Source organism: Myxine glutinosa, chromosome 4 (assembly GCF_964187855.1).
Source record: "Myxine glutinosa chromosome 4, kmMyxGlut1.1, whole genome shotgun sequence".
Lineage (NCBI taxonomy): Eukaryota > Metazoa > Chordata > Myxini > Myxiniformes > Myxinidae > Myxine > Myxine glutinosa.
In genome coordinates this window covers 25,397,114-25,469,202 of record NC_136264.1, presented here as the reverse complement: position 1 = coordinate 25,469,202, position 72,089 = coordinate 25,397,114, and the positions used below count along the sequence as shown (strand labels likewise).

At 44.7% G+C, this 72,089-nt stretch overlaps 1 protein-coding gene across 1 annotated transcript; it reads left to right on the top strand.

The window, feature by feature from the left end:
* Window positions 1-14,048: 14,048 nt before the first annotated feature.
* RIGI (RNA sensor RIG-I) lies at window positions 14,049-63,290 on the top strand. Its single transcript, XM_078775525.1, has 18 exons — window positions 14,049-14,592; window positions 21,414-21,548; window positions 22,828-22,913; window positions 27,176-27,268; window positions 38,049-38,220; window positions 38,520-38,660; window positions 38,762-38,918; window positions 44,487-44,745; window positions 46,762-46,915; window positions 47,059-47,178; window positions 50,318-50,475; window positions 51,152-51,323; window positions 51,538-51,686; window positions 53,930-54,020; window positions 56,337-56,543; window positions 56,891-57,045; window positions 59,989-60,132; window positions 62,114-63,290. The coding sequence occupies exons 1-18, from the start codon at window positions 14,454-14,456 to the stop codon at window positions 62,444-62,446; spliced, it is 2,865 nt and encodes a 954-aa protein (XP_078631651.1). The 5' UTR covers window positions 14,049-14,453; the 3' UTR covers window positions 62,447-63,290.
* Window positions 63,291-72,089: the final 8,799 nt, after the last annotated feature.

Genomic DNA, 72,089 nt, shown 5'->3' with positions numbered 1-72,089 from the left:
GGTCCTCCCGAGGTTGCAGAGTAGGAGTAGTAGTTGCGCGAGTTGCAGCTTTCTACACGCAAGCTGTAGCTGTAGTTGTAGAGATTTTGCAAGTTGTAGTTTTAGTATGTAGTTGCGCAAAGGTGACGATCTGTGCTCGTTGGAGAAAGCTCACCGCTCTGGTCGCAGAGGAGGTGCTTGGCCGTAGTGCGCGCGAAAGCTACGAGCAGCAATGCACGTTGGAGAAGGCTCACCACTCTGGTCGCAGAGGAGGTGCTTGGCCGTAGCGCGCGCGAAGGCTACGGGCAGCAGTACTCGGCCTGTGTGCGCGAAGTTACGAGCAGCAGTACCATTGTGTCCCTTCGGAGGATCCCGGAGAAAGCGCACCCCTCTGGTCGCAGAGGAGGTGCCGCACGCAGTGCGCATGAAGTTACAAGCAGCAGTGCCACCCGCGTCCCTTCGGAAGATCCTGGAGCAGGCTCACCACTCTGGTCGCAGAGTAGGAGCCGAGCGCAGTGCGTGACCCAAACAGCCGCCTGTCGTTCCCAAAACTCCGGCAGGTCGATCGAAACTGCATTTGCCGTGTTCGTTTGAAGCCCCCGAATCCGTTCGGGAGCAGCCGGGGTCACCAGTGTAGGTGTCACCATGCTCGTTGGAAGCCCCCGAAAACGTTCGCAAAACTCCGGCAGTTCGATCGAAACTGCGCTTGCCATGTTCGTTTGCAGCCCCCGAATCCGATCGGGAGCAGCCCGGGGTCACCCGTTTAGGTGGCTTCCCTGGCCAGGGCGCGCTTGCCGTGTTCGTTTGCGGCCCCCGAAAACGTTCGGGAGCAGCCGGGGTCACCAGTTTAGGAGTTGCGGATGACGAGAAGACGAGGCCATTTCTTAGGTGTTCAAAGCTCCTTTATTTGAACAGAAATCCTCAGCACTGTAATCGTGAACGGAACTCGTACAGCTTTTATAAAGCCAAAACCCACTTCGGGGGGCCTGGCTTCAACAACCGCGTGCACGTCACGCCCACACAATCAGAAGCCCGTGGCCCATGGATTATGTCCCAATAAGGTAACGGGTGGCTTCAACAACCGCGTGCACGTCACGCCCACACAATCAAAAGCCCATGCCCGTGGATTATGTCCCAATAAGGTAACCGCCACAAAAAGGTAGTAATAATTAAACCAAATGAAAGAAAATAAATATGATTTAAAGTGGAACGTCTATGCCGGATTAACGAAAACTCCGGCAAGATGCCGGATTAACGACGAAGAGAAAAAAAAACGAAACCAAAATTTTATCGCGATAACTAACGCCCAAAACGGGGAAAGGCCTACCGCCAGTGCCTCAAAATAGCTGCGCTCTCCCTCTCTCTCTCTCTTTTCTAGACAAAGAGAGGAAAACACGGGGAAAACTCCACAAACACGTACAAGACACAAATGGAGTGAAATGGGGATAAGAAAGACAACAACACAACACAGTACTCACAGCTCCTCACACACAGCCGCCATGATGCCACACCCAAATCGCAACAGCCGGCAGGGGGCGCGAAAGAGAAGGAGAAAGAGAAAGAGAAAGAGAGAGAAAGAAAGATAAGTATAAGAGAGACAACATCAGATGCTTTTTACTCAACTTATGATCTGAAAAATGATTTTCAAAGGGAACATGACCTTTGACCTGTTCAATCTAAAATTGAATCAGTTCCTCTTTGTATTACAGTCCATAGTTATGCCAAGGTTGGACAAAACCTCTTCAGCAGTTCACAAGTTATCACGGTAACAAACATAGGCGCAATACCCCTGGCGCTCACCTGGTGAAATAAACAGTGTTTCACCTACACTGACTAAAGGTATTTTAAACCAATTTTAATGATTACTAGAAGACATGGCAGCATGTAGAATCATACTAACGTAATCATAAGACTTTAAGCAAACAAACAAACAAGAAGACGTCATGCGGAGCACGATACTTGCAAAATCCGCCACCCCCGCCCCCCCAAAGTTTTCCATTGATACAGCAAATTGTCCATTTCATGAAGATTAAAATTTACGATCTTGATCAAAGCTCAGGTCAACAGGATGAAAAGTGGCGATTTTTCAGATGAAAAATGATGACTTTAGAAGTTTGACCTTGAGTTGACCTTTGACATTTTGACATAAAAAATAGTTGGTTTCCCAATTCAGTGAGGCAATACACAAATGCTGTTCTATTTTCAAGTCAATCGGATGAAAATTGATGGGTTTTCAGATGAAAATTGATGATTTTGGAAGTTTGACCTCGAGTTGACCTTTGACCTTTTGACCTCAAAAATAGTTGGTTTTCCTATTTATTTATTTTTTTATTTTTTTTCTATACTGAATCGAGGCTCGTGAAAGAGCTGACAACCGCGAGGGAAAGACAAAGACAGTACATGGGGACCGCGAGGGAAAGACAGTACATGGGGACCGCGAGGGAAAGACAAAAACAGCACATGGGGACCGCGAGGGAAAGACAAAGACAGCACAAAGGGACCGCGAGGGAAAGACAAAGACAGTACATGGGGACCGCGAGGGAAAGACAAAAACAGCACATGGGGACCGCGAGGGAAAGACAAAAACAGCACATGGGGACCGCGAGGGAAAGACAAAGACAGTACATGGGGACCGCGAGGGAAAGACAGTACATGGGGACCGCGAGGGAAAGACAGTACATGGGGACCGTGAGGGAAAGACAAAAACAGCACATGGGGACCGCGAGGGAAAGACAAAGACAGTACATGGGGACCACGAGGGAAAGACAAAGACAGCACATGGGGACCGCGAGGGAAAGACAAAGACAGTTCATGGGGACCGCGAGGGAAAGACAGTACATGGGGACCGCGAGGGAAAGACAAAAACAGCACATGGGGACCGCGAGGGAAAGACAAAGACAGCACATAGGGACCGCGAGGGAAAGACAAAGACAGCACATGGGGACCGCGAGGGAAAGACAAAAACAGCACATGGGGACCGCGAGGGAAAGACAAAAACAGCACATGGGGACCGCGAGGGAAAGACAAAGACAGTACATGGGGACCGCGAGGGAAAGACAGTACATGGGGACCGCGAGGGAAAGACAAAAACAGCACATGGGGACCGCGAGGGAAAGACAAAGACAGTACATGGGGACCACGAGGGAAAGACAAAGACAGCACATGGGGACCGCGAGGGAAAGACAAAGACAGCACATAGGGACCGCGAGGGAAAGACAAAGACAGTACATGGGGACCGCGAGGGAAAGACAAAAACAGCACATGGGGACCGCGAGGGAAAGACAAAGACAGTACATGGGGACCGCGAGGGAAAGACAGTACATGGGGACCGCGAGGGAAAGACAGTACATGGGGACCGCGAGGGAAAGACAGTACATGGGGACCGCGAGGGAAAGACAAAGACAGTACATGGGGACCGCGAGGGAAAGACAGTACATGGGGACCGCGAGGGAAAGACAAAAACAGCACATGGGGACCGCGAGGGAAAGACAAAGACAGTACATGGGGACCGCGAGGGAAAGACAAAGACAGTACATGGGGACCGCGAGGGAAAGACAAAGACAGCACATAGGGACCGCGAGGGAAAGACAAAGACAGCACATGGGGACCGTGAGGGAAAGACAAAGACAGCACATGGGGACCGTGAGGGAAAGACAAAAACAGCACATGGGGACCGCGAGGGAAAGACAAAAACAGCACATGGGGACCGCGAGGGAAAGACAAAGACAGTACATGGGGACCGCGAGGGAAAGACAGTACATGGGGTGACACAATTTAGTGACAATTTAGTGACACAATGTGCAAATGCTGTTCAATTTCAAAGTCAATCGGATGAAAATTGATGGTTTTTCAGATGAAAATTGATGATTTTGGAAGTTTGATCTTCAATTGACCTTTTGACCTCAAAAATAGTTGGTTTCCCAATTCAGTGAGGCAATATGCAAATGCTGTTCAATTTTCAAGTCAATCGGTTGAGAATTGATGGCTTTTTAGATGAAAATTGATTTTTTAAAATTTGACCTTGAGTGGACCTTTGACCTTTTGACCTCAAAAATAGTTCATTTCCCAATTTAGTGACTCAATATACAAATTATATTCAATTTTCAAGTCAATCGGATTTAAAATGGCGATTTTATAAATTTGACCTCCAGTACCTTTGACCTCAAAATCAATAGGCTTCTCAATTGGGATGACCTATACAACTTGGTAACGCTTCGTGACGATCGGTTTAGAATTGTGACCTGTAGGCCGGTGAAAAACAGACAAACAAACAAGAAGACGTCATGCGGAGCATGATAGTTGCAAAATACGCCCCCCCCCCCCCCCCCAAGAAAAAAAAAATCCATTGATACAGCAAATTGTCCATTTCATCAAGATTAAAATTGACAATCTTGATCAAAGTTCGGGTCAATAGAAAGAAAAGTGACGATTTTTCAGATGAAAAATGATGATTTTGGAAGGTTGACCATGAGTTGACCTTTGACCTTTTGACCTCAAAAATAGTTAGTCTCCCTATTTAGGGACTCAATGTGCAAATGCTGTTAAATTTTCAAGTCAATCGGATGAAAATTAAGGATTTTTGAAACTTGGCTTATGTTGACCTTTTGGCCTATGTTGACCTCAAAATTACTTGGTGGTTGAATTCAGTGACCAGATATGCAAGTCCTCTTCAAATTTCAAGTCAATTGGATGAAAATTGAGGATTTTAGAAATTCGGCCTAGGTTGACCTTTTGGCCTATGTTGACCTCAAATATACTTGGTGGTTGAATTCAGTGACCAGATATGCAAGTCCTCTTCAAATTTCAAGTCAATCGGATGAAAATTGAGGATTTTAGAAATTTAGCCAAGTTGGTGACCTTTGTCCTATGTTGACCTTTTGACCGCAGAAACAATAGGCGTCTTGCTTTTGACCAACTCTACCATTTGGTGAAGTTTCGTGAAGATCGGTTGAAAATTGTGACCTGAAGGCCGGTGACAAACAAACAAACAAGAAAACGTCATGTGGAGCACGATACTTGCAAAATACGCCCCCCCCGCCCTCCCCAAGAAAAAAAATTCCATTGATACAGCAAATTGTCCATTTCATCAAGATTAAAATTGACAATCTTGATCAAAGCTTGGGTCAATAGGAAGAAAAGTGACGATTTTTCAGATGAAAAATGATGATTTTGGAAGGTTAACCTTGAGTTGACCTTTGACCTTTTGACCTCAAAAATAGTTGGTTTCCCTATTTAGTGACTCAATGTGCAAATGCTGTTCAATTTTCAAGTCAATCGGATGAAAATTGACAGTTTTTCAGATAAAAAGTGATGATTTTGGAGGTTTGACCTTGAGTTGACCTTTGACCTAAAAATAATATATTTCCCAATTTAGTGACTCGATATGCAAATGCTGTTCAATTTTCAAGTCAATCGGTTGAGAATTGACGGTTTAGATGAAAATTGATGATTTGTAAAATTTGACCTTGAGTTGACCTTTGACCTTTTGACCTCAAAAATAGTATGTTTCCCAATTTAGTGACTCGATATGGAAATGCTGTTCAATTTTCAAGTCAATCGGTTGAGAATTGATGGCTTTTTAGATGAAAATGGATGATTTTTAAAATTTGACCTTGAGTTGACCTTTGACCTCAAAAATAGTATGTTTCCCAATTTAGTGACTTGATATACAAATGCTGTTCAATTTTCAAGTCAATCTGATTTAAAATGGCGATTTTAGAAATTTGACCTCCAGATGACCTTTGACCTTTGACCTCAAAATCAATAGGCTTCTCAATTGGGACGACCTATACAACTTGGTGAAGTTTCGTGACGATCGGTTGGTTTAGAATTGTGACCTGTAGGCCGGTGACAAACAGACAGTCAAACAGACAGAACCACAAACGGAACTGACCAATATACTTGAAAAATCTTCGATTTTGCAAGTAAAAAATACCTATTTTGGGGGGGAAACCACCCCTCCCCCAACCCCATATACCTCCTAAGACCCCAATTTTTTTAATGCCTTGAACAAGCATTGGTACATCATGGGTGATTAAGGTTGTGGTGAAGTTTCATCGAAATTGCGTGTGTAGGTTCTGAGAAAAAGGCAAATACCTATTTGGGGGGGGTCAAACCTGGATCCACTTTGATCCCCGGTAAACCCCCTTATACCCCAATATTTTTAATGCCGTGAACAAACTCTAGTCACAACACAAAAAATATAATTTGTACCAAATTTGGCCACAATCCCATCAGCGGTTTCGGAGAAGTTTCAAGTGTTTACGGACGGACGGACGGACAATGCGCCATCGCATAACCTCCCTGAACTGTGTTCCAGGTGAGCTAACAATCTGCTACTCTCAGCTAAAGGTCACATGGCCTTTGACCCTTTGAACCCAACATCGAATCCGTTCATCTTTAATACACCTTTGTAAAAAGTTTGTTAAAAAAGATCTTTTCAGTGATCCAAAAAGTTATCGCGGTAACAAAAATTGATCACAGGCGCACGGCGGATGGACAGACAGACGGACAACCCGAAGACATCATGCCATAGGGGTCTCTAGCTGGTGGAAGTTCCCAAAATGTAATTGTCATTCAAGTCCCTAAAATTGTGCTAAATACCCAGCATCTTAGTCATCTTCTTGACGGGTAAGCTTATGTACCAATTAAACCGAAGGTTCGATGAAAATAAATTACTTGAAGATCCTATTCGTGCTCCACTGATCGAAGGGGTCTTCTTGGCATCGGGGTCCATTTTGTCCATCGATAGCACTCACTGACTCTTAAAACTGTAAAGTTTATTTCTGGCAAGAAAAATACAAGGAACTCAGACACAGGAAACCACTTGATCCATCTCGTGGTGGATGGTGGATGTCTGCGTTCCGTCAACACCACATCTTATTATAATAGAGCAAACGTATATGGATATACATGTACGTATGTATGTATGTATGTATGTATGTATGTATGTATCTATGTATGTATGTATGTATGTATGTATGTATGTATGTATGTATCTATGTATGTATTTATGTATCTATGTATGTATGTATGTATGTATGTATGTATGTATGTATGTATGTACATTTGTGACTAAATCTCTTCTTCAAAAATACATCAAACCGAAAAACACGGTCTGTGGAGCCATGCAACTATATATCTACTAGTACCCGACTGCAAAGCCGCAATGAGCCGGCGAAGCCAATGCCTCTTGCCACTATTTTACCCATCACTATGGCATCAGTAGGTTAGGTAGTTGGTAGTAGTTAGGTGTAGTAGGTACCGTACCTAGTTCAAAATGACACCATTTGCATTCTGGATGAGATTCAAATTTATAAAATTTACTTCTTCATTAATTCAGTGAATTCCGTCTCAACTTCGGATATTTCAGGCCGTGAAAAACTATCCCCTCTGGCCGCGAGATTTCTAAAAAATAATTCTTCGTCAATTTTAGAATATTTGACGCCGTTTTCAGCCTCCGAAACGTGGTACCGGTAATAAGCTTTTTTGAAATATTTTTTCAAATGCTCGAATCTCATTGGTTCCGGTGTTTGGTGACGATTTTCGTTGAAGATAACCAGCGCCCATGCGGGCCCGGGGAACGAGGTTGGTCTTAAAGTATTTTAATTACAAATTAGAGGTGCATAGGATTGTGAATCAAAAAAAACGTGTGAAAAAAACTCCGATTGAACTTTTTAGCAATTGTTTATGCATACTTCCGCATCCGCAAGATGGCGGCCTCCATGGAGCGATTTGGTGCGTCAAAGCCAAAGGATCCAGCAAAATCTGGCTTTTCAACATAATACGTACGCGTTCATTCACAACACCGGCTTCGCCGGCTACTAGTACCGACTGCAAAGCCGCAATGAGCCGGCGAAGCCAAAACCTCTTGCCACTATTTTGCCCATCACCATGGCATCAGTAGGTTAGGTAGCGGGTAGTAGGTAGGTAGGTAGTTGGTAGTAGGTAGGTAGGTAGTTGGTAGTAGGTAGGTGTAGTAGGTACCGTACCTGGTAAGACTTGGTAAAAGAGAAGAGCAGACAGTCCTCCCCAATGGCAATACCTGCATACAATAAATGTCACAAGAAGCTTAAGGAAGTAACTATACGATGTGCTAGCTTAAGGCCTATTTTTAACTGGGCTTAACATACGTTTTCACAGTAAGTGTGTAGTCTTCTAACTTCAGTCGCTGTCAGGCGCCAGGGCTGGTTATCTGACTCTCCGGGCACGGCGGCTTCGTCCACCAGAAGAAGTTAGCTTGCAGTGATTAATTCGGTGAATTCCGTCTCAACTTCGGATATTTCCGGCCGTGAAAAACTATCCGTATTTCTAAACTAAATATGTAAACCGCTTATACCGTATTTCTGGCCGTGAAAAACTATCCCATACGGCCACGAGATTTCTAAAAAATAATTCTTCATCAATGTTAGAATATTTGACGCCGTTTTCACCATCCGAAACGCGTAATAAGCTTTTAAAAATTTTTTTTCCAAATGCTCGAATCTCATTGGTTCTGGTGTTTGATGACGATTTTCGTTGAAGATAACGAGGTTGGTCTTAACGTATTTTAATTACTAATGAGAGGTTTCATTAGATTGTGAATCAAAGAACGACGGGTGAAACAAACTCCTATTGAACTTTTTCGCAATTGTTTTATGCAAACTTCCGCATCCGGTCGATGGCGCCCACCATTGAGCGCTTTCATTTTAGAAATATTTTTGCAAATGTTCGACTCTCATTGGGTCCGGTGTTTGGTGACGCGTTTTGTTGAAGACAACCAGGCCCGTGCGGGCCGATGTTGGTCTTCAATTATTTTATTAATACATCGGAGGTGCATAAGATTGTGAGTCAAACGACGACGGGTGAAAGAAACTCCTAATGAACGTTTAAAATTTGTTATGCATACTTCCGCCTCCGCAAGATGGCTGCGCCCACTGCGCTTCGGATTCTCGAGCCAAGGCATAATCAGGTTTTCAACATAATACGTACTCGTTTATTGACAACACCGGCTTCACCGGCTACTAGTACCCGACTGCAAAGCCGCAATGAGCCGGCGAAGCCAAAGCCTCTTGCCACTATTTTACCTATCACTATGGCATCAGTAGGTTTAGTAGTTGGTAGTAGGTAGGTGTAAGTAGGTACCGTACCGAGTTCAAAATGACACCATTTGCATTCTGGATGAGATTAAAATTTATAAAATTTCATTCTTGATTAATTCGGTGAATTCCGTCTCAACTTCGGATATTTCTGGCCGTGAAAAACTATCCCCTACGGCCACGAGATTTCTAAAAAATAATTATTCGTCAATTTTAGAATATTTGACACCGTTTTCAACGTCCGAAATGTGGTAAAAAGCTTTTTTGAAATATTTTTTCAAATGCTCGAATCTCATTGGTTCCGGTAATTGGTGACGATTTTCGTTGAAGATAACCAGGCCCGTGCGGGCCGAGGTTGGTCTTAAAGTATTTTAATTACAAATTAGAGGTGCATAGGATTGTGAATCGAACAAAGACGGGTGAAACAAACTCCTATTGAACTTTTTTCAATTTGTTATGCATACTTCCGCAACCGCAAGATGGCGGCCTCCATTGAGCGATTTGGTGCGTCAAAGCTTCGAAATTCTCAAGGGATCCAGCAAAATCTCGCTTTGAACATAATACGTACGCGTTCATTCACAACACCGGCTTCGCCGGCTACTAGTACCGACTGCAAAGCCGCAATGAGCCGGCGAAGCCAAAACCTCTTGCCACTATTTTACCCATCACCATGGCATCAGTAGGTTAGGTAGTTGGTAGTAGGTAGGTGTAGTAGGTACCGTACCTGGTAAGATTTGGTAAAAGAGAAGAGCAGACAGTCCTCCCCGATGGCAATACCTGCATAAAATACAATAAATGTCACAAGAAGCTTAAGGAAGTAACTATACGATGTGCTAGCTTAAGGCCTATTTTTAACTGGGCTTAACATACGTTTTCACAGTAAGTGTGTAGTCTTCTAACTTCAGTCGCTGTCAGGCGCCAGGGCTGGTTCTCTGACTCTCCGGGCACGGCAGCTTCGTCCACCAGAAGACGTTAGCTTGCAGTGATGAATTCGGTGAATTCCATCTCAACTTCGGATATTTCCGGCCGTGAAAAACTATCCGTATTTCTAAACTAAATATGTAAACCGCTTATACCATATTTCTGGCGGTGAAAAACTATCCCGTACGGCCGCGAGATTTCTAAAAAATAATTCTTCGTCAATTTTAGAATATTTGACGCCGTTTTCACCGTCGGAAACGCGTAATAATATTTTTTCAAATGCTCGAATCTCATTGGTTCTGGTGCTTGATGACGATTTTCGTTGAAGATAACGAGGTTGGTCTTAACTTATTTTAATTACTAATGACAGGTTTCATTAGATTATGAATCAAAGAACGACGGGTGAAACAAGCTCCGATTGAACTTTTTCGCAATTGTTTTATGCAAACTTCCGCATCCGGTCGATGGCGCCCATCATTGAGCGCTTTCATTTTAGAAATATTTTTGCAAATGCTCGACTCTCATTGGGTCCGGTGTTTGGTGACGCGTTTTGTTGAAGATAACCAGGCCCGTGCGGGCCGATGTTGGTCTTAAATTATTTTATTAATACATTGGAGGTGCATAAGATTGTGAATCAAACGACGACGGGTGAAAGAAACTCCTAATGAACGTTTTAAATTTGTTATGCATACTTCCGCCTCCGCAAGATGGCTGCGCCCACGGCGCTTCGGATTCTCGAGCCAAGGCATAATCAGGTTTTCAACATAATACGTACTCGTTTATTGACAACACCGGCTTCGCCGGCTACAAGTACCGACTGCAAAGCCGCAATGAGCCGGCGAAGCCAAAACCTCTTGCCACTATTTTACCCATCACCATGGCATCAGTAGGTTAGGTAGTTGGTAGTGGGTAGGTAGGTAGTTGGTAGTAGGTAGGTAGGTAGTTGGTAGTAGGTAGGTGTAGTAGGTACCGTACCTGGTAAGACTTGGTAAAAGAGAAGAGCAGACAGTCCTCAAAAAAACATGACCCATCACCAGGGTCATCTACTGCAGCATATTCCCAAAAAGAAGACAATGGTGTCACATCCGATGGCTTTACTTGGTGCAACGTAAAAACCTCTCTCAAGTTACCACGGACTGTTGTCGAATCATGTTTATGTCGTGGTTAAGCATAAACGTCGCCCTTCATGCCACATCTGATAGGTCGGTGTGGCGATGAAGAATGGAGGCGAAACATTGTTCCTCGTTTTGGCTTTGACCGAGTGACATGGCGTTTTGCAGAATCGAGTCGAAAAACACGTTGTTCAAGTGCTCGTACTTTTTCGCTGTGCAGTAAGCGAGTGACTTGATACGTTTCACAGTGCCCAAAGCAATGACGATTTAGCTTAGGAAATTTGAGCAGATGATGAGAACTAATTCGAGCAGCATATGCTTCCGCGTGATTCGGTTGTTTTGCACCAACCTCGTTCACGGCGTCGCAGACGTCGCAGTGATTCCCGTCGCAGTTCCCGGCGTCGCAGTGATTAATTCGGTGAAGAATTCCGTCTCAACTTCGGATATTTTCGGCCGTGAAAAACTATCCGTATTTCTAAACTAAATATGTAAACCGCTTATACCGTATTTCTGGCCGTGAAAAACTATCCCATACGGCCGCGAGATTTCTAAAAAATAATTCTACTTTTAGAATATTTGACGCCGTTTTCACCGTCCGAAACGCGTAATAATATTTTTTCAAATGCTCGAATCTCATTGGTTCTGGTGTTTGATGACGATTTTCGTTGAAGATAAGGAGGTTGGTCTTAACGTATTTTAATTACCAATGAGAGGTTTCATTCGATTATTATGAATCAAAGAACGACGGGTGAAACAAGCTCCGATTGAACTTTTTCGCAATTGTTTTATGCAAACTTCCGCATCCGGTCGATGGCTGTCTCCAGCACTCCATCCAGTGAGCGCTTTCATTTTAGAAATATTTTTTCAAATGCTCGACTCTCATTGGGTCCGGTGTTTGGTGACGCGTTTCGTTGAAGATAACCAGGCTCGTGCGGGCCGATGTTGGTCTTATATTATTTTATTAATACATCGGAGGTGCATAAGATTGTGAATCAAACGACGACGGGTGAAAGAAACTCCTAATGAACGTTTTAAATTTGTTATGCATACTTCCGCCTCCGCAAGATGGCTGCGTCCACTGCGCTTCGGATTCTCGAGCCAAGGCATAATCAGGTTTTCAACATAATACGTACTCGTTTATTGACAACACCGGCTTCGCCGGCTATTAATTACGCACTGTTTGAACCTCGGTTGCATCCTGTCTATTAATTACGTACGTCTATTAATTACGTACTGTTGGGATACACCTTTCGACCTTTAGACTGCTGAGGCCCCTTAGACATTTGAAGACCGTTAAAGTCACCCAAATAACCTTAACACCACCAAGACCCCCAAAGACCCAAAGACACTTATAGACCCCGAAAACTCTTAAAGACCCCCAACCTGACTAAGATCCAAAAGACCCTGAAAGCCCCAAAGACCCAAAAAGACCCTTAAAGACCAAGATGATCCAAAATACCCAAAAGGCCACAAAGATCCTTAAAACCCCAGATGACCCAAAAAGACTTCGAAGACCCAAAAAGACTTCAAAGACCCAAAAAGACCAGAGGACCCAAAAGACCCTAAAACCTCAAAGACTCAGATGATCCAAAAGACCCAGAAGACCAAAAATACCCATAAGACCACAAAAAACCCAAAATATCCTGATGACCCAAAATACCCCCAAAGACCCAGAGGACCCAAAAGACCCTGAAAGCCCCAAAGACCCAAAAAGACATGTAGAGACCCAGATGATCCAAAAGGCCCCAAAGACCCTTAAAAATCCAGATGACCCCAAAAGACTTGGAGGACCCAAAAATATCCAGAGGACCCAAAATACCCTAAAATCTTAATGACTCAGACACCTGGTCAATCCAATATATCGGTTTATTGAATTATTTTCACTGTTTGCCAGAAAGATACAGCATGGTGTTTCTTTTTTTTACTTATATGGGGTGGGGGAGGGTGGGCGTGGCCGCCCCTTCGGTAAGGTGATAAGTTAACAAACATAGAGAGAATATTTATCGTTTGAGGAGACCATCCCACAAACATCGTAATTAATAGTACTAGGGCGTGCCCGCACGTACGTGCTTGCCCGTACGTGCGTGCAAAAAAACATGCGTGCAAACAACAACAACAAAAAAAAACTTTGAAACCACGTGGCAGTAACGACCACAGAACCCCCCCTCTATTTACATGAAATGGTTTGGTCCATTCGCAAAGCCAAAGCGAACGGCTACTTTGAAACCACGTGGCAGTAACGACCACAGAACCCCCCCCCCCCCCCTCTATTTACATGAAATGGTTTGGTCCATTCGCAAAGCCAAAGCGAACGGCTTGCGAGTACGGTGACCATACCTTGAGAACCACTTGTCCGATTAATTTCAAACCTTGAAAAGGCACATCCTCGGGTCCCCAGCAATATACCTGGCAAGTTTCAAGTATATCGGACCGGTAGTTGTCGAGAAACAGCGGTCGCATACAGACACACAGAGATTACTGGAATTATAGAGAGATTAGCACCTTCAGTCTCCTCTTCTTTATTCTCAAACTAAGGCTTTAACGGTTAAGGTGGCTGGCTTCGGATCTTGAGGTCTTGGCCTCGAGCCCCCTGTCGTGCCGTTGAATTAACACCAGGTGGGTTGACCCAGCCTGTCATCCTTCCAAGGTTAGCAGAATGATTGATTAGCAGCTTAGTTACTGGAAACAAGGGGGGTTACTACATCAGCAGCACAGACACACCTCTAGAAAATGATGCAACCAGCATCCACAGGCTGCACACGAAGCACATACTGTTTTGCACTTATTTTGTCGATACCCTTCATTATCTGTCTGCACACGTCCCCAGTGGCGGGAAAAGCTAGCCATTGTGGTGGCGGGAATAACCATGCAAGATGCCAGTCAAGGCGGTTGGTCCAGGGAAATAATTTAATCAATCCTGTAGTACTCAACTTCACCAAAGATGGCGCTGTTCAAAACCACGTGAACGAGGAAGTACAGTAAATCACGTCATTTTCCTGGGAGTTTCAGGGGGCTTCCCGGCAGCCGAAAAGGCGGGAAAAGTCGTGATTGTTTGTGCGTGCTCTGTCCTCTTATTGGCTGAACGTTAATCAATCAAGGAAGCAGCACGGAAGTTTTCAAATCTCTGGCACGACTCGGTCGGGATTCGAACCACAGTCCTTCCAGAGTCAAGGCGGATACTCTCGTCTAACCATTACGTCACGCGTATGTGATGAGATCGATACGGTGGGGGTCACAAACGGCATGACGTCATCCTACGCGGCTTTACTTTCAGCGCATGGACGATCGATTCCGATTGAGTTGAGGTTTTGTCCTGTTTGAATCCGACGCTCATTGACTCGGAAGAACTGATCGATATATCGTCATGGCCGAGGAGTTTGGGCAATTGCTGAGGAATTCCGAAGTGAGACTCGAGGAGTTCCGGGAACTGCTGAAGTTACATCACAATGTCGTTTGCCGCATCGTTTCGGCGCCCGACATTTGCCTGCCCTTCATGCCCATGGGTTCGTGTGTTTATCCTTATTTCAAACATGTCTTTGTCGCTAAACGTTACTTTATGGGACTTTTGGGATCAACACCTGCGAATTATTAAATGGAGCAGCCACCGTGCAGATTTGGGGCGATCTATTACGTATGCACAAATGTCGTTTCCTCCTCCCCCCCCCCCCCCACCACCACCACCACCACCACCCCCACCTCCACCACCCCCACCTCCACCACCCCCACCCCCACCTCCACCACCCCCACCTCCACCACCACCACCACCACCACCACCACCCCCACCATCCCGGAGTGCTTTTTGTATACAAAGTCGAGGCTCGTGGAGGAGATAGAACGAATCGGGACGGAACGGAAGAGGAAGAGTAGAATGAGTGATGGAAACGCACTAACAGTTTGTGCTCTGATTAGAGTGAACAACTTTGCTGTATGATCACATGTACATTAACATATTAGTTGCCATGTACACACCTGGTGTAATGTATACTGTATTGACCACTTCGATCCATCAATGGATGGAATCAACAGAACGGTGATCGAGGTGTGTTTGTGTGTGCTAGCCGCCGTGGGAAGCAGTAAGGAGCTCATGTTTCGGGCGTTGAGGCTTCCTCTTTTGCTCCGGTGTGTGTGTGTGTGTGTGTGTGTGTGTGTGTGTGTGTGTGTGTGTGTGTGTGTGTGTGTGTGTGTGTGCGCGCTGGTTTGTGTGTATGTGTCTGTGTGTGTGTCTGTGAATGGGTGTGTGTGTGTGTGTGTGTGTGTGTGTGTGTGTGTGTGTGTGTGTGTGTGTGTGTGTGTGTGTGTGTGTGTGTGTGTGTGTGTGTGTGTGTGTGTGTGTGTCTGTCCGATAACGTTCCTACCATTTGAGCTTTTGTCATCAAATTTTCAATAAAGCTTTACAATGACAACATCAAGAAGACAATTTAACAATTTGGTCAAAGATCAACGTCACATAGAATCGTCAATTTTAATTCGATTGATTTGAAATTTTAAGGATTTGCATTTTGGGTACCGAATTGGTTCAACAATCAAAAGCTAGACGCCAATTGATTTTTTTTTAAGTCAAAAGGTCAAGGTCGCATAAAATTGTCAATTTTCATCCGATTGACTTAAATTTGAACAGGGTTTGCATATTAGGTCACTGAAGCTTATTGCTTTTGAGGTCACAAGGTCGAGATCACCTAAAATTGTCAATTTTTTTTGGGGGGGATATTTGGTCATGTTTAGCATAGGGAAGAAGAAGTCCGAATACAAACGGACATAGGTGGGTTTTGCATTTTCAGATGCTTTCTAGTTATAAGTGCAATGCACATGAGCTGCTCCAAGACAAGCCACCAAAAATTATCTCCATATATATATTTTTTTCTTTTGACTTGTATGTAGTTGTACATCAAAAAAGAAAATGTTGACATTTCTTGTACTATTGTATCTTGTTCAAATAAGCCTGGTTTTGGCTTAATGGTCAAGTTGGTTGGCTCAAGATCCTAGGGCCTTGAGTTTGAGCCCCTGTCGTGCCCTTGCACTGTGCCACTGAACAGGGGCGCTGCATCAGTGGCACAGCCGTGCTCCCAGGAATGATGCAACCAGCAGCCACAGGTTGCCTATGAAAGCGACATCTTGTTCAAATATTTTTTGAACTCCCTGAATGACAAACAGAATGATCCCATGGAGGAGATTGACTTATTTTTGTGGTGGAATGAAACGAAAAAGAAGCACAAAAATAACCGGTTTTACAAAAGATACATTTGAAACTTGTGATGCACTACAATTGAAAATCACTCGACAGTACAGTAACCTGGGAAGGAGATGGCAAACCACGCTGTGTAACCCCTTGTCAAGAAACTGCTTCAGCAGCTCCGACGCTCTGTAAAGAGTACGGTACATCAAAATCAGAATGTGCAGTAACTGCTCCAGACAATATACAGAACAATTCACGTAATTTTTTTTTCTTTTTTTTTACAGGATCTAAGGCTCTTTGTGGATTTGCCACATATACATAGACATACAGATGAAGATACGAGAGACAACACAGGGCTGTTAGACAAGGCAAACAGCCACTGAGCTTGGGGGGGGAGAGGGGGAGTGCCGTCACTTCCCGGGACACTCTGGGTAACAGTGACGCCTTAACAATGGCACCGGCTTTCTCAGTGGGGCATTTCCTCCTCCGAATTTATACCAACCAATGGGGATTGTCCAGGCTCTTGACTTTTTAAAATGCTGATCGTCAAGCAAGCAAGGACACAGCACATGTACCATTTTTAGTATTTGGTATTGTTACACTTGTGGGGGGTAGGCAATGAAATACCTTAGGCCAAGTAGGATTGTATAGGTAGTGTGCGCCGACTGTCGTGAAGAAGAAGAAAACTAACTTAAGTCAGCTCAGTGTGTTCGGATTAAGTGTGATGTGTGGCCATACGGAGACATCATCAGATGCCGTTCGAGACAGGGAAACAAAAAGGCTGAGGACTGCCATTTTCTCTCTCTTGCAATGGGTCCTCGTTGGATGCGGTAGCAGTTTGTGCTCGCTTTTGGTGGTGGCATTCGCGCGCCTGCTCTGTTCCTGGCTGTGTGGAGGAGCGGACGCATTCTTTCACTGATTCGTTGGTGCTGGCTTCGTGACGGCTGTGTGTGCCTGAGAGACCTCGGTGCATTGTGGAGTGTGGGACGAAGACAGAACGAGAGCCTGCTCGCTTCATGTTCGGCGGTGAATAAACTTCGCGCCGAGGGCGTGTTTTCCCATGTGGGGACTTGGGGACCCGTTTGAGGACCGACGGGGTTCAAAGGCCGCTCAAAGCTGAGTACAAAGCAGACAAACCACAAACATTTAATTAATTTCATTTATTTCTCCCCATACGAGTCCATGTGGGGGCGCCCTGATTAATAATTAACTTTTACCGTGCATTTCTTGTTCCCTGGCATTATTTTTATTAAATCCCTTATTTGTTGAACTTTCATTCCTTGTCCTGTCCCGTTTATTTGTGAGTGGTTCGGTAACCCCGTGCCGTGTCCGGCCGTCCAGGTAAGTTCGTCACTCTCCGTTCCCTCGCGTGTAAAGAAGAACCGCCATAGGTTGACTGAACGCCTTGGAGGTAAGCTCGATCGGTCATTCGTCCGAGGCCGGTTATTATCGGCACGGACACGACAGTATGATTCGGCTGGGATTTGAACCTCAGACAGAGTGGTCTTAAATGTCACATGTGATATATATATACTGTATATATATATATATATATATATATATATATATATATATATATATATATATATATATATATATACAGACTTGGCATTTAAAATGGAATTTTTTTTTGTGGGGGTGAACTTACTTTTCAAGATGTCTTAGAACCAAAAGTTCATTGGAATTATGTTGAAATTATTCTAGATTTTGTTAATGTGACCTTTAAAAGAAACAAAAACCACATTTGACATTTCGAAACAAATAAATTGATCCTTGAAAGTGATGGAAACTGATATCGAACTCAAATCACGGACAGTACTGTGTTAAACTTCTGTACGTTTTCCAGAAGTATCTCTTTATTTTGCACATTAGCCAAAAAATTTTTTAACAAAAACAAAAGTTAAATTATGACTGGGATTACGGACAGTAAAATTACAGTTCAGTACTTCGTGTAATCCCCACGAGCATTCAGGAGAGCACGTACACGTTGAGGCAAGCTGTTCACGAGATTTGCCAATGTTTGGACAGGAATCGCTTGCCATGCAGTGACAATATCCTGCTGCAATTCACGCACAGAGGTCGGCTGCTGGTCCAAGTGGTCGATTTGATGCGTTAATTCTGCCCACAAGTTCTCCATCGGATTCATATCCGGGGACCTGGCAGGCCACTCCAAATTCTCTACACCACGGTCAGCAAGAAAGTGTTGGATCATGCGAGCACGATGAGGCCGTGCATTGTCATCTTGGAAGACAATGTTTCCTCGAAAGGCTGCACGAGCAAATGGAAGCAATGTTTCTTCCAGAATGGCCCTGTAATTGAACTGGTTCAGGTTTCCATTCAGAACAACCAGGTCAGTTTTGCCCCCTGCATGAAAAGCAGCCCAAACGGTCACCCCACCACCTCCAGCTTGGACTCTTGGCACTATACAATCTTTGTTGTAGGCTCAATGCACTTGTCTGCGCACTCGGACACGGCCATCTTGATGATAGACCAGAAATCTAGACTCGTCACTGAAGATCACGTGATTCCAGTATCCTGGCTGCCAGTGACGGTGCTCTCTGGCCCACTGCAATCGGCGCTGGCGGTGTTGCCTGGTCAGGCGTGGCTTTCTCAGGGGACGCCTGGCACGATAGCCTGCTTGAATCAGTCTTTGGTTGACTAGCCTTCTGGATACAGGCACATTTGTCAGTTGCTGCCACTCAGCCCTAAGCCGATTAGCTGACTTGGTACGGCCATTGCGGACTAACCGGTGCAGCTGGCGATCATCCCCCCTTGTGGTTCTGCGGGGACGTCCTGGCCTCGGTATTGGAGTAGGGACACCCCTCTGAGCATTTCGTTTCAGGATCTTTGGCACCTGACCTTGAGTGATGCCATACTCCCAAGCAATAGCACGCTGTTTCATGCCGTAATTTCGTAAAGCCACCACTCCTTGACAAACAGCATTGTCGAGTTGACGGACCATCTCCAGATGAAGCGGCAATAACTTTTGGAGACGTGCAGCAGTTGTTTTCCACTAATACAGAACGCAACAACCCTTGTATAGCCAACTGTGAAGCCAATCGTCAAATGCACCTGTCCGTACATTTTGCCACGCCACCTGTGATATAATCCTGTTGTGGACTTCTTGCTGCGACAGACAATCAGTGACATGGTTCTTTTAACAAATAAATCACCAAAGTGTAAAAGAAACTCACCTGATTGATATACTGAGTTAAGAAAGTAAACCCAAGTCAAGAAAAAAAAAATTCCATATTAAATGCCAAGTCTGTATATATATATATATATATATATATATATATATATATATATATATATATATACACACACACACTACTGGTCAAAAGTTTTAGAACACCTCAATTTTTCCAGTTTTTATTGAAATTTACGCAGTTTAATGTCTCAATGTACTCTGAAATTAAGCATAGAACAAAAAAACAATTGGAGATAAAAAGAAATCATAGAATCATTTTGTTTAACAAAATTCAATTTAAATTTTTGACTCAGCAAAGTAGCCACCTTTTGCAGACTTATCCGCTGAACACACTCGTGGCATTCTTTCCACAATGGAAATTAAATATTGTTCGGGAAGTTCTTCCCAACACTGTTGCAGAAGTTCCCACAAATTTGTTGCGCTTGTAGGTTGCTTTGCTTTCACCCTTCTGTCCAGTTAATCCCAAACCAGCTCGATGGGGTTTAAGTCTGGAGACTGTGCTGGCCATTCCATGAGTTGAAGCCTACCGTCTTGTTCTTTTCCTCGAAGGTAGTTTTGACATAGCCTGGAGGTGTGTTTAGGGTCATTATGTTGCTGGAGGATGAACCCCTGACCAACTAGGCGCATACCAGAGGGTATTTCATGGCGCTGTAAAATGCTGTGGTAGCCCTTTTGGTTCAGGGTACCAGTCACTCTGTGCAAGTCGCCGACTCTGGATCCAGCAAAAGAGCCCCAGACCATCACGCTTCCTCCTCCATGTTTGACAGTTGGTGTCACACACTGAGGAACCATCCTTTCGCCTACTCGATGGCGTTCAAAAACCCTGCGTGATGAACCAGAGATTTCAAATTTTGATTCATCGGTCCATAAGACCTTCTTCCAGTCTTCAGTTGTCCACTGGTGGTGCTTCATGGCCCAGGCAAGCCTATTTTTTTTATTTTGCCATCTTAGTAATGGCTTTCTTTCTGCCACTCGACCTGTCAAACCTGCAGCTCAATGTCTTCTCTTCACAGTTGAAACTGAGACTTGCTTACTTCAACCAGTGTTAAGCTGTGCTTGAAGCTGTTGTCCTGTGAGCTGTCTATCACGCAAGCTGTAGACTCCCAGAAACTTGTCTTCTGATTCTGTTGTGGCTTTGGGTCTGCCAGACCTCTTCCTGTCAGAGTTTCCTCCAGTTTCCAATATACTACTTCCTGCAGTGCAATATTGTCCAAATAATGCTTCAGAGGGTGTAATAACAGTCTGTTCCAATACTGCTCTTATACAGACAGGGGGTTTGTAATCAAGTAATCAGCAGAGGTTGGGACACCTGTAAGAATTGTTTGCATCAACTTTCAAGGCTTAATTTACTTTCATTGCTGCAGAACAGCTGTAAGTTGTTAACCCATTACTTGTTCCCTGAAGAAGGCCTTTTTTTTTTTTTACAATATAACTGTGCAATTTACATTATTTTCCCGTTTTTGCTAACCTAAACTTCTTTTTTTTTTAACCTAGAGCGGTTTACTGCTTACCTTTGTACCATTTCAGGTTATTCACTGGACTTGAATTGCTTAAATTTCAATAAAAACTGGAAAAATTGAGGTGTTCTAAAACTTTTGACCGGTAGTGTATATATATAATATATATCCTGTATGTATACAAATCAAACCCATTGTCTCTGCCCTGCTGATCAGCAGTTAGGAGCAGGGCAGAGACGTGTTTGTGAGGCAGACGACACTTGTTACTAACAGGTCATGCAGCAATTGCTGTGATGGGACTCGATCTGTGGTCTGGGCCCTGCTGCCTCGTTTGGGCATTATTGGCAAAATCCTTCTTGATGCATTCTTGATGATTATAATTGTTAATTGCAAATTCTTGCTGAAGTTGAACATTTTGTCTCCCATTGTATCGGTCGAGTGACCCACAGCTTTTGGCTTTCTGTTGTATGTTTGCCTACACAGAGGAAAAGGAGTCTGTAAAAGCGAAGACGAAGATCGATGGAGAAACCGCGGGTGCACGACAACTCATCGATTATCTTCTGTCATGCCAACAGCCAAATTGGCCAATAATCTTCCTGGAAGCTCTGCATAAAGCTGGTACAGGTGGCATAGCGATGCTTCTGCTAGAATGGTTAGGCCTTTGCATATCTACGACCCCTCACACAAATCTACAAGTGATCCTAGACGGAAACTACACATGCCAGGAATTAACATCTTGCACATAGCTCGCTTGTGGCTGAATGTGGACGGCATGTCACCAGAGTGGTAGTTGTGACGCAGCTCTCCTTTCACATATGTTAAGACACAGGATTGCCCTGGTTATAAAGGGAATTTGCCAATTAGTTTACCTCTCCGAGGATCTCCAATTAACCGAATCATCAGCACGGGAAAGATGGCAGAAACAGACACGTACGTGTGGCTTAATGATTATAAATTGGCTTAATACGTGTGGCTTAATGAATAAACATGGTACCCATTAAATAAATAATTTAATGGGTACCAGGTGCAAGATATTGACACCTTGAGGGAGAGCGGGCTGGATTGCCACCTTTATTGGCTGGCTTCCTCCTTTTCCCTCAAGGTGTCAATGTCAGCACCTGCAGGATGCTGGTCAATGGAGTGATGCCGTCACACATGGCAACAGCATTAGCCAATGGATGGTGATGATGCCACCAAGCATTGGGGCTAATCACAAGCCACCTTGCTCGCTGCCAATCAATCAAAGCGAGGCTTGATTGGCAGTGAATAAGGCTGCTTAATCCTCTTGCATTCCCACCCCATTCCCATCATCGGAGGTGGGCATAATGGAGGATACACCACCGCCTAAGATACCTCAGAGGGATGAGTTTTCTTCCTCCTACACCAAGATACGCGAGGGGGGTAGACGTGCCACCGCACACATGCCGTGAGCTGCAGGGTGGTGGTGTGAATGTGGGGATGCCCGGATAGCCTCCCTCTCACACGGTTCAACACGAGACACGTGACCGCATGCCCTTAACCTTTCTAGTCTAAAATGGACAAGGCCCATCTCTCGCAGAGCCTTACACCAGACAATTATCCCTAACACGTGTCTCTAATACACGTTCAAAACAGTGCTCAGGCCTTTAACTCTAACTAACAAATGCCCCTTACCCCATGAACGTAACAATATAAATATTTGTATTACCCCAATACATAGCCAAGGCAGCACCATTATCAACCTGTGTCTAATCTATTAAAATGTATGTTGAACATGTAGTGGTCAAAGCTTGCTTATTGCCGAGGACAAGAGTAGTTGCGTAGCTCTAGCAGAATGTGTGTGATGAGTGCATGAGTTGTTCTGGAATGTGTATTTCATTGCTCTCTGTTTTACTGTTGTGGATGCTGTCTGACACAGAATACAAAACATTAGCTTACGCTCTGCTGGAAAGTGATCTGAAAAGGATTAACGACATGGAAAAAAAGAAAGAGATCATAAACAAGGTAAATCTCCCACCCAACTTCATTGTTGTTCAGTGTGAAAGATGGCGCAGAAATGATGGAGTGCCGCGGAGCACTTTGGCAATGAATGGGTAGAATCTTGTTGGGTGAAAATAAGGTACAAGGTCATGCCTAGTTTATGCTGCTTGAACTTTGTATTGCAAACTGAGAGTGGTTCGAGGATATATACAAATTAAATAAAGAAAACGGTCAAATTTTCAATATGGTCCCTTCCTCCCTATCCCAGGGAGTCTCGGATATTGTTTCCCTGTCCTCCCAACTCTCTCATCTTCCACTGTTCTCCATCTTTCTTTTTAATCATGTAAAAGTTCATATAAAGGGGCGCCCTACATATATCCGTTAAAACCCGTCGGTACGTAAAGGTTTTTTGTGTCCCTTGAAAACGAAAACATTTGTGATTAATTTGTTTTAAAAGATTAATAAAGCTAGTATAATATGTACCAAGCAATTGCAGACATGTTAGGTGTGATGTATTCTTTAGGACAAGCGATATGTGTGTACACATTATATGCAACCATTGGGTTAGATGAAATAATTGTACACATGTGCAGTGCAGCCTATTTTACCAGTCCCTTTTGGATCATAATTGCACATTAAATAATACTAGCAACGGTACCCGCCCTACGTGGGGAGCTTCAATTGGGAGGCCTAAATGAAAAGGCAAAATATCCGAAATTGAAGGGTTTTTTGATTTTAAACGATTTATACAAACATCCATTAAATCATATCACACACAAATCATCAAAATCTTAACAGTATTTGTAGAATTTCAATAAAAGCAACATCACTGTTCATATCGGTAAATATTATTCCATCGTGTTTGGAAAAACTGGAATATTGGAAACTTGGAAAAATTGGAAAAACAATATAGCCTATTTTACTCCTGGGGATCCCAGCATTACCCACCCAAAATTTTGGTGCGATCGGTTGAGCCGTTTTTTCGGTACCTGGGAACGGACAGACAGACAGACGGACATTTGGTGAATTATATTAAGACTCGCAACGATACTTGCCCTATGGGCGGGGCTTCAATTGGGAGGCCCAAATGAAAAGGCAAAATATCAGAAATGGAAGGCTTTTTTTTATTTTAAACGATGCATATAAACATCCGTTGAATCATATCACACACAAATCATCAAAATCTAAAAAGTACATGGCGCCCATTTTGAAAAAAGATTGAATTCTGCAAAACGGAAGCAGCCGCTACACGTCTTTCTCAGTCGCACGTTTATGTGTGAAGAGTGCACGCCGAATCTAACACGGAAGTGGCCGCGACACCTGTTTCTCAGTCACTTTGCACACGCTGCCATGTTACTTCGGAGCCGCACGTTTATATAGGAAGAGTTCGTCAGGAGTCGATCTACTCTCTCCTGGTACGTAGAATAAACAGTATTTGTAGAATTTCAACAAAAGCCACATCACTGTTCATATCGGTAAATATTATTCCATCGTGTTTGGGAAAATTGGAAAACTTGGAAAAACAATATAGCTTATTTTACTCCCAGCGGTCCCAGGAATACCCACCCAAAATATCGTTGCGATCGGTTGAGCCGTTTTTGCGGTACCTTTGAACGGACAGACAGACATTTGGTGAATTATAGTAAGATGTAGTAGGGTGCCCCTTTATATGAACTTTTATAGAGCATTACTTGGTTCCTCTTAAGAACACAAGGGTAGCACAGCATGCACACGAGATTTTTAGAATGTCCCTTATTTTATATCGTCTGGCATTTTCCACAAGCTATGGAAAGTCACTTATTTTCGATTGTTCGACATTTTCCACAAGCTATGTAATGTCCCTTATTTTTGATTGTTCGACATTATCCACAAGCTATATAATGTCCCTTATTTTCGATTGTTTGATATTTTCCACAAGCTATATAATGTCCCATATTTTTCTATACTTTGCCAAATGGCACATCCCATATAAATGGGCTTTTAAAATTTTTTTATGTATACAACATCGAGGCTCGTGTAAGAGCCAACATTAATGACAAAAAAAAACGGACACAGAAAACATACAATAAAGGGAGCGGGAGGCAAGATGGGGAGATAGAGGGAAGCACACAAGGACAACAGTAGAGAACAGGGACATCGGGAGATCTGTAGGAGGGAGAGGGCTTGGGGGGAGGAGACATGGGAATGGGGGGTGGCGGGGGGGGGTGAATGCCCCTGGCATTTTTTCTGTGCCCCTGGCATTTTTTCCAAGAACTGAATGCTATCTACCGAGTGCCGTTCCAGTTATATTTTGCTTTTCACAATTCCTCTCATCACGAACAAAATGTACATGGCCTCCTAATAATTTGATGATAGTTTTATACACAGTATCAGGAAGCTATTTTGTGATTGAGTGATCAATTTACAAATGAGTGTTTGCAAATGATTTATAAATGATTTACAAATGATATGTTGAATTTTAAAAGCAAATAAACCTCTAGAATTTAATGTTTAGATTTTGCACACACGGCCTCCCGGGTAAGTCACTTACGAGGGTTTGTATGCACTTTAAGCCCCCGTGAGTAGGCAACCCAGCAGGAACATTCACATGGCTGAGGCTAAGGAACTGCTGAGCATGACTTAGGGGGTTGCCATCGCATGCATTCTGCGAGCTTCAATTTTAGACTTGTCATGATTTTTGTATACTTGGTCTAGGCTCGTATAAGAGCTAACGCATAGAACATATAATAAAGGGAGCAGGAGACAAGATGGAGAGAAAGAGGGAAGCACAACAACAGTAGGTAACAGGAACATCAGGAGATCTGTGGAAGAGAGAGGGCTGGGGCGGGGTACACAGGATAAACAAGATGGACACTACAAGGTATTTCAGGAAAGAAAACAGGGAATTTGAAGAAGGTGGATTTGGGGTGTATTAACAGGGGTAGAAAAGATCAAGGTTTTGGATAGAGGAAGATAAGAGATGGTGGTGAACAGCTGTTTTAAAGACCTGGAGGGAAGAGTGGGATTGAAGAGAGTGAGGGAGTTTGTTCCAGAGGTGGGAGAAAAGAGGAATGAAAGAGTGAAGGTGAGCAGAGAGTCTTGATTTTGGGAGTTTCACCAGAGGGTTGCTGGCAGATCTTGTGCGTCCTAAAGGAATATTTGGGGGACAGAGCACAGACAGAGCAGGGGGAGCAAGGCCAGAGAGGAGATGGTGGAAGACAGTAAGACCACCAACCTGGCTGCGGTGAGTAAGTGAAAGGCCCTCGGAGATAGCGTCATCGTGGGAGATACCAATGATTTTGAAAGCCTTGGTTTCTACAGCGTGAAGCCGAGCTAGGTGTGAGGCAGGAGCACCAGCCCAGAGGGGAGAGCAGTATTCCATTGAGCTGCAGATGAAAGCCTTGTATGTGGTGAGGAGCTCAGTTGTGCTAAGGAAGGACTTCACACGACGGAGGATGCCCAGTCGGCGACTGGCTTTGGAGGCCAGATTGGAAATGTGGTTTTCTCAGGAAAGATCATGGCAGATTGTGAGACCCAAAAGCTTGTGACAGAACTTCTTCAATAGGATTTTCAGAAAGTAGATGGGGGGGGGGGGGGGGGGTGTCCAGATGGTCTCTTCAGAGAGAAAGTGAGAGTATGAGATTTGTCAGGATTGAAAGACATGTTCCACTTGTTTGACCAGTTTGTGATTTTGTCCAGGTCTGCAGAGAGTGAATAGGCTGCTGTCAGCCGATCTGAGGGTTGAGTTATGGAGCAGCAGAGAGTGGAGTCATCAGCAAAGAGATAGAGAGGATTTTCCAGAGAGTCGGAGAGATCATTGATGAAGACCAGAAAAAGCACAGGGTCCAGAACACTACCTTGGGGAACTCCAGCCTGGACAGGAAGGGGAGATGAGAGAAATCCATTTAGAGCCACACGTTGACTACGACCAGAGAGGAAGTCGGCAAGCCATGCGTGGAGATTTCCATGGATACTATAAATGATGATGCCTATCTTTTTACAAAAAACACAAGATGGCGAGTGCTTGTGAGGGTAGCCGCTCACTTTACAAGCACTAATCAAGCTGGCCTAGCAGACCTCATCATCTACCATGGCCTGGTTCTGCTCAGCTGGTCGGAGCATTATAAACATGTCTTATGTGACTTAGCTGGGTTGACAGATTACTGCAAGTGTAAGCAAGAAAGTGAGAAAATGAATGAATCAGTGAAGCTTTGAGATGTGATTGCTGTTGGGTTGATGATGATTTTAAGTGAGAAGCTGATAAAATGAATGGATTAATGATGGATTGAAATGCGTGGTTGCTGCAGACCGAGGTGATCCTCCTGGATGTGCATGCTTCGGCGTTGCTCCCTTCCCTCTCCAAATCACTGCGTCTGAGCGACAGCGAGCATATATTGAGGGTGGGTGTCACTTATAATTCCCAGAATTCTTACCAAACTACAATCTGCAAATACTTTTTGGATGTAGAGGATATTATTTGTTTATTTATTTATTTAACACGAACCAGGATGTAAGATTTTGAGGGGGTGGGGCAAGGTACATATTGCTATGCTTGTGGGGAAGGGGGCGAGATTTGGGATCTGTAGTTAGTTATAAAGCCTTATATATATAAAGTTATATAAAGCCTTAGGCTAACCCCCGCTCTAGCGGGGAAAATGGCCTTAAAACGATCATTCATTCATTCATTCATTCAGTTAGTTATAAAGCCTTAGGCACCATTTGTGTTCAGTTAGTGTTTTAACCTTTTGAACTATATGTTATGGACATGTGATGGGTAGAGAAACTGGCCTGAACTTTATAAATGTAGAGAATTAAGAATGTCTAGTGCACATGTACTCTCTGTGTGTGGAAATGGCTGAAACCTGGGTCAGGGGTCAAGGCCTGCTCAAGGTGTCTCTTCCGGCCTTGGACTCGGCTCAGGTCGGCAAAGAGCATGATCTCCGGCCGTTGGTGTGAAGAGATGACTCTGTCGCTACGACTATCAATCCGGGCTATTTGCCAATGCAGGTACCGGAACAGCCCTCGTGATTTTTGGGAACGGCCCTAGGTTCTTTAGGCCTGGCTCAGTGCGAATGGGTGACTGTGTGCTTGGTACGAAGTGGCATTCAGTTTCCATCTTTTCACGTTTTACTGTGCTTTCTATTCGTTGTCTTGTATTTTCATTTCTGGGATATTGTGCCATCTGTCTTTGCGTGTCACAATATTAATTATGCAGCCATTTCTTAATGGCTGGGTATGCGTTTGAGTCACCACCATTTTTGTGTGCCGGCAATTGGGATGATTGATTAATGATAACCCTTGGAGGGGCTAAATTGTTAGTCACTTTATTTAATTAACCACATTGCTCGTGATGCTGGAATCCTGGGGTTAAAATCTAAACATGCACGGGATGAACAACGCGCCAAGCAATCGCTCAGGTGTCTCTTCGGATAAATTAGCCGAGCGCAGCTCATCCGTTACGCAACCCGAGGATGTCTTATTTACCTAAATAGTGATTAAGCAGGTTTGGGTGAGGGCCATCAACACGACAATATTTTCATTACCTTTGATTAATGTGGCCTCGTTTGAAACGCTTGATTTAACTTGGCCCACTGTTGAAAACATTCATTGCAGAAGGAAGGAAAGATATGAAATTTGCACAAAAAGGATGTGCCATGTTGATCAAAATTAGAAGTTATGGAATATGAATATGTAATAGGACGTGACACACGTACGAAGGGCTGATTGGCCTCAACTTTTGTCCAGGTACGACGGGGGGTCATCAATAGCACTCTAGAGTCATGCTAAGAAGGTAAAGGCCCACCTGTATTTGCGCTTGCTCACTAGGGTTCGCTTGCGGTGAACGTGCTCAGATCAAAACCCTCTCTACATTACTTTCTTTATCTTTATGGGATATAAACTTTGTTGACACCTCTTCATGAGGACAATCACAATCCATAAACTTTTGTTGACGATGCACACCTTTACGTGAAATGCGATTCCAAATAATATTGTCAAACAACAGAAAAACAAGCAAGACGATTTTTTTAACACCTCCATTATCATAATAACATATATCCCACAATTCTTAAATCTTACCAAAACCCATTTCGGGAATTTGAGCAGAATCCACTTTAACATGCACAAGCCGATGCCCCCTGAAGAACGGCATACTCCGAAATGCTGCATCACTGCATACTCATTGTAGCTCTCTACCTGAGCAGCACTAAGATCAATGCAGAGCTGCATTTAAACTGCTAACAAATTATAGTGGTGGTATGCGATGATAATTATTAATCGTCATTTTTCCGAATGGCCTGGTCAAAGGCCAGATCTTTCCCCACTCACAAATCATAAATACATACCCTAGCAAAGCAAATGCAATTGGCAGGGCTTCAAAGTGCAGTATTATGAAGTAAACATCCAAAAATAAAAATAAAAATAAAAAAATTCAAGTGTTGATACAATCAAATAAAAGACCAAATAAAGCATTGGAGTCATCAGGAGAAATCCTATCTTACTATAATTCACCAAATGTCCGTCCATCCGTCTGTCTGTCCGTCTGTTTGAAGGTACCGCAAAAACGGCTGAACCGATCGCAACAATATTTTGGGTGGGTAATCCTGGGACCCCCTGGAGTAAAATAGGCTATATTGTTTTTCCAATTTCAGCTTTGGCCTCCAGCATTTTCAGGTTTGGACTCCCGCATAACGTTATTGTCCCGGGTACCGCACAAACGGCTGCACTGATCGCTGCATCGATCGGCTGCACCGATCGGACTCATTGACCTCGGACAAAGACCTTTTATAAGGACATGGGTTGAATCCCTGCTTGAGAGAATGCCAACCTCCTCCCCGCCATCACGGTCGTCTCTCCAACTCACAATCCCACGACATATGTGGAAAGGACGACCAAAAACCAATTATCTTCTTTTTGATTCGTATATAAACATCATTAAAAGTAAATAATGACCTCAGCCAAAGTTCAAATGACGTGGGTTTAATCTCTACATGAGAGAATTCCACATAGCTATTTGGGCGGTGTATAAACTAACAGATCGCTGTCTCCATCGATCTTGCCATGGCCGTAACACCTATCGGCTCAAAATCCTTTTAACTGTTGACTTGGTAGTTTTTACAATGAAGGAAACATTAACAATGTTGTTAAAAGTTTATTTTGTGATTAATTTGTGATTGGAGTTATGTTCTTTGGAATGAAAAAAGAGATATCGAGTTCAAGTAAATGACGACATGCCGTGATGGTTTCTACTTTCTAAACGTGAACTTTGCGGATCGCCATATGCAGATTCGCCACGGTCCCACGATCGATGTTTCTATACGTGAACGTACCCGTTTGTTTGCGTACGGGTATGTTTTTCATAGAAGTCCTTCACGAACTTGCTGTCCATGTCTGATGTGCGACTGAGGGTGCTACAGGAATGTGGAATTTAGCATTCGCCGTATCTGCATTGCCTATTTGCTTCTGGCCTCATCCATGCGTAGCATGGGTATCTCACTCGTTATTAAAAAAACAAAAACAAAGATGGCGTCATGAGGAAGAACCTGGATAGGATGCGGGTTTCGGCTGATATTCCTCTGCCATAAAACCCATCCAAGAGCAGCCAGAATCGATTTCTTGATGAGCCTTTGCTTCATAAATGTAATCTCAACGGCTATCGCATTGGAGAGTGTTACGGATTAGTCACTTCCGTTGTAGTGGTTTTCATCCACTGAAAACATTTCTGATTCCATGTATTATTATTGTTGTCATTTAAAGGAAATAGATATTTCTGTTTTCAAAAGGTGAAAAAGTTAGTGTTAAAAAGAAACAGGAAACCGGATCGGGAACCGGACGATGAAGAAGAAGAAGATGAAAAGAAGGTGGAGCAAGTGGAGTCGGACAAGAAGGATAGCTTCTGCTTGGTCTGGAGCGAACGTTGGCGAGCAAGAGTCACGAGTGAACTTTGGGTTTCCCACGAAATGGATTCCTGCGACAGAGTGGTTATCGCTGTGACAGACTAACCTGCGTGTCAGGTTTTGCGATCGATTCCGAAAGAGAATCGTTGGACTGCCGTTACGTCTCGAGTACGGCCGTCGGCCATTTTGGCTCGCGCGCTTCGCGCATCGAGCAAGATTTATTTGCTTCGTCAGCCGTTTTCACCGCCTTCAGACGTATCTGGTGTGTGTGTGCACCGTGGCTTTTGAAGATTAATTTGCGGTTCGCCGACTGTGAGCTGTGAAAGTCCATACCCGAGGGTGTGATTTCCCAGTCGCCTTGAAGGCGCCTTTGTGCAGCTTTTGGGCTGTGTGACTGTACTTGCCATCCGCACGGCATTCTGGTCTCGATTGAACATCGTTCTGGCGATCACTGGAGTGAAGCAACTTTGGGCTTGAAGCCGGGAATAAGAGACATTGGGGATGTTCTTGTTTCACTAACTTGGAGCACAGTGAGTTCTATATTACAAAACTGATGGTACCATCATAGGACATATTGATTGTACTCTTGAATACTATTATTGTTGTGCTGTTATTCTTGTGTGATCTTAATACAATATTTGTTTGTGAGTAACAATTGGGGTGGCTTCTCCATTGATCTTTGACATACAGAATAACACATTTTTCTGCCGTGACTCCTCTCGGGGCTCGGAGGTACACCGTGACCAGGGGGTCGGGGAGGAGCACGTAACAGAAATTGGGGGCTCGTCCAATTGGCTCGGGGGCTCGAAATTGGGATCCTCATCCGGGATTAAATTCCCTGAAAACACTCGTCTGGGATAGAATTCCCTAACATTCCCAAAATTCCTAAATTTTGAATTTTTCTAACATTCCCAACTTTTTCAGAAAATTTGAAAATTTTTGTGTGAAGGTTAACAGGTGTTAACTGATAGTCACCATGGTGTTTGACGCAGAAAAGTTTGCGGCGTCCCCTAATGAGGCACAGTTCCTAGCATTAAAAAGATCGGAACTCTTGATATTGGCCAAACATTGTAACTTGGAGGTCCGAGCTCATATGAAGAAAGCAGAGATGCGGACATTGGTGGTAGAATCTCTGGTGGGACAGGGAACATGGACAGAGGTAGCCTTGGATTGGTTACCCGAGGAAAAAGAAAATGTGGAGCTCCGGAAAATTGAGAGGCAACTCGAGAGCCAGGAAAGGTTAAAAGAGTTGGAATGGAAAACCGAGGAGAGAAAAGCAGAGGAAAGGAGAGCTGAAAGAGAACTCGAGGAAAGAAGAGTAGAACAGGAACGAGAACTCGAGGAAAAAAGAGTAGGACAGGAACGAGAACTCGAGGAGAGAAGAACAGAGGAAAGGAGAACTTAAAGGGAACTCGAAGAAAGAAGAGCAAAGGAAAGAGCAGAGGAAAGGAGAGCCGAAAGGGAGTTAAAGGAACGTGACATGGAGTATCAGAAGGAAGTTAAACTCAAGGAGCTGGAATTAATGGGAGAACGGAGAGAAGTCGTATCCATGCCGGCTAGTTCGACAACTAGTCAGAACACCTGGGATGTTGGTAGGCATGTGAGGCTGGTTCCACCCTTCAATGAAAAGGAGGTAGCCAAGTTTTTTTTACACTTTGAGAAAGTGTCTCAAATGCTAAAATGGCCCGTGGGGTCCTGGACTATGTTAGTGCAAAGTGTTCTGGTGGGTAAAGCTCAAGATATCTACTCGGCTTTACCGATTGACCAATGTGCAGATTATGAGATAGTGAAGAAAACCATTCTCAAAGCCTATGAATTGGTCCCTGAAGCTTACCGGCAAAAATCCAGGAATGCCAGGAAGAGGGAGAGTGAGACCCATGTGGAGTTTGCCAGAATGAAGGAAACCATGTTTGATAGGTGGTGTGATTCGAAGGGGATTGGGAAAGACTTCAAACTGTTGTGACAATTGATCTTGGTGGAGGAATTCAAACAGTATGTCCACTCGGACATGAAAGTACATCTGGAGGAAAAGAAGGTACCAGAGTTGTATGAGGCAGCAACCGTGGCAGATGACTATGCCTTGACACATAGGATGGGGTTCCACAAACCTAACCTCCCACCTAGAGTTAGCCAGGGGAGTTATGGTAAATCAGGGGCGGAGAACAAATATTCGTGGAGGCGGTCTGGAGATGACTATGAGGACAAATCTGATACCGCGACTTTTAGGGATCAGAAGACTACAGTTCCAAGACAGACTTATCTTCCGGGGGGCTCGAGGCAGAACACGAGTTTTTCCTCCGGGCCTACTTGCACTTTTTGCAAGAAACCTGGACATTTGATGTCCCAATGTTACGCCCTGAAAAGGAAAAATCAGGAGCGGAGTCAGACGAGTACAACTCCGAATGCATTGGCAAATGCGAGAAATCGTCCTTGGAGGACAGTGCCTTGTGAAGGTTCCCATGCCAAAGTTACGGCAGAACGACCTTGTTCAAGAGGGTTACAAACCATTTATTTCAGAGGGGTTTGTGTCACTGGATGGAGACTTAATGAACCAGAGGCCTGTTAGGGTATTGAGGGACACAGGAGCACATCAATCTTTGATGCATGAAGGCATTTTGCCATTGTCAGAGAAGACGGAAACTGGTGTTAGTGTTCTTTTACAGGGGGTTGGTGGTTATGTTAAAGCTCCACTTCATGTCATCCATTTAAAGTCTGATTTGGTGTCAGGACCGGTCACCTTAGGTTTACAAGCCACTCTACCTGTAGAGGGAATATCTTTTGTTATCGGGAATGATTTGGCCGGTGGTCAAGTTTCTGGTAACCCGATGTTTGTTGAAAAGCCTAGTATGGAAAATAACACTGCACAGTTAGAGCAGGAGATTCTGGGTATCTTTCCATCCTGTACCGCGACTCGTGCTATGGGTAGGAAGCGCTCTGAAGGGAAGAGGAAGGTAATGACATCACGCTTTGCACAGACACGTCTTGTCAAGTATCCTGAAACAAGGTGTCAACACACACAAGTCATGGATGGAGGCAATATTGGCATCTCTTTGTAGGTGGACTGAACTTCAACACAAGGGAAGATGTTCTGGACTCTGTCTTCGGCAAAAATGGACCACTCTTGGAAGTGTTGCTGATAAAAGACAGGGAGACGCAAAAGTCGAGAGGGTTTGGCTTTGTCATGTTTGAAAACACAAAGGACGCCAAAAATGCAGAAAAGGATTTGAATGGCAAGAATTTGGATGGTCGGACCATAACAGTAGAGAAGGCAGGCCATGGGCGTCGAGGGGGCTACAGAGGAGGAAAACGTGGAGGTAGTTTCAGGGGTAGCTATGGCTCCCGGGTGGGAGTAGTAGTTGTGGTGGTGGCCGCAGTCGAGATTACTATGGAGGCTCCCAGAGTTGCGGCAGCTCCCGAAGGGATGATTATCAGGGTAGTGGCCGAGAAGGAGACCGCTATTCACGTGACTAAAGCGACAAGCGCTCCAACCGTGATTATTATGAAAGTTAGGAAGAGTTTGAAGCACTGAATGCTGCGGAGCAGCTGAGCCAAGATTCCTACACGGATTAACCGTGAACTCCACGTTCCTAAAAGCGTCCATGTAGTGAATACTTCCAGGCCTCACCACCCAACCACCATGAAACCTGGCTCTCAGCTCGGCCTCCTTCAAAAAGTGCTATAGATTTGCTTTGTTTTGGATTTTTGATCACAACCCCTTAACCTTCATTTAAAAAATAAAAAATAAAAATCAGAGGTTGATGAGATGGAGTTTGGCCTTGCAGGAGTTCAACTTGGAAATTGAGCATGTAAAGGGCAGGGACAATATCGTTGCTGATGCTTTGTCCAGAGTTTGTTTGTTAAAAGAGTTTTTGCCTGCAAAGAAAGTTTTCACTATGTTCAAACTTTCTTTCTTGAGGGGGGGAAGTGTTACGGATTCGTCACTTCCGTTGTTGTGGTTTTCCTCCACTGTAAACATTTTTGATTCCATGTATTATTACAGACTTGGCATTTAATATGGAATTTTTGTTTTTTGTGGGGGTGAACTTACTTTTCAAGATGACAGAACCAAAAGTTCATTGGAATTATGTTGAAATTATTCTAGATTTTGTTAATGTGACCTTTAAAAGAAACAAAAACCACATTTGACATTTCAAAGGAAATAAATTGATCCTTGAAAGTGATGTAAACTGATATCGAACTCAATTCACGGACAGTACTGTGTTAAACTTCTGTACATTTTCCAGAAGTATCTCTTTATTTTGCATATTAGCCAAAAAAAAATTCAACAAAAACAAAAGCTAAATTATGACTGGGCTTACAGGCAGTAAAATTACAGTTCAGTACTTCGTGTAACCCCCAAGAGCATTCAGGGGAGCACGTTCACGTCGAGGCATGCTGTTCACGAGATTTGCCAAGGTTTGGACAGGAATCGCTTGCCATGCAGTGACAATAGTCTGCTGCAATTCACGCACAGAGGCAGGCTGCTGGTCCAAGTTGTCGATTTGATGCGTTAATTCTGCCCACAAGTTCTCTATCGGATTCATATCCGGGGACATCGCAGACCACTCCATATGCTCTACACCACGGTCAGCAAGAAAGTGTTGGATCATGCGAGCACGATGAGGCCGTGCATTGTCATCTTGGAAGACAACGTTTCCTCGAAAGGCTGCACGAGCAAATGGAAGCAATGTTTCTTCCAGAATGACCCTGTACTTGAACTGGTTCAGGTTTCCATTCAGAACAACCAGGTCAGTTTTGCCCTCTGCATGAAAAGCAGCCCAAACGGTCACCCCACCACCGCCAGCTTGGACTCTTGGCACGATACAATCTTCGTTGTGGGCTTCATGCACTTGTCTGCGCACTCGGATGCGGCCATCTTGACGATAGACCAGAAATCTAGACTCGTCACTGAAGGTCACGTGATTCCAGTGTCCTGGCTGCCATTGACGGTGCAATCGGCGCTGGCTGTGTTGTCTGGTCAGGCGTGGCTTTCTCAGGGGACGCCTGGCACGATAGCCTGCTTGAACCAGTCGTTGGTTGACTCGCCTTCTGGATACAGGCACATTTGTCAGTTGCTGCCACTCAGCCCTAAGCCGATTAGCTGACTTGGTACGGCCATTGCAGATTAACCGGTGCAGCTGGCGATCATCCCTCCTTGTGGTTCTGCGTGGACGTCCTGGCCTCGGTATTGGAGTAGGGACACCCCTCTGAGCATTTAGTTTCAGGATATTTGACACCTGACCTTGAGTGATGCCATACTGCCGAGCAATAGCACGGTTTCATGCCGGAATTTCGTAAAGCCACCACTCCATGACAAACAGCATTGTCGAGTTGACGGACCATCTCCAGAGGAAGCGGCAATAACTTTTGTGGACGTGCAGCAGTTGTTTTCCACTAATACAGAACGCAACAACCCTTATATACCCGATTGTGAAGCCAATCGTCAAATGTACCTGTCCTTACATTTTGTCACGCCACCTGTGATATAATCCTGTTATTGACTTCTTGCTGCGAAAGACAATCAGTGACATGGTTCTTTCAACAAAGACATCACCGAAGGGTAAAAGAAACTAACCAGATTGATATACCGAGTTCAGAAAGTAAACCCAAGTCAAGAAAATTAAAATATTCCATATTAAATGCCAAGTCTGTATTATGGTTGTTTGAGGGCAATAGCAATTATTATTGTCAAAAGGTAAAAAGGTTAATGTTTTAAATAAAACAGGAACCGGACGGCGACGAAGAGGAAGAGGAGAAAAAATGCGGGGCGAGTGAGTTTGACAAGAAAGCCGAGCTGCTCCGAGTTCTGAAGCGAACGTTGTCGAATGGGAGTCACTAGCGAACTTTCGGGTTTCCCGGGAAAGGGATTCCTGCGACAGAGTTGTCATCGCTGTGACCGATCAACCTGCGTGTCAGGTTTTTGGCGGTGGATTCCGAAGAGAATCATCGAAGGGCAGTTGTGTCTCGAGAAGGGGCCGTCGGCCATTTTGACTCGCGCGCTTTGCGCGTCGAGCAAGGTTCTTTGCTTCGTCAGCCATTTTCACCACTTTCAGACGTATCTGGTGTGGGTGTGTGTGACGTGGCTTTTGATTGGAAAATCTGCGTGTCGCCGACTGTGAGCTGGGAAACGTCCATACCGGAGGGTGTGATTTCCCCGTCGCCTGGAGGGCGCCTTTGGATTTCCCAGTCACCTTGAGGGCGCCTTTGTGCAGCTTTGGCTGTGTGACTGTTCTTGCCATCCGAACAGGATTCTTGTCTCGATTGGACATCGTTATGGCGATCGCTGGAGCGAAGCAACTTTGGCTTGAAGCCGCTGAATAAGAGACATTGGGGATGTTCTTGTTTCACTCACTTGGAGCACAGTGAGTTATATATTACAAAACTGATGGTACCATCATAGGATATATATTGATTGCACTTGTGATTACTATTATTGGTGTGCTGTTATTCTTGTGTGATCTTAATACAATATTTGTTTGTGAGTAACAATTGGGGTGGCTTCTCCATTGATCTTTGACATACAGAATTATTTTTCTGCCATTTTTCTGCCGTGTCTCCTCTCGGGGCTCGGAGGTACACCGTGCCCAGGGGGTCGGGGAGGAGCACGTAACAATATTTTAAGTGATTCTTCACCATTGAGGGATCGGGCCAAAAACGATATGTAACATGATATTTCAAAACGTTGAGGAGTTATAACAAAATTTGGTAGATGAGTTGTTTAGGTGACATCAACAAGTGATTAGATTTTAGTTCAGGTCCAGATCCAGATCCGACCTATCGGTGGGACACAAAACGAAAACGATTCAGCCTGACGGCGGTATGTGCTCTACCGAGTGCCGTTCTAGTTTATGTCATTTTATCACAACAAAGGATAATGAGGAGCATGCCTCCACCCTGCTCCCCTTTACACTCCCCTTTCCATCCACTTTGGTTTTCAAAGTTAACAATTTGCAATTTGTGCACTCATGATATGAGAGTTTGATATTCTGTGAGATCATTCAAATGGAATGAGATTGGGCCCATGTCAAAAGCCCTGGTAGAACCACATTTTTTGCCTTTTGGGCAATTCCCCTATGATAGTCACAGTCTTTAAACCTTCTTCTTCTTCATTATTTTTATTTAATGTGTGCATTGTACTTTCAGAATAACTTGGGTCTAGTCACAACTACAGCACGGCTCTCGATGCAAGCGCATGTAAATGTTACTCCCTGAGCCTTTGATCACTGTAATAAAAAAAGTACAATAAAAGTAACGTTGCAAATTTTTTTTTTTTTTTACTCCCCAGGAGGAAAAGAACAACGGTCCCATGGCGGCAATAAAAGTCTTGCTGCATGCTTTGCGTCGCTCCGACAACCTCTACTGGTTTGAACACCTCATCAAGGCACTCAAACATAACCAACACGACCACATCATCGAGGTGTTATTACCTTCGCCAGAGGAGAGGGTATTGTATTTGGGTCAGTTTGTTTGTATGTCTGTTTGTCCGCACATATTGTCCCAAGTAGCCCACAATTTTTACACGTAATCTTTTTTTCAACTGAGTACCTCCACAAAGTATGTACAATTAGAATGCGGGTACCTCTATAAAGCATATCCGGTACAACTGGAGTGTGAGTACGTCCATAAAATACGTACTATAAAACCACACAAAAGAACAGAGACAAAGGTGATCCGGTAATTGAAAATGTCTCAAACATTTACTGTTTCAGCCAAAAACATCTTCTCTTTCTCTTTCTCTCTGCATATTTGAATGAAGGAGATCAAAGTGAGAATTCTGAAGATGACTACAGAAGAGGAATGAAACAAACCGATAACCGATTTATTCTGCGGAGTTATCAGTTGGAGCTGGCTGGGCCCGCTCTCTCTGGTTTGAACTGCATCATCGTAGCACCAACAGGTGCGTCAATCCCACGCACCTTCTGGAGATGAGAGCTGGTGCGTTTTGGTTTAGTTTGACGCCAGTCACCGTTGTGCGGTTGTCTGCCCCCGGGATGCCAGGTAGTGGGAAGACCTTGGTGGCAGTCACGATTTGCCGACAGCACCTGGATTCTGCCTGTACGGGTGAGAAACCCCGTCGAGTTGCCTTCCTTGTGAGGACCAATCCGATGTTACAGCAGCAGTTTGACGTGTTCACCAACGCCATGAAAGGAACCGAGTTCGTAATCCTTTTCATCTTTCTCCAATTTTTTTTTTTTCCCTTTACTAGTTTGTATCTCTGAATTTGCCTTTATTCGATACCGAATTTTTGTCCCCCGTCGCACCGCGGAGCGAAAGGGGGACTATGGTTTTCCCCTCCGTCCGTGTGTGCGTCCGTCCGTCTGTCCGTGTGTGCGTGCGTGCGTAAGCGAAGGACCGAATTCTAATTTGGTGTGTGGGTGCAACCCACGTCAAAATCCAACATGGCTACCGCCATGTGTGTCTGACGCCATGTATGTCGGAACCTTGTGAGCGGAATATCTTGAAAAATAAGCGAAGTACCAACTTCTAATCTGGTGTGTGGGTGTATCTACGCATAAGGAAGAATGCTATTGAAAATTGGGTCAACAACACAACAACATGCATTTTAAGGCCATTTTCCCTGCTAGAGTGGGGGTTAGCCTTGCAGTCCCCATGACAATCTTCTCCATTTTGCCCTATTTTCTGCATCTCCCCTTGTTAACCCCCTTCCCCGCATTTCTTCTTCCACCATCTTTAGCCAAGTCTTTCTCGGTCTTCCCCCGTCCTCTACTTCCTTCTACATTCATTTCCGTCACTCTTTTCAACCAGTCACTTTCATCCTTCCTCAACACATGACGAAACCATCTCAACCTGTTCCTCTTCACAGCATCCATCACAGGCTCTATTCCCATCTTTCGCAATTCATCATTTGTCTTCCTCTCTCTCAACGATACTCCACACATCCACCGAACCATTCGCATTTCTGAAAATTGGGTCGCCACGTCAAAATCCAAGATGGCCACCGCCATGTATGTCTGAACCTTGTGAGTGGAATATCTTGAAAAAAAAGCGAAGTACCAACTTCTAATCTGGTGTGTGGGTGTATCTAGGCATAAGGAAGAACGCTATTGAAAATTGGGTCGCCACATCAAAATCCAAGATGGCCGCCACCATATATATGTCTGAATCTTGTGAGCGAAATATCTTGAAAACAAGCGTTACGCCTAGGTCTCCCGTCGGTGAAGTGATGTGAGTTGACAATGTGGAAGACGCAAGGCGGCCATCTTGGATTTTGACGTGGCGACCCAATTTTCATTAGCGTTCTTCCTTATGCCTAGATACACCCACACACCAGATTAGAAGTTGGTACTTCGCTTATTTTTCAAGATATTCCGCTCACAACGTTCAGACATACATGGCGTCAGACATACATGGTGGCGGCCATCTTGGATTTTTGACGTGGGTTGCACCCACACACCAAATTAGAATTCGGTCCTTCGCTTATGCACGCAGGCACGCACAGACGAACGGACGCACGCACGGACGGACACACGGACGGAGGGGAAAACCATAGTCCACCTTTCGCTCCGCGGTGCGACGGGGGACAAATAAACGAACTACTAACTTCTAATCTGGTGTGTGGGTGTATCTACGCATAAGGGAGAACGCTATTGCAAATTGGGTCGCCACGTCAAAATCCAAGATGGCCGCCTTGCGTCTTCCACATTGTCAACTCACATCACTTCACCGACGGGAGACCTAGGCGTAACGCTTGTTTTCAAGATATTTCGCTCACAAGATTCAGACATATATATGGTGGCGGCCATCTTGGATTTTGATGTGGCGACCCAATTTTCAATAGCGTTCTTCCTTATGCCTAGATACACCCACACACCAGATTAGAAGTTGGTACTTCGCTTTTTTTTCAAGATATTCCACTCACAAGGTTCAGACATACATGGCGGTGGCCATCTTGGATTTTGACGTGGCGACCCAATTTTCAGAAATGCGAATGGTTCGGTGGATGTGCAGAGTATCGTTGAGAGAGAGGAAGACAAATGATGAATTGCGAAAGATGGGAATAGAGCCTGTGATGGATGCTGTGAAGAGGAACAGGTTGAGATGGTTTGGTCATGTGTTGAGGAAGGATGAAAGTGACTGGTTGAAAAGAGTGACGGAAATGAATGTAGAAGGAAGTAGAGGACGGGGGAAGACCGAGAAAGACTTGGCTAAAGATGGTGGAAGAAGAAATGCGGGGAAGGGGGTTAACAAGGGGAGATGCAGAAAATAGGGCAAAATGGAGAAGATTGTCATGGGGACTGCAAGGCTAACCCCCACTCTAGCAGGGAAAATGGCCTTAAAATGCATGTTGTTGTGTTGTTGACCCAATTTTCAATAGCGTTCTTCCTTATGCGTAGATACACCCACACACCAGATTAGAAGTTGGTACTTCGCTTATTTTTCAAGATATTCCGCTCACAAGGTTCCGACATACATGGCGTCAGACACACATGGCGGTAGCCATGTTGGATTTTGACGTGGGTTGCACCCACACACCAAATTAGAATTCGGTCCTTCGCTTACGCACGCACGCACACACGGACAGACGGACGGACGCACACACGGACGGAGGGGAAAACCATAGTCCCCCTTTCGCTCCGCGGTGCGACGGGGGACAAATAAACGAACTACTAACTTCTAATCTGGTGTGTGGGTGTATCTACGCATAAGGGAGAACGCTATTGCAAATTGGGTCGCCACGTCAAAATCCAAGATGGCCGCCTTGCGTCTTCCACTTTGTCAACTCACATCACTTCACCGACGGGGGACCGAGGCGTAATTTTATGTTATTTCTTTTGTAAATTATTCAACTTTCAGTTGGGAATTTAACTGCGAAACTTGTCGTATCATCCGAGAAAATGTTATGCAGTATTTATTACCTTTACATGGCTGTGGGTAGCATAATTTGTGATGGGGTCATGATGGCTGATGGTATTTACATGGCTGATGCAGTGCCCCATGTAGAGTAGAGCAGGAATTTGTAATTTGTTCATGGTGCCAGCGATAGCTCATGTATTCTTCACAAACGACACCGTGGGATCTTTAACGTCCACCAAACGGGAAGTCCAGTTTAACGTCCATCTCAGGGACGGCACACACGTTGATGAATTGCCCTGCCTGGAAAACATGAGGATGACAATTTTCCATTGTCTTGATAACAATTGAGATGACACCGAGATTCCAAACCCAGGCTAGAGCACTCAGAAGTGAGTGCACATACCTCTGGGCCAACGCATTCTGAAAATTAAAGTACTGTACTGTATAATTAGACTGGCATTCGGTAGAGAGCAACCTCCGCCAGGCTGAAAATGTTTTGTATCCACTACGTTTTGTATCCACTGGTATGCCGGATCTGGATTCGGACCTGAACCAAAATCTAATCGGCTTGTTCTTGTCACCTACCCAACTCATCTGCTTCGATTAATCATAAATCGGTCCACAACCTTTTTAAATATCGTGGAATATATCGTTTTTGGCCCCATCTCTCTACGGTAAAGAATAAATTTAAAATTTCTCGTATCCGGATCCGGATTTGGATCTTCACCGATAGGTCAGATCTCGATCTGACATGAACCAAAATGTTGTTCTTGTCACTTACCCAACTCATCCACCAAGTCTTGTTTATTTAATCTTCAGTCACCACTGTCAGGTCCAAATCACACAAAACTGATAAAGTTTTGTTCACTGTTGACTTTCACAAAGACTCCTCAAACAGGAAAAATGCAATTTGATCGGAAGAGTTGAAGAGCTGTAGGCTTTCAACCACCTCGTCCTGGAGGTGGGGTTGCTATCTTTATCAAAAACTCTCTTCCTCACTCTCCCTGCACTGCCCTCTCTCCACCTCACCAGCACCTCTGGCTACGGCTTCCCCTTTGCTCCCACCTTTAGTTAATATGTGTGTTGTACCGTCCACCAAACAGTGATGACTCCATCTACATCTCGCTTTCTGATAACATGGACCAACTTCTATCTACCCATCCCAACTCTCTCTTCCTCATATGTGTTGATTTCAATTGTCACCATGCCAGTTGGCTGGGTGTGGGTACCTCTCTCACCAGCCATGGCTCCTCAGCAAAGGACTTCTGCGACTCACTGGGACTGACACAATCTGTCAATTTCCCGACCCGGATCTCAGTCAACGGAGCATCTTCTCTTCTAGACTTGGTTATGACCAACTTCCCTGCAAATGTCTGCTGCTCTTCTTCTGCTCCAATCGGCTCATCTGATCATGTGCTTGTTAAAGTGGACATCTCTCTGACCATTCTGAGAGAGCCACCTCAGCGTCGACGAGTCTGGCATTTCACTCGGGCCAAATGGCAAGGTCTTCAAGCAGCCATCAATCATCTGGACTGGTCTCCCATCTCTACCGCCTCTGACATCAACTCATCCTGGGAATTCTTCCAAAGTAAATTGCTATCTCTCATGCACAGATTTATCCCTTCTCATCTTCAGTTGTCATACCCTTCCTCCCGTCCATGGTTCATGGAATCTTGTGGTGAGGCAGTTGCCCTAAAACAACTTGCCTTCGCCTCCTGGAAAGCAAATCCAACGGAAGGAAATCTCATTTCCTTTCACAAAGGTCGAAACAAGTGTGTGTCCACCCTCAGGAGAGCCAGGAAACAATATCTCTCTACTCTCAAGACTGAACTCTGAAACCTGTCTCCCTCTTCCAAATCCTGGTGGCGTCTGGTCAAATCTGTTTCTGTTGTTTGTTCCCCCTCCATCCCCTCCCTTACCTCAAACGGCTACACAGCTGACTCCGCTCGTGAAAAAGCTGAATGCCTAAACTCTGTGTTTGCCTCTAAATCTTGTGTCCCAAACCCATCCCTCTCTGTACCCACCGTACCCAGTCGTACCCAGCTGCTCCTGGACTGTGTCCTTTTCTCCTGACAAGGTGGAGAAGTTTCTGTCATCCCTCAACTCTGATTCTGCAACTGGACCAGACGGCATCAGCCCACAGGTCCTAAAATCCTGCTCTGCCGCTCTTTCACTCCCTCTCTCTGTTCTCTTCACCCTCTCTTTTGCTCAAGGTCATCTGCCATCAGCTTGGAAATCAGCCAACATCACCGCTTTGCACAAAAAAGGTGCAAAAACAGATCCTTACAACTACAGACCAATCAGCCTTCTCCAAATTATCAGCAAAGTCCTGGAATCCATCATTGCTTCGGATATCAAATCTTTCCTCTTCTCCAATGGCTTTATCTCTGACCATCCATTTGGTTTCAGACTTTATCTTCCCCCATCCAAAACCTTGATCTTTTCTACCCCTGCTAATTTCACCCCAGATCCACTTTTTTGAAATACCAACTTCTTTCTTGGAAGTCCTTGCGGTGTCCTTGTGTTTTATACTTCTCCCACCCCTTCCCCTTCCCACGCCTCCTCCCCCCAAGCCCTCTCCCTCCCACAGATCTCCCGATGTCCCTGCTCTCAAATGTTGTGTTTGTGCTTCCCCTTCTCTCCCCGTCTTGTCTACCGCTACCCTTATTATATATTTTGTGTGGCTGTTTGATTTTTTTTGTGTGATAAATGTTAGCTCTTTCACGAGCCTCGATCCTGTATACAAAAAAAATCATAATAATAAAAAAAAGTAACTTATGGACACTTTTCCTTGCGCTCTTCTGTGAAAGACATTGTTCGAATGCACAATGAAGCCTCGTTTCTTCATTCCATCTCTCATGCCACTCTCTGACCTCCTTTATTCTTCCAATCCAAACCCCATGTCTAGGTACACGGTGTCCAAGCTAGGCGGCAATAATGAAGATGCGGAAACTTTTTCCGTCGCCTCATCTGCCTCAATCATGGTGATCTCAGCACAGATTCTTGTGGATGCCCTATACTTAGGTAGTCTGTCCTCGCTGTCCCATTTTTCTCTACTTGTGCTGGATGAGTGTCACCACACCATGAAACGGCACATGTACAACAGAGTCTTGCTTTTCTACCTCAGGGAGAAACTGTACAGATCACCACCTACCTCACTTCCACAGGTCTGTGCTTCCATTTGTTAGGAGAGACACTCACCATGCATTAAACAAAGACGACAATGCCTAAGGGGAATTGTGCAAGCTCAGTATTTTAAGCACAAGTCTTGGACATTTGTTTGTTAGAAATTTTAAAGCCAATAATCTATGCATCAGTCTTGGACAGTTTAATATGCGGTACAATATTGTTGGGACTTTGATCAATCAACAACAACACAACATGCATTTTAAGGCCATTTTCCCTGCTAGAGCGGGGGTTAGCCTTTGATCAATTGATTGATCAATCAATCAGAAGAAATAGTATCTCAACAAGTTTGGTTTCCCTATTTAATGACTAACTTTTGGTATGCTCACTGGAAGTGGTGGGTGTACAATGTACATTCTTACTATAATTCATGGATCGGTGTTTGTTGGTGCGTGTGTTTGTCGTGCTACTCCTCCTACAGTTCTGGCCCAATTCCATCCAGACTTGCTACATAGGATCATCATGACTCCAATTAGTGTAAATGAGTGTTTTTTAATCTTTGCTGGTGGTCTTGGAAGGGTGGCGGGGGGTAGGCGGGGACACAAATTCACACTGTAAATGTGTATTGTGTAGCGCCGCCTCCAAGTGGGAGAGGGCATTACAAATTTTTTTCCGGATGGCCTGGTCAAAGGCCAGATCTTTCCCCACTCACAAATCACAAATGCATACCCTAGCAAAGTAAATGCAATTGGTAGGGCTTCAAAGTGCAGTATTATGAAGTAAACATCCAAAAAGTAAAAAAAAAAAAAATCAATTCAAGTGTTGATACAATCAAATAAAAGACCAAATAATTTCATACGAATGATTTTATACAAATGGTATCTGGATACAAATGGGGGTGAAAACATAAGGTGGACGGAGGTAATAAATTCCCCCTTCCTCCTGCCCCCACCCCCCTTCCTCCCCCAAGTATAAATATAGATAATGCAGCAACTAAAAAACAATTAACGTTAAAATGCTTTTCTATGATTAAACACCAACTGCCAGAATATTTGCTTTACGATTGGAGAAGAAAACAAGACCAAACCATAGCCCGACATAACATTGAGCTGGAACGGCAACGTAGCACTGGAGATAAGCAAGCATAACCCGAACAATGTTCCAAAGTGTGAAAGCGATATTTTCATGAATACAATGGACACCAACTGATGTTTAATGTGTACGCGGTAATGAATGTGGACAGCTTGATGATCCGGTCCAGACAATTCCAATGCAGGGCATTGTTTACCTAACTGCAGGGGATTCTCTTGCGCACAAACTAGATAATCCCTGTACGGTCTTCTTCGGCTCCGCAGACCACTTTGTCTGCTTCATAATGGGTTTGTCATCCACTGCCTTCAGCAAAATATCCATTTTCCTGCATGGAACATTCCCACCACCATGCTTTCCATATTCTGCACCGACAACTGGTAGGATCAAAATGGCAGCATAGTCTTCTACTTTCCTCACATCTTCTCCCATTCCGTTTCCCTTCACCTTTTCTTCAGCACCTCCTCCTCCTGCTGCTCTTGTTGTTACTTCACCCCTCCAGTCTGCTACCCCATCCTGACTTACTCCACCGTGAGCAGCTTCTTCTTCTTCTCCCATGACGTCTCCCTCTCTCACCTTTTCTTTCTTGCCATCTTCTCTGGGATTCCCTTCTTTATTACCGACATTATCGACATTTCCTTTCCACTTGGACACTCCTAACAATTGTTTTCTCCAACACAAAATCGAATTCCACATTAGGAGTGGCCTCTTTTGCAATAGTGCACTTTATGGCCCCCAAAAGACTAGTTATCTTGCTAGCAAAGACCGCTGCAGCAAAGTACTTCCTGTATGTAGACAATAATGCACAACAACAACTAATTCCAGGCCTGGTACAGGCAAAGCTGTCGATGCAGGACACGGATATGATTGCCAGACGTTCTGTTCCTACATTTCATACCTTTGCAAATCTTCCGGAGCTACGGCCGGCGTTACATGAAGTGGTTGTGTCCTCTCCTGTTTTGTCGCAGATCGTTGGACTGACGGCATCCGTGGGTACTGGAGACAAACAGAATGTGGTGAATCACGTTTTGCAGTTGTGTGCAAATCTGGATTGCCCAAATATAATAACCGTGCGCAAAAATTGTGAAGAACTTGCCGAGTACGTCACGCAGATAGAGCCAGGTAAGGATTTTGTCCATCTTTGAACAAGCTCGGAGGTTGTTTGGCTCATTGGACAAACTTCACATAATATTGATCACTGGGATAATGATTGTGTTACGAATTTATTACATCAGCCACATTTTGCCATCATGTGCTGCCCGCAGAAATAATTGAGGTCGGTCAACGAGTTGTCGATCCGTTTCTGCACCTGATGTCTGGAGTTATGGATGACGTGGAGAACTTACTTATGGAGGTGTGCCGCACTTCAGGTGTCCACAAAGAAGGTGGGTTTGATGGAAGAAGTGGAACTACAATGGATTTTGCTTGCATCATTGTGAGGTCCATTCATCGTGCGGAGTAACCTGTTCGCCATCAAACTGTCGGGCACAGGATGGGGGAATCTTGCCTTTCCTTCAAGGAATTTTAGTGACTTTCTTGCTTCCGTGCATCTACTTGCGATTGATAGTATCCAATGAAAAGGCAAGGCATTGTTGGCTTTCATCAAATCCAAATTTGGACCTATCTTACTATAATTCACCAAATGTCTGTCTGTCTGTCTGTCCGTCCGTTCCCAGGTAGCAAAAACGGCTGAACCAATCGCAACGATATTTTGGGTGGGTATTCCTGGGACCCCTTGGAGTAAAATAGGCTATATTGTTTTTCCAATTTTCCAATTTTTCCAAACATGATGGAATAATATTTACCGATATGAACAGTGATGTGGCTTTTATTGAAATTCTACAAATACTGTTTTAATTTTGATGAGAATTATGAACCTGCCCCGAATGCAGAAGTGGACAGATGACGGCAATGCGCCGGTTTGATAATATCCCAATACAACCGTTATTCAATCGTAATGTTTAATCGTTAAACATTAATCGTGTTAATCATTTTGATAAGGTATCAATGGATGATTGGAATTGAGTGAATACAATTACGATTTTGAATTCGTAATTGTGTTCACCCAACCGTACGGAACTTCACATCAGGATTTAAATAATTGTTTATGTCACGAATGTTGTTAAAAGTTTATTTTTTATTTGAATGTTATTTAATTTGTGATTGGAGTTATGCTGTTTGGAATGAAAAAAGTATCGATATCGAGTTCAAGTGAATGACGAAATGCCGTGACGGTTTCTACTTTCTAAACGTGAATTCGCGGATCGCCATATGCAGATTCGCCATTGACTGGGTATGGAACACACGTACCTGTTTGTTTGCGAATGGGTACGTTTTTCATGGAAGTCCTTCACGAACTTGCTGTCCATGTCTGACGTGCGTCTGAGGGTGCTACAGGAATGTGAAATGTATTGGTTTCATGCTTTAGCATTCGCCGTTTCTGCATTGCCTGTTTGCTTCTGGCCTCCCACCCGTGCATAGCACGGGTATCTCACTAGTTTGTACAATGAGGGAACTTTGCCATCTTCAGCACGCTTGATCTTAGCAGGAACCATTATTATCCCGCCGCTTAAAAAAGAAAAACGGGATGATATTGTAATCGGCACCGTCCGTCCGCCAGTTACGCTACCTTGGGCAGAAAACGGTTGGGTAGAAATTCACCAAGCCTGGTAGTTATGATCACCACATGACAAGAAGGTGCGAGAGCAGCATCATTTTTGGCCCCAGCACCTGAGGTAGGGTCGAAAGGTCAAATACCAAAAAATGCAATTATGGGCACATTTTAAAACATTTTAAAATAAAACTTTGTATATAAGCAATCAACATTGGGGGACGCATTAATTATGTAATGATTTTTTGGGATTCTGACCCCCTGTTAAGGGGCTGGGCCATCTTCATCCATCTTGAGCTTAACGCAAAGATTTGTTATCCTCACGCTTAGAGTCGCAGGGGTCAAAATGGAAAAGAAAAACTTTAAACTTGATGTTGGGTCATTCGTTGTGGAACCTTTCGCCATCTTTGAACTTTGCTTTAGGTGGAAAGTGTGCAGGGATTTGCGATGGCACGCCATGGATTTCACTCTAGTATTACACAGCCTGGTGTTGGGCTAGCGGCTAGGGTGCCAGCTTAGGATCCTAGGATCCTGGGTTCGAATCCCGGTCGATCGCTGAATTAACACCAGGGGGGTTAACTCAGCCTGTCATCCTTCCGAGGTCGGCTAATTGAGTACCAGTTCACTGGTAATTCCCTGCTCGTCGTAAAAGGCGACAAAAAGGGTTGGCGGCAGGAAGGGCATCCGGCCGTAAAACATTGCTTCAAAAAGGGGACCAAAAAAAACAACAACAACCACGGTCCCCGAAAAAGGCCAACCCCTGCTTTGCGGGGGGAAATGGCCTCCAAAGGTGGTTCAGTACACTTATGGAATGAATCTCCTTTAAGAAGTAAATTAATGCACATTGGTATAGTGTAACCCAAAATCTTCCTGTGTGCATATCAAGGGGGAAAACAATCAAGATGTTCACATGGCCGAGCAAGAGAGCAGGCAAGTTTGATAAATTCAAGTTTCAATAAATAAAGCCAATGGTGTGTGAACAATGTGTAGGTCGATGAACTTCGACCTGAACTTTTATTCAGAACGGAAGTTAGAGCATCCACTCTGAGTCCGAGAGATCGAAGGATTGAACCCAACCCCGGCCACAGATATGCTACGTGCCGATTCCTCGTTTCAATTCCTCAGTAATTAATCTACCTGCATTACTTTGCTTTTATGAGAAAAAAAATTCAGCGATGTGTTGGGCTAGCGGCTAGGGTGCCAGCTTAGGATCCTAGGATCCTGGGTTCGAATCCCGGTCGATCGCTGAATTAACACCAGGGGGGTTAACTCAGCCTGTCATCCTTCCGAGGTCGGCTAATTGAGTACCAGTTCACTGGTAATTCCCTGCTCGTCGTAAAAGGCGACAAAAAGGGTTGGCGGCAGGAAGGGCATCCGGCCGTAAAACATTGCTTCAAAAAGGGGACCAAAAAAAACAACAACAACCACGGTCCCCGAAAAAGGCCAACCCCTGCTTTGCGGGGGGAAATGGCCTCCAAAGGTGGTTCAGTACACTTATGGAATGAATCTCCTTTAAGAAGTAAATTAATGCACATTGGTATAGTGTAACCCAAAATCTTCCTGTGTGCATATCAAGGGGGAAAACAATCAAGATGTTCACATGGCCGAGCAAGAGAGCAGGCAAGTTTGATAAATTCAAGTTTCAATAAATAAAGCCAATGGTGTGTGAACAATGCGTAGGTCGATGAACTTCGACCTGAACTTTTATTCAGAACGGAAGTTAGAGCATCCACTCTGAGTCCGAGAGATCAAAGGATTGAACCCAACCCCGGCCACAGATATGCTACGTGCCGATTCCTCGTTTCAATTCCTCAGTAATTAATCTACCTGCATTACTTTGCTTTTATGAGAAAAAAAAATCCAGGTCAAATGTCAACTTCCCTCATCATGCCTTGGTCGTTGTTGTGTGGCAGTGCTGGGGAAAGATGTACCACGTCGTAACCGAGGTGAGCCGGTGTACGAACAATGGGTCATCTGCACACAACGGACTGGCGTCACTCTGAACCTCGCCGATGTCGAGGCTGAGCGCAGAGTGTGCCGACAAATTATGGCCTGCACAGAGTATCTCAGGGTAAGCATGAAAGTTTGAATATGAAAGTGCAAATTACCTCATGGGGTTGCGTTAATGCTGGGAAAGTTTGACGGAGGAATAATTTTTAGGAAGCCGGGCCTTTATCAATACAGGATTCATACAATGCTTTGACGTCCATCTAACATATCAATTAACATAAAAGTTTCCAAGAGCACAGTGAGCTCCATCATTAGGAAATGGAAAGAATATGGAACTACCCAGACTCTTCCTAGAGCCGGATGTCCGACCAAACTGAGCAACCGGGCAAGAAGAAGAACCTTGGTCAGGGAGGTGATCAAGAACCCAATGACCACTCGGCAGACCTACAGAGTTCATTGGCTGAGATGGGAGAACCTGCCGGAAGGACAAGAGTCTCTGCAGCACTTCACAAATCTCTGCTTTATGGAAAAGTGGAATAACATCGAACATTTAAAATCGAATAGACACTGCACATTAATATCTTTTGTCAGATGAGGCCTAAAAACATGAAAAATCAGTTCTAATTACCATCCGTCGATGATTCTCGGTGTTCAGTGATACGAACAGGCCAATAACAGTTGTCAGTGACATGTGTCATTAGTTAAGGTGACAAAAGTTTTTCGGCATAGTCTAATAATTGCTATTATGACGATAATGTTCTATATTTTTTCATTCCCTTGTGTGTGTGTGTTCTCAGACTTACAACAACAGCCTGATTATCAACAACACTGCTCGCACGTGCGATGCTGCTTCATTCCTGCTCAAGTTCTCCGACAAGATGAGAAATGACTTTGAATATTACAACGAAGGATACAAGCAGGAGCAGACTGTAATAGATACAGAGAAAAAGTTGGGAGCTATCTTACACAGTAAGCCTCAAGTGTTGCTCGATTCCGCTATTCAGGAGGGAATGTGAAGAGGAGGGAAATCAGGAGAAATGGACAGATTAGAGGTTTGGGATGCTTGGAGGGGAGAGTGGGAGGTGAGGGAGTGGGGATGGGAAACTGTAGGATGGAGTTGATTTTTTTAACATTAGGGAGATGAACTAGCCAAGTTAATAGGAAGAGGTGTGTTGTTCTACAGGTATAGAGGACCAGTTGAAAGCTTTGCATGCTGCTGATGGTGGAGAAAGTCCCCACCTGTTGAAACTGCAGGATTTGCTCATGGAGCAGTACAAGACCACTCCGACGACCAAGACACTACTGTTCGTGTGCACTCGGGATCTTGGCCAGGTAAGTTGTACAAATAATGCAATGGCACCTCAACACTATCCTGAGGACGTATACAAAAACACGAATGCATTGAACAGGCCGTGATAGTGACCAAAAGGTGACATGTGTTCCACAGATGTTCATATTGACCTAAACATTAGACCAGGTTCTGTTTGGCCTTTCCATGTAACTTGTTAACATGATTTTTTTTGTACAATGGCAAACTTTGTTGACCACTTGCATTATTTTTTTTCTTGACCACATTTCAATTTTACTAAACTGAGCAGTTCTATAGAATGCAACATTGAATTACTGACATTACTGTACAATATTACCATATGGTTTTGCATCGTCAACCAAGACCAGCAATATGCAAAACGTGTCCAGCTCTTCTGAACGACACCATCCTCCATCAAATGCAAAATCAATGTCCAAGTCCTGTTAAGAGTCCTGAGAGTGGAAAGATTTGCGAAACCTATCGGGTTTATTGGATTCAAATACACACGGCTTCTACTTATTCCTCAAATTAAAAACAACTTTGGGGGACGCCGTTTTGCATCTGGTGAAGAGGTCAACACATGCACATTAACTGCGTTGAGGGAATATTAGAAGGAAGGCTTCTGTGCTGAGATCAGCAACTTGGTTCACTTCTGGATGAAGTGCATTGAGGACAGTTGGTTGACTGCCGGACAAAGTGCATTGAAGACAGTTGGTTGACTGCCGGACAAAGTGCATTGAAGACAGTTGGTTGACTGCCGGACGAAGTACATTGAAGACAGTTGGTTGACTGCTGGACGAAGTGCGTTGAAGACAGTTGGTTGACTGCCGGACAAAGTACATTGAAGACAGTTGGTTCACTGCCGGACGAAGTACATTGAAGACAGTTGGTTCACTGCCGGACGAAGTGCATTGAACACAGTTGGTTGACTGCCGGACGAAGTGCATTGAAGACAGTTGGTTGACTGCCGGACGAAGTGCATTGTTGAAGACAGTTGGTTGACTGCTGGACGAAGTGCATTGAAGACAGTTGGTTGACTGCCGGACGAAGTGCATTGAAGACAGTTGGTTGACTGCCGGACGAAGTGCATTGTTGAAGACAGTTGGTTGACTGCTGGACGAAGTGCATTGAAGACAGTTGGTTCACTGCCGGACGAAGTGCATTGAAGGCAGTTTGTTGACTGCCGGACGAAATGCATTGAAGACAGTTGGTTCACTGCTGGACGAAGTACATTGAAGACAGTTGGTTGACTGCCGGACGAAGTGCATTGAACACAGTTGGTTGACTGCCGGACGAAGTGCATTGAATACAGTTGGTTCACTGCCAGACGAAGTGCATTGAATACAGTTGGTTCACTGCCAGACGAAGTGCATTGAACACAGTTGGTTGACTGCCGGACGAAGTGCATTGAATACAGTTGGTTCACTGCCGGACGAAGTGCATTGTTGAAGACAGTTGGTTGACTGCCAGACGAAGTGCATTAAAGACAGTGGGTTCACTGCCGGACGAAGTGCATTGTTGAAGACAGATGGTTGACTGCCGGACGAAGTGCATTTAAGATGATGAGGAATATGGAGAATAGTCACATGAACAACAGTAATCAGTTTTACGTCTAATGGCCAAGCATTTGTGGGTGAACATTGAAGATCCTGCAACATGTATAGAATTGCCAACACGAGGAATTTAAGTTTTACTCCAGTGAATTTTCAGCAAGGCTTTTGCTGGTGAGCTTTTCGGGACTTCGGTTGCCGGCCTCCACCAACCCATCCATTGATTTCTCATCTTGTACCATATAATCGTCTACATCTGCAGTGAAGTTCAAATCCTCTCGGCATTTGATTAAATGTTTTTCCTTAGTGTCTGGTCGAGCATGCAGTCCTTGACAGAATTGAAAAGCTCTGGTGTACGGACAAGCCCTTTCAGAACGCACAATCTAATTCAGAAGTTGGTGGTCCTTTCCTCATTTACAAGATCACAGCTTGGAAAAAGTTGTCCAATAGGAGACCGTCAGGGAGGCCTGTGAGTTTCAAGATCAGCATGAGCAATTCCATATCCACGGAATCAATTGTTGCCTTGATATTCACAAATGAAATGCAGATAGCTAATGCTTGAATGATATCGCCTTTCTTGGTCGAGATCGATTTAAGTTTCTTGAAGGTAATACAGCACAACGGTGCATTTTGACATTTAAGACGTTTTTCTGCATGATGTAGTACCATAATTAGTCTCCATTGTTGCTTTAAACAAATTGTCCACGTTTCTGCAGGTGTTGATCGATTGGATGGAAACAATTCCATTTATGGCAGAACTCAAACCTTGTCTCCTGGTTGGTCGCTGTCACTCGTCTGCTCAAGGAAGTATGGCTACCTTCCCATCCATCCGTTACCATGTGAATTTGTTTTTGTGTGCAGTTGGTACATTTTGTCTCTGTGCCAATTACTGGCACATTTATTGTTCATTTTTTAAATATTATTATTATCCCCGTGCATTTTTTTAAAAACGGGGGGGGGGGGGGGGAGGGGCGTTTGGGGAACGGGGGGGGGGGCGTCCATCCGTCTGTCTGTCCCACCATCTCTTAAACGTTTGCGCAGAAATTCACCAAACCTGGTAGTTATGATCACCACATGGCAAGAAGGTGCAAGACCCAACATTTTGGGCCTATCCCCCTGGGGAGGGGTCAAAAGGTCAAAAACCAATAAATGCAATCACGGGAACATTTTAAAATTAAACTTTGGACATACAATCAACATTGAGGGTCCCATGAAGTATGTAACTTTTTTTGGGATTTCACCCCCGGTTAATTCCCCAAGGGCTGGGGATTTATGGTCACAGGGGTCAAAACGGGAAAAAATTTCAAACTCAAAATTTAATATTGGGTCATTCCCAGTGGAACTTTTTGCCATCTTTCAACTTTGCTTTAGTTGGGAAACGTGGGGATTTGCGATGACGTGACATCGACTCCGCTCTAGTTTAAATGTTTTTCTAGTTTTGTGTGTGTGTGTGTGTGTGTGTGTGTGTGTGTGTGTGTGTGTGTGTGTGTGTGTGTGTGTGTATATAATATATATATGCATTATAATATAACTAGTTTTCCGTGTTTCATATGAAAAACACCCACAAATCTCCTGTGTGTCTTGTGTCCCCAAACTCAGTGTGTTTGTGATAAGATTAGCATTAAGGATAGCCAGGGAATGGTTACCATCCCTTCAAGCGTCATTCCGTTTGTCTCTATTTCTATTTGTCCCTATTTCTATATCTTACTATAATTCATCAAATGTCCGTCTGTCTGTCTGTCTGTCTGTCCGTCCGCTCGTTCGAAGGTACCGCAAAAACGGCTGAACCGATCGCAACGATATTTTGGGTGGATAATCCTGGGATCTCCTGGAGTAAAATAGGCTATATTGTTTTTCCAATTTCAGCTTTGGCCTCCAGCATTTTCAGGTTTGGACTCCTGCATAGTTATTTTCCCGGGTGCCGCACAAACGGCTGCACCGACCGCTGCACGACTGCGCTGCACAGCTGCACCGATCGGACTCAGTGACCTCGGACCAAGACCTTTTATAAGGACATGGGATGGGTTGAATCCCTGCTTGAGAGAATGGCAACTCCCTCCCCGCTATCATGGTCGTCTCTCCAACTCACAATCCCACGAGATATGCAGAAAAGACGACCCAAAACCAATTATCTTCTTTTTGTTTCGAAAATAAACATCATTAAAAGTAAATAATGACCTCGGCCAAAGTTCAAACGACGTGAGTTTAATCTCTACATGAGAGAATTCCACATAGCTATTTGGGCGGTGTATACGCTAAAAGATCGCTTTCTCCATCGATCTTGCCAAGGCCGTAACACCTATCGGCTCAAAATCCTGTTGACTTGGTGGTTTTTACAATGAAGGAAACATTAACAATGTTGTTAAAAGTTTATTTTGTGATTCATTTGTGATTGGTGATATGTTGTTTGGAATGAAAAAAGAGATATCGAGTTCAATTGAATGACGACATGCCGTGATGGTTTCTACTTTCTGAACGTGAAATTCACGGATCGCCATATGCAGATTCGCCACATCCCACATCGATGTTTCTATACGTGAACGTACCCGTTCGGGTACGTTTTCATGGAAGTCCTTCACGAACTTGCTGTCCATGTCTGACATGCGACTGTGGGTGCTACAGGAATGTAGAATTTATTGGTTTCATGCTTTGACATTCGACGTATCTGCATTGCCTGTTTACTTCTGGCCTCCCACCCGTGCGTAGCATGGGTATCTCACTAGTAGTGTTAATCAAACATATTGTTTTTTTATAACTATTTCTTTTTATTTTGAGCTGTAATCTAGTCCTCCTCATATCAAATCGCCCCCATTAAACCATATCTGCATGCTGATACAGCCACCCAGGTAAATTGGTATAAAAATCCTAACCACACCACACCATGGAGTCGCCACACATGCGCAGAGCAGAACGCCTTCACCCAGCATCCGGGGAGTTCTTCTACAATGGTCTTGGGTTTGTTCCCCGTTAGGGAGGCCGAGTCCATTGCAATATCAGGTGGATTTTTATCAGATGTAAATGAAAGCTGTATACATTCTTGTGCTTCACCCCAATGTTATACAAGTAATGTCTTGTTTTTGACTTAGATCAAAAATGTTTCCATTCCTCACAAACCAACTACAGGTTCTTTGGGCATGACTCACCACCAGCAGAACTCCGTGCTAAACATGTTCAGCAAAGAAGGGAGTGCTGACGCAGCTGAGGATGCAAGCTCATGTCACTTGCTTATTGCCACATCGGTGGCAGATGAAGGCATAGACATTCGCGTCTGCAATCTTGTTGTCCTCTTGGATCATGTGGGAAACGTCATCCGCATGGTGCAGACACGGGGTATGTTCCAAGATGAGGAGAATGTTGTCAGTTCACATGTATAATATTACATCATTTTAGGGCAACCACGTCCTTTGACTGCCCAGAATTGGAATTTGGAATTGGGCATAACCGTTTGGCTCTCAAATGACTTGTCAGGAAGCACGTTTGGGGAAACCGACTGAATTCGCATTTGACTCGACATGGATTATTACCTGGAAATGTTGGCAAATATCGAAATGAGAAAATAAATAAAAATAAATAAAACCTTAAGAAAACGTTTTAATTGCGTGAAAGTAACGTGTGTGCTGTATTGGTTTGTGTATTGGATCCATGAGATTTTGGAATGCTGTTGCTTGTGCGTGCAGGACGTGGCAGAGCCAAAGACAGCCGCTGTGTCCTTATTGCGAGCGAGCGTTTGGGATCCGCACATCGTTACAAGGCCACACTCGTTCAAGAGCGTTCCATGGCGGATGCCATCAGATACATTCAAAAAATGGATCAAGGTTCCATCAAAGACGAGGTATGGAGTTATAAGAAGTGTTTGGTTCCTCAAAATATATATATTTTTTTTTTGATGCAACATCATTCAGCCTAAGTCTGCCTTTACATGAGCATTTTCAAAATTGCATCACTTGGGTGATTACTAGATTTGGCAGAAAGACAAACCTTTTGGGAAATGCCCTTCTGGCAAATTTGATTGGTCATGATGACTTAAAATGCCGAAATATTTTATCCAAATACTGTACTGCTTGTGTTCAACAGTGTTCAAGTAAATAATTAAATTGAAATAAAAGAAAGTTTAAAGGTCGTAGAAAAAAAATTCAGAAGTTTACCGCCGTTGATGCAGCGTCTTTTACACCACCTTATTTAACACGTTGCAGTCGGTTTTTGCACCTGTTGTTTGTGTCATTTCTGACGACTAAAAACAGTAAATTTCTTGTTTGGAATGATTTTCAATTTTGCTCGACTGACAGGCAGACAGACTAAAAACAATCATCTCACTCCTCTCTGCGCATGTGCGATTGGGATGAATTCAGAGCCAATATACCGTAAAACTGTGGGTTTGTTTTCCGATTCATGTTGAAACTCATTTGAAATTAGGTTGTTCCTCGATCATAAACTGACATTTCTAGACAGACAAACAGATAGACAGAGAACCAATTGCTTAACCCCACTTTTTTGTTCGTGCGTACATGGTAAACCTTTAAAAGGATGTAGGGATGATGTGCCAAAAAGTATGTAAACAAGGTGGGGATGGTCACAATAAATGATCATATGAAACTATCCCTGCAACCTTATTTGAGGTTGACACTAGTTTTTTGGTGGTGAGCTGGGTAGGAATGCCTGTCCGCAGTCCACACTTGGATCTACTGTAACATATAAGTCCCGGTAAGGCTCTACGTTGTTATTTATGGAACAAAGTATTCGGCATTTACTGTTGATGTAAAATCATATGGAAAAAGCAATGCAATAACATTCCAAACCCCTGGGGTTGCAATGAAGGCAAACATGGTGGTTCACTTCTCTTGCAATTTCCTCATATTATCTTCCTGCGCTGCCTGTTTATCCAGCGAGTTTGAACTGCCAGAGTTTTTGCAAGTGTGCAGGCCAAAGTAATAACATGAGGACAGTGTAAAATCCGAGTCTCAAATCGCATGACCTTCATCATGACAGAGGTTATTATGTATTCACCGCTGGTTGTCCGTTCATTACTTGGTGAAAGTATTTCGCCAAGTATGTTGGTCTGCAGTGTCTGTCACCCGATTTTTGTCCACAGATTTGAATCAATCGTCCTAAAATGCTTTGTGAATGCCAAGGACAGCAAGGCACATTTTTGGTCTTCATTTCAAACTGATTCTTTATTTTTTAAGTGATTCTTCACTATTGGGAGATCGGGCCAAAAACTATACATAGCAGGATATCTCAAAAAGTTATGGACGGATTTGGACGAAACGTGGTGGACAGGTTGGGTGTGTGACAAGGATGAATTGGTAAAATGTTGGTGAAGATTCGGATCCAGATCGTAGAATTTTTGAGTGATTCTTCACCATTGAGAGATAGGGCCGAAAACGATATATAGCATATCTCAAAACGTTGTGGACGGAACTTGGTGGACCGGTTGGGTTAGGCGATAAGAACAAGGCAGTTAGATTTTGGTTCAGGTCCGGATTTAGATCTGGCCCATCAGTGGGATACAAAACGTAAACTGTTCAGCCTGTAGGAGTGATGCGCTCTACCGAGTGCTGTTCTAGTTACCTCCACCACCAAAGATGGGCAGAGTTGATGTTTTCACCCCATCTGTCGGTTTGTCTATGAGCATGATATCTCAAGAGGTTGTAGATGGATTCTGACAAAATTTGGTGGACAGGTTGGATATGTGACGAGGACGAATTGATGAGATTTTGGGGAAGATGCGGATCCGGATACAATAATTTTTAAGTGATGCTTCACCATTGAGAGATCGGGACGAAATCGATATGAGCACGATATCTCAAAAAGGTATGGATGGACTTGGATGAAACTTGGTGGACAGGTTGGATGTGTGACAATGAAGAACTGATTCGATTTTGGTGAAGATCTAGATACGAGGGTTTAAAATTTTTTTAAAGTGATTCTTCACAATTGAGAGATGGGGCCAAAAAACGATATATAGCATGATATTTCGAAATGTTATGGATGAGTTATGACAAAACTAGGTGGATGAGGTGGGACAGGTGACGAGAACAAGCCAATTAGATTTTGGTTCAGGTCCGGAGGCAGATCCAGACAGAGGTATGCGCTATACCGAGTGCCATTATAGTTTCCTATTGTAAGTCTATGCTTTCTCCCTCTCACCCCTTCTTTATATCGAAAAAGTCAAACATGATCGTCCTAATTTATTGTGTAAAATGTAAATTAAATGCAAGAGAAATTGTTGCAATCAGAGATTTCGAACAAGGTATAATTTTTGACACATTTGCTTATCTAACTCACCTCTTGTACTCCAATGTGGTTATAAATGTGGAAACATTATGGTCACCAACTCTTTGCACTGTTATGGCCATCTTCATCTTCATCCAATTGTTCTCGCTCAAATGAAGCATTTGATGTCGAAGGATGGATGCAACCTGCGGAGTGGTTTATTTATCGTCAACTTAGCCGAGTCTCAAATGCAAGTTCACCTTTTGGGGCTGCAGTTTTCCATGTTTTTATTTATTTATTTTTGTTTTTGAAGCAAGTTGAAGCCACGTGCTCTTTGGCGATGGATGGAAAAACATGACCCTTTGCCCATCCATCACAAATAATTCTCACAGCTTGTAATATTTATATAGTTTGGTGAATCCGTGTTGTTCATCGTCACCTTTCTCAACCATGATTTCCCAGTGCAAGTTTACGGTTTATTAAGATGTTTTTTTCATAACAACTTCATGATTTTGCACGTTTCTTCATGAAGTTTACATCGATGCATCCCGTTCTCTGGCAGTTACTGAAACTACAGATGCAAGCGATAGAGCAGTTTAAGAAGGAGCAAACACAGGAAACTACGGCAGAGGATGAAGTCTACAACATGCTTTGTGTAAAGTGCCAGGAGCAGGCATTGACGACTCGTGATCTGCGACTGATCAAGGTTTGTAATAACAGGAGATATGTAGTTGCGGACCCGGTCTACAGAGTTCTAGGGAATGTGACGTTTTCTGCCGAGAAAGCCCAAAATAATTTTTACTTCGGTTTCCAACGCATGTTTCTCCAATGGGTCTGCCACCCACAGTGCGTTCGTCGGTTCAAAACGATGGGAGCTGAGCGAGACCCTCGACCACCCACCACCTCGGTTGTAATCCTCATAACAAGGGATTTTCATGCCAATTCCCAATGGCCACGGTTTTACTCAAGCCGCAGTTTACCAAACCGATACTCCAATAGGGAAAATACATGGTTTATTAAAGAAGTGGGGGAATGGAGGACAGAGAAGCAATGTTATAATGAATGGAAATCCTATATGGGTTATAACCCCCACTCCTATGAATAATCCCAACTGTTTGTGCAATAACTTAATGGGCCACACACTCACAAATAGGAGGTCCTCACTCGACGCCTCACTCTGGTCCAGATTCACCCTCACAGCCTGATGTGGTCACCCACCAGCACGCACCATCACTTACCCTTTTGACTCGGTGTCTCGACAGCCTGAGTAACTCTCTGTCCTGTCTTGCATGAAGACCCCTGATCCATGCTGTGCTGCTCCTTTTATAGAGGCCCTCAAGATGGCGTAGTTTCAAGACAGCTCTCATTCATGGACAGGGCAACTTTGGCCCTTTCCTTTATGTGCCCCTCCAGCAGTTCATCTGCACTGGTCAATGCTTGAGAGGGCGAGAAGGTTAAAAGCACATATCGGCAGATTCCAAAGGGGGAGGATTTAGGAAATTAAGGTGCGGGAATGGTAGGATGTTAGTCATATACAAACGCAAACCCAATGAAGATCGGGTTATTTAGACTTTAATAAACCATAAAGAAGATCGATGTGGAAAGCTGCAGCAAAAAAATTAACCCGAGAGTGCATCACGGCAATGATGGGCCAAATGGTCTCATTTCCTTGTTTGAGGTCAGTTTCTTGATTTTTAGATGTACAATCATAGAGAGAATTGCCTTGCAGGAGTGGGAGGGGCTTTTGTGCCCATGACCTGACCTTGGGTACCCCCAGCACATATGAAAAATTTGGTGGTGATTGGCCCAGCATGTTTTTTTTCTCTAATTTTCAGAACTACACACGACAACATGCAGACTTGTTCAGGGACACGAGACAAAGAAATGGAGGATTAGAGGGTTTACTGAGGTCTTTCCTTCTCTGGGGATGAGTGTAGTGTGGATGTGCTGGTCAGGTTCCCTAATCCTGGAACACCCTGCCAGGGCTTCACAATCTTGGACAGTCAGGTGCGGAAAGCCTCAATAGAGCTGCAAAGACTCATGGGTGATAAGTGATAACAGACTGGAAGTTGGGTCTGAAGCCTTGCCACCGCTTTCATATCTCCAGACCAGTCTGTGCAGCACGTCCCGGTATATAACAGGGAAGACCACCAGACACGTACACGTCTGTCAATTCTCCTGTGTCTTGCGTTTCCGATCAAGATTGTCTGTGATAATATTAGCCAGGAAATTGTTACCATCCCGTTAAGCAAGTTGTTCGGTTGTCTATATTTTCACTTCATGTGTCACCATCCCCATCATTTATGAAACCTGTCGCTGTTAAAGCTCTTTGCTGGATATTTTGAGCCACGGCCTCATCCTCCATCATAATCAAAATTCGCCCATAAACCCCTCCGCATATCGAAATATGCGCTTGGTGAAATTGATCAAAACATAACGCCATCACCCGCAGATTCGCCATATGTGGGCAGACAACCTCCGCTCAGCATCTTGTGAGTTTGTCTCTGGTGGTCTCGCGTCGTCACCAGTTAGGGAGCCGAATCCATTACAATATATACTGTATGTAGTTTCAGCTGAGATGGAGATTGTAAATATTGGAAGTGGAATATATATAGATAATTTTGAAATGTAATGCTACAATTTGAACTGTATGACCAATATCGATCCCCTGACCATATTTTCCGTAGAATGCACACCATACTGTGATCAAGCCTGGATTTGAAGATTCCATTAAAAAACGACCTCACAAAGATCCACGTAGTTTTGATGGCTTCCACAAGAATGCCAAGATATTCCATCGCCGCTGCGGACAGGACTGGGGCGTATCAGGAACGTACCAGGCTAACACCTACCCAGTACTCAAAATCAAAAGCTTTGTGTTCCAAAACCAGAAGACGTTGCAGAAGTGCCAACTGAAAAATTGGAAGGATCTCCAAATAACAATCACACCACTAAACACTGAGATGGAGATGGAGATCAGCTCAGAAGAGGCAGACAGCAACATGGAAAGCCAAGAATAAGGACGAGATAGAGAAAGGGGAATGAGAGAGAATGGAGTTGTGAATAAGATTAATAACATGGCAGATATAATTGATGGCAAGTGGCAAGTTGTTTCTTCACATGCAGGGTCCTGGGGGAGCAGCAGGTCAGATAGCTAAAGGATGTAGATATTTATGCTTCAGCTTCATCATGGGAGATTCCAATAATGTTGAGAGCTTTGGAATGCAGAAGAGATGGACGTGACGAAGAGTACCCCAGTCCACAGGGGTGAGCATTACTCCAGTGAATTCCAAACAAAGGCCTCGGTCCAATTTTCCCAAGGACTGACTTGGCACAATGGAGGATGTCTAGTCTGTAGCGGGCTTTGGAGGCCAGCTTTGATACACAGTAATCCCAGGATAAGTTGTGACTAATGGGATTATCTCCGCAATTTTGAATCGTGGTCAATTTGGCCAAAGGAAGCTATTTTAAATTGCTTAATCACAATATCTGAGTTTGCTATTTTTGATAAAGTATTGGTCATTTTGAATTTAAAAATTATAATCATATAGCTGAACTTTATGTATGCAAAATTATACAAACATTAGAAAACTACAAGAAAAAAAAATATATTGCACCAAATGGTTGCCATTTCCACTTAGCAACCCAGGTATCCAAGGCACCTCCGACTACAAGAGGAGTTTTTGATAAACCAAAATGTTTTTTGCCGGAAGATGGTGGTATGGTATACTAGTTTCTTATGGTGGGCAACAGTGCCAACTCTTCACTATATAAAATATTTCCTTAGCTACAGATTGTTACGTGTATCATGATGATTTTGTTTGATTGGTTGCACCAAATAAATAAAATTGGATTTAAAGGGAACAGATGTTTTTGCGCCTGATGTTGCATGTAACACAATTAATACAAAAACAAGACCGATAGTTTAACAACAGTTCAGCCGGGTTTGGATCTGCTGAGTGGAAGATCTGCTGTCCCCCTGTCATGTGACCAGATCCTCAGCTCCAATTGGTGGACATTTGTGAGGGACATACATACATACACCAGACGGACAGACAAATGCTGTTCCCGACGGCATTGCTCTGCAGGCTACCCCGTAAAAATATGGCTGCCGAACCACATGACCAATGACATCATCAGTTATTTTTCTTGACCAATATATCCCAAGATCAAGCTCAAGAAATTTTATACCGATTGGATGAAGCGTTCTACTTGTCGATTTCTGACGTCATAATGAAGGAATCTATGACGATCATCAACATATTGTTACTGATCGCGGTTTAGATGTTACTTTGCCGAGCGAAGGCTCCGCGACCGAACAGTTATTCCCCGATTAGAACCCGATTCCACCCAAACGTTGGCCGGATCGCACCGCGGCTGCTCAATGAGGGAAAAGACTAAAACGACGAATGCAAAGAGGAAGACGAAGGCAAAGAAAGGTTTGGAAATACTACTGAATTTATTTACTATTTACACACATAAGCAAAAAGCAAGCAGTCACGTTTATTTACAACACATAAGACGCAGGTGACACAGTGCAAATACTAGCTTATCCAGACTTAATTAAATACCCAGGGACAAGACACACAGAACAAACTCACGTACACAAGAAGGGTGGAGGAAAGGAATGAATGCTGGAAGGAGGAATGGGAAGGTTCAGCTGGGGCAGATGGTTCGGGCTTGATCCCGCACGGGACGTCGGCTGGACCTCGACGGCCACCGATGCCACCGCTATCTGGTCCCCGCGGGGTAACGGGTTGAAGCTGCCTGGTGGAGTCAACGCTGCTTGTGGAGCCAAAGCTGCTTCTCTGGCTCACCTCAGGGCGCGTCTGCCGTCTCTGGCGCAACTGCTGGTAATTGACCTTGAACCTTCTCTCTCTTGGCCCTGGTGTCTCCTCACCACCGACAACTCAACGCAACCAACGCAACCACTGACCACTCGACGCCACCACTTCTCACCACCGACTTCTTACCGCAACCAACGCAACCACTGACCCTCCACTGACGACCAACTCACTTGCTTCTTGCGTGCGCGCCTTTTATAGCGCCTCCAGCGATCAAGCCGCCGGCCTTCAGGACACGCCCATCGGTGTCCTCACCTCGGCCCTGGTTGGTCAAGTGGGGCTGGCTCACTCCTCCCCTCTATGACGAGGTGGAGACACGCCTTTCTTCTCCGACCCTGCCTCGTGGTCAATGGCGGTTTTGGAGGGGAGGTAATTGGCAATCGAGGCTCGGCAATGACGAAAGGGAATGTGAAAGGAAATGGAGATTTTGGGGATGGGAATGAAAGGGGGATCTATTCTCTTTCACTGGTGCAATGGAGTACTTCAATTAATGGGAGACACAGCCTTACCCTAAAACACAGAATAAGAGATAACTATCAAACAGGGGTATTCTATTATTTGGCTGACGTGTATGCTTGTGGACTAATTATGGGATGCCCTTTCACCTTTACACAGCTCCGGAGGTAGGGGGGCGCAGAATAAACAATAATAATAATAATACAGCACACAATCAAAAAAATACAGTCCTCATCTCCGCAACACTGCACCCTCCTCCTCTTAGGCACGGCCCGGGCCTACAACTTTTATTTAGTGTGACACGTAGGTGTAGTTCCCTCTACTTTTAACCTGACCCTGAGTGCGACAGTTTTAAAACATAAATAAATGTGTCCCGCTGCTCCATTGCACCCTGCCTAACAGACTTACGCCCACAGTTAACCGAATTGCGGAATTGGTCTTCAAACTATACACTGACGGTGGGAAGCATTATTTACAATGACGCTATTTTTATTTACAAAACTAACCCAGGACCTGTGATTGTTCTTTCTGGGGGGGGAGACAGTCTGCTCTGCATCGACGCACCATGAAAGCACCCAAAAACGCACCAATACAAGCACCCTCAAGCACCAATCGGTGCAGTCACCATAGTTCATCAGTGTTCAACAATAAAAAATAAATCAACAACCCCTAACCCTGCAGGTGATCTCTTGCTCTTCGGCTCCCTCTGCTGGTTATTATTATTTGTTCTTCCAGATGTTGTCATTCTTTCATTTTCTTACTGGCGGCCTATTTGCAATAAAGTGTGCCCAATGTGTCCTTTTTATTTTCTTTTATTTATGGCCCACAGGGCCGACTACGTGTGCTTCACCTGTGTGGCATCGGTGCCCTGTGGCCAAGGTCCGCCAGCAAGATTTCGGGCCCTCATGGCCGGTTCCAGCAGAGGGGCCATGCCCCAACCCATGGGGTCCATAAGTGGTGCATCGATGCAGACAGCTGGTTCTGAGAGTGCCGGGCGCACAATGGCCGACTCACGCACGCTCCCCTCGGCGCCCAATGGCGCACAGGTCATGTGGGAGACAAAAGGGGAAAGACAAATGAGCGAGGGGTAAGGTCACAAGGGTACACATCAATAAGGCAATGCAAGGCGAAATGCGTACGGAGGGCGAAGTGAGAAAGCTCGTCCCTTCCGTACGTCACCCCCCTGTCACCTACACTACCCTTCCCCTTACCCCATATGTACAAAATCTACACATTACCAATTCGTCACTACTGTCACGTCTTCCCCATATTTCTCCTATACCAAATTCGTCTCCACAATCCCTCTATCCAAAATTTGCCATCACCCAATTCATCATCAATCCTCATAAGGAGGAAGAGATGGAACATCAAAGCACAATGTCACATCCACGTCATGATGCGTCTCACAATCCAAACATTTGCATCATAAAAAATAATCAAAACATGGCATGGTGTGGAGTACCTGTCACCTCAGGTGAGTGGATGCAGATGGTGCGAGGAGACTTCATCCTAACTACTTTCTAAATGACATTAACACACTTTACACTACCCGGGGTCTCTCCCTGCCAATCCATTGGCCAACTTACACTATGGGTTCTAAAAACCAATTCCCATTGACCAAACTGTGGTGCTTCTCAATTTGGGGTCTCACTCCCCCGATTCATCTCCCGGTGCCCTCGCACAATTTCTGGGCTGTGACGTGTAGCTCTCCCAGCAGGTCTACCCACCTGCACACCTCCACCACTGTAGTTGCCACCCGAGCTTACCTGCTCCTTACCTAACCTATCTAACTGGGGAAGGCCCTCTCGCACTCTCACCCCCTCAGTGCCCTCTCTGGCACGGGCTGCCCGATCCACACCCGGGATCCTCAGGCACCCATCCACAACAACTACCGGCTCCCAGAGCCCACCTGCGGCCTCACCTGGCCGACATCCTCACAGTGGTGGAGTGCCCAAACCAACTACACACACTAACAGGCTACACGCCCAGCCATTTCCACAACACTAATGCACCCATCCAAAGACCATTCTTTCACCCGCACCACAGATGCCAATATCCAACCACAATTTACCTGTACCCTCTACCTAACACTTACTCTACCCGCCCCGGGTATCCGTGATGGGGGTCCACTCTTCCCCCATTCACACCTTCGCACCATCCACTCCACTCCACAATTTCCACCATACTCACTCCACGACCATGCATTCCAATACTCCATTTATTCCACACTACCATTCTCCATACCTGCTGTTGCACACCTGTGCCCTCACACCTGTTCAATCACACCTGTTCAATCTTCAAACACACGGCATCATCTCAGCTAACTACTCCCCTCTGAAACTTGCACTTCCCAGTCGTCCCTTTAAACTATTGCGCTCCCACGTCATTATCATCCACGCTAATCTACCTGCGTCCCCACTACAGGTATCCGTCACTAACTAAACCTTAACGTTACCTAATGTCATCTTCGCTAGATCCCTACACACAATATCCTAACCCACCCGGGCTAGTTTTCACTGCCATACACCCCATAATCTATAGCGCATTTGCCCCCACCCATTTGTGAGGGATGACAGAGTTGCCATCCCACCACATCGGGCATCTCCCACTACCAATTTTGCTCGTCCAAATTCCAACCAATTCAAAAATTTTCCATTTACTGCCAATTCTACCCACTATTATAAATTTTGTATCAAATCACTACTATCATCATCACAGTCCGCTATACCCTAGCCTCGGTGTGTCGTGACATCATTAAACTCGGCTTCGTAAACCCGAGCAATGAATTCGGGTGGTTTGGTCGCCTGCAGGTTGAATCCGTCCGGCTTTCGGTTCAAGGGAGGTGGTTTGGTTGAACCGAGGTTCCACGCACCATCTCGGCGCGGCACCTTGCGGTCCCGGGCCCGATGGCTCAATCTCCCCCGGTCGGAACCCCGTCCTCACGAGGGGGCACCGTACCGCTTCCTCCCACTCGCCCTTGAACCGGACCGGTCGCCTCGCCCGCCAAGGCCCGGACTCGACCGTGCGGGGCGGGGCCAAGCCCGAATCGGCAACGACGCTTCGAAGAGAAGCGACGCAGCATCGATCCGCGCCGGGCCTCGCACCCAACAAAGCACACCGCGCCCCGAGTGCTCGCATCGGCTTTCCGTCGCCCTAACCACTAACCCGGTTACCGTCGATGCTTCACTTGCATGCTCACACGCATACGCTACCCCTTTCACCCTCACACAACCCGGCGTTCCAACGCCGTCCGTACATTCCACCAACGCTCTCCCTGTTGCACACCACACCTCTCGCGCACACTCTTGCGCACACTTTGGTCCACACCTCTCCTCCGTTACGTCCTCCGTAACACTCACCATGGGCGTGCACTCTTGCATCCACCCACTAACGCGCTCACATGGGCTCTCCCACACCCGCGCTACCACCAACTCAGGTGTGCTTCCTCGCACACGTTCCACCACCACCTTACTCTCCGTGTCACACTTCGTACACCCCGACGTGCATTCTCGCTCGCACTCGGTTTCACACTCGCGCTCCGATGTGCCCTCTCGCACCTGCGCCATCACCAACTCACTATTCGTGTCACACTCCGTACACCCCGACGTGCATTCTCGCTCGCACTCGGTATCACACTCGCGCTTCGTAACACGCTCACCCCTTGACGCACACTTTTTTTTCACACGCGTGCCATTTCCACTCACACGGGACCCTTCACCAACGCCCGGATGCTTCCTCGATCCCAAGCGCGCGAAAATTCTTTTGTCGCTAAACATCCTCTTACAAAATCTCCCAGCACAATACACAACAGCACGTCTCACCTTCGGGGTTCTTCTTCCTCCCTGCACCAAAACCTGCAAACTTCCATTTGGATTAGCGAGTACAGCATCAGGATGTGCATTTCGACTTTGAGCAATTTCCATTCCTTCCTCCGATTGTTGCTCTTTTAACTTTAAGTCCCCGGTCTCTCCAATTTCAACTATACCCATAATTTCTTTGTTCACCTCGACGACCGTTGGCTTTAATAAAATTCCCTCTACCTCATCGGTCGCCGGCTTTTCCAAACCCCAGGTCGCGATTTCTACCCCGGTCATTGTACCCGTGCTTTTCTCCGCTTCGCTCAACCGGCGCTTCTCGACCCGCGTTAACTCCTCGTGCACCCCTGGGACCCTTTCGCCCAACTTGCGGTCTCTGTTCCTCTGCTCCCTTTCCTCCCTATCGGCCCTCATTCCGTTCGTTGTTGCTTCAATTTGGTTTCCCCATTGTTCCATTCGCTCTCCATGAGCATCCATTTTTTTTAACAATCGCTCACTGTTCCTGTCCAAAAGGGCCTCCATTTCAGCCATAAATAATTGCACATCTTCCACCGTTGGTACAAAGGGCGCGGCAAAATTTGGTGCCGCTACACCCACATGCGCGAGGACGCCATTTTGTGCGTCTGAAACTCCCTCAACCGCCTCCTCATTGCTCCCCTCCATTTGATCCTGGGTTACTCCTAACCCCTCCTCTAGCTCACCCACCGGCATTCGATCGCCTTGACCAGCCATGGCGCGATTTCAAAATTCGGGTATTATTTCTTTAAAACACAATTTCGGCAGCTTGTAATTTTGAGCGCGTTAAGCGCGCTTCGGGTCCAATCCCACTTCCCGACACCAATTGTTACTGTTCGCGGTTTAGATGTTACTTTGCCGAGCGAAGGCTCCGCGACCGAACAGTTATTCCCCGATTAGAACCCGATTCCACCCAAACGTTGGCCGGATCGCACCGCGGCTGCTCAATGAGGGAAAAGAATAAAACGACGAATGCAAAGAGGAAGACGAAGGCAAAGAAAGGTTTGGAAATACTACTGAATTTATTTACTATTTACACACATAAGCAAAAAGCAAGCAGTCACGTTTATTTACAACACATAAGACGCAGGTGACACAGTGCAAATACTAGCTTATCCAGACTTAATTAAATACCCAGGGACAAGACACACAGAACAAACTCACGTACACAAGAAGGGTGGAGGAAAGGAATGAATGCTGGAAGGAGGAATGGGAAGGTTCAGCTGGGGCAGATGGTTCGGGCTTGATCCCACACGGGACGTCGGCTGGACCTCGACGGCCACCGATGCCACCGCTATCTGGTCCCCGCGGGGTAACGGGTTGAAGCTGCCTGGTGGAGTCAACGCTGCTTGTGGAGCCAAAGCTGCTTCTCTGGCTCACCTCAGGGCGCGTCTGCCGTCTCTGGCGCAACTGCTGGTAATTGACCTTGAACCTTCTCTCTCTTGGCCCTGGTGTCTCCTCACCACCGACAACTCAACGCAACCAACGCAACCACTGACCACTCGACGCCACCACTTCTCACCACCGACTTCTTACCGCAACCAACGCAACCACTGACGACCAACTCACTTGCTTCTTGCGTGCGCGCCTTTTATAGCGCCTCCAGCGATCAAGCCGCTGGCCTTCAGGACACGCCCATCGGTGTCCTCACCTCGGCCCTGGTTGGTCAAGTGGGGCTGGCTCACTCCTCCCCTCTATGACGAGGTGGAGACACGCCTTTCTTCTCCGACCCTGCCTCGTGGTCAATGGCGGTTTTGGAGGGGAGGTAATTGGCAATCGAGGCTCGGCAATGACGAAAGGGAATGTGAAAGGAAATGGAGATTTTGGGGATGGGAATGAAAGGGGGATCTATTCTCTTTCACTGGTGCAATGGAGTACTTCAATTAATGGGAGACACAGCCTTACCCTAAAACACAGAATAAGAGATAACTATCAAACAGGGGTATTCTATTATTTGGCTGACGTGTATGCTTGTGGACTAATTATGGGATGCCCTTTCACCTTTACACAGCTCCGGAGGTAGGGGGGCGCAGAATAAACAATAATAATAATAATACAGCACACAATCAAAAAAATACAGTCCTCATCTCCGCAACAATATGTAATATGTTATTCCCCATGAGAAGTACTTTATAATGAGCCACAGTTCATTTTTTTTCCATGGAACGGTTTCGGAGATAGAGGTGTCAAGGTTTTCGGTTTTCCAAGATGGCGCCTGTACCATGTGACCTATGGTGGTATAATTATCATTTTAAATTATACAGGAGAAGGCACTCATTTGGTGAAAATTTTGTCAATTGGAGCAACGGTTGCAGAGAAAGCAAATTTTAAAGGGAATAAACCCGCAAAACGGAAGGGATATACATACGGACAGACAAACGCTGTTCCAGACGGCATTGACCTATAGGCTACGATGTAAAAACAAGAAAGAGCAATCAGAGATTGCAGACCCTTGCCAAGACATGCTTGTGTGGTGTATTTAGTGTTGTGTTTGTTTTGTGTTGTTTTGGATAAGGTTCGTTTTTCTATCCAAGATGGCTACCAAACCACGTGACTTATGACGTCATCGTTTTCACTATATGCAGCAATGCAGTGAGATGATATTTGTAAAACTTCACATCGATAGGGTAAGCGGTCAGAGAAACAATTTTTTGAATATTTCCTTAAAACAATATGGCTGCCAAACCATGTGACCGATGACGGTTTTATTTCTTACATTATATCCCTTTGGGTAGTTGAACATATGGTTAAAATTTTGCATCGATCCGTTCAGTGCTCTCAGTGAAGAACAACAATTTAATTTTTGCAGTTTTTACATGACATCCATTATGGCTGCCAGACGGTGTGACCTATGACTTACTCATTTTCATACTTTATGCCCCAAGGCTAGTAGATCATGTATGTGGAGTTTCGCATCAATCTAATAAGCCGTTCTGGAAAAGAAGATTTTTGAAGGTTTTCATTTTCAATCCAATATGGCTGTTGAACCACGTCACAGATGACGTCATCAATTTAATTCTCACAATTTTTGGGTAAATCATGCTCAATAAATTTCAAACTCATCGGATCAAGCGTTCTACTTGTCTAATGACATCATAATGAAGGCACTGATGACATCATCATGAATATATGTTGTTCCCCGTGGGGAGTACTTGACAATGAGACATGTTTCAATTTTTTCCATGGAGCGGTTTTTCGAGGTGCAATTTTTTTGATGCATCGAGTTTTCCATAATAACGTCATAATTATCTTTTTTTTTTTAATCTAAAAGGTTTGCGTCAATCGGACCAACAGTTGCAGAGAAAATCTTACTCACGTTCTGTGTGGACAAACAAATGGACCCAAATGCAATACCTTCTCCTCTTGCGAGGGTAAAAAAAAGCGATGGCGATAATTTGAATATCAAATCAACAAAACAAAACATGTTTAAATCCTGTTAAAAGAAAGTTGAAATAAAAAATAAATACTGATAATTATTAATGAATTAATGCTCAACCCTGCTTAATCATTCCGAGGCAGATGGGTTGGCTCAA

Excerpts from the sequence above, each read along its gene's own strand:
- RIGI (XM_078775525.1), top strand. The coding sequence starts at position 14,454 with ATGGCCGAGGAGTTTGGGCAATTGCTGAGGAATTCCGAAGTGAGACTC. Across the intron at positions 14,593-21,413 it reads CCTGCCCTTCATGCCCATGG|AGGAAAAGGAGTCTGTAAAA; the intron begins GTTCGTGTGTTT and ends TTGCCTACACAG. Across the intron at positions 38,919-44,486 it reads AACGCCATGAAAGGAACCGA|GTACACGGTGTCCAAGCTAG; the intron begins GTTCGTAATCCT and ends CCCCATGTCTAG.